Raw genomic sequence first — 72,089 nt, 5'->3', positions numbered from 1 at the left:
AACACTGAAACAATTATCGTACAGTTGATTATTGTGAATTACTAGAGAAAATATGTGAAAAATGCTCAATAGACTCTTCTCGCTCCCAGTTTCTTAATGGCTCATGGACGGCAATCATCAACAGAAATGTTTTTCATACCAACACGAGGAGTCAATTTCCTGTGTCACTTTCAATCGTATTGTCGCAGAAGCCAGACATCATTGAGCAGAGACCATTAAGTAAATCTGTTCTTCCTGCTTTACAATGAAGCTGACAAAACTCACCTAATCTCTGGTTTAAGCTCCTGAGCTTTGCAGGTGGTTACAAATTGATCCACCCATTCATTTTACTGCAATTGAATCTAAACATCCACTAGCTTGCTCATTGGTATGGAATGTATCAGGTGTTGGCCGACTGTCTACTTGCTGAAGACACAAGTTTACATTGAAGCTTCTGTGCAATCACTACATTAGCCTTGTGTATAGAGCTGCTTTTCCATTCGCATAGTGCTTTCCATAAATCTGTCTTCACACGTACCCAATGTGCTGTTCCTTCCTGATAATTGCCTGATGTTGAGTGGACGTGAGAGTGGCATTTACATGTAGCAGTCACCTCTGCTGCATAGGGATGAGCAAATGAGTGATGGCTAGGCTACATACAGATTCATTGTTTCTGGGCAATAGATCCCTGTTTACACAAGGCAGTCTTCCCCCAATGAATAAGCAAATATAACACCTTTACACAGGGCAATTATAGGGAACGACTGTTCCTACATGTTGTCAAAGGGGATTTCTGAGACTTAAATACTGATGACCTATCCAGCCATATTCTTTACCACTTTTGAATTGGCATCTTAACAAATCAGCAGAGCTTCCTGCAAGCCAATAAGATTGGATTACTGAGAGACACGCCTCCTCACTGTGAAGCCTAATGCACACATGCAGTGTAGAGGACTGCCCCTCCATCTTCTGTTTACACTAAAGGCAAGACAGAAAAGCCATAGCAACAGTCTTTTAAGAGACTAGTGGAACGGGACAAGGGATATTAATGAAAGCTGTTATTATAAGTTAATTACAGATCTTTTGGCAATCATTGACAGACTAACTCAGATATACATGCCTAGTCCTAATAAACTAGCAAATAAAAAAAAGTATTCCAGTTACACTTTAAGGCTGCTCTTCAAACACAGATTGTAAACATTATACAAGCCAAAAAGGGCATAGCACTTTTGACCATACTACTACCAGTAGGTATGGGCTGGGTAGCATACATTTACCTTTTATAAAACTTGTCTTTTTGGAAGTAGTGAGCATATGAAGTTCTATTCTGCCAGATTCTGCTCTTGCAAGTGCAATGGAGGTGGAGCTTCACGGTGATCTGGTCTCAGCATTGAGCTATTAGAAATCCCCTCGCCTCCGCTCTGAATGACAACTCTAGCATCCAACAAGGAGACCACTACAGCTGTCACTCAGAGCAGAGGGGAGAGACTGAAGCAAAAAGCAGGGAAATCTTTACAGTGACGCTCCAGGGCACTCGCAAGAGCTGAATCAAGGGAAATAAAGCTTGATATTTACACTACTCCTGATGAGAAAAGCTGCACAAATGGTATATTTGTACTGCTAAAGCCAGCCCATACCTAGTACAGTTTATCATGGTCAAAATACATTCAACTGTATCAATAGCTGTAGACTTGGTTGTGGACTACTAAACATGGCTTTAGGCATAGGGATAGTTCAGTTACTGTGAAAAGAAGTCAAGAACATAATCAGTGCATTAATGATTTGTGGGAATCTATTTCATAGATCAAAAACATTTTATGGGACATGGTGTTATGGTGTCATCTCACAGCTTGCCGTGTTTTAATTTTTCAGCTTTCTTTGTCCCTTGGAACTAATTATTTATAGGGGTTGTGCAGTCCTAAAATATTGATGGCCAATCCTCAGGATAGATCATTCATAGTAGATCGGCTGTTATCGGACACTCAGCAACCCGCCAATCAGCTGTTTGAAGAGTCAGCAACACTTGTGCAAGCACTTTGAAATTACCTGCAAACAAGAGGTCTTGAGGAAGCGTGTGACATGCAAAACGGCCGTCACCTGCTTCTTCACATTTGTCGTGCCTGTGCTGTATTTTATGAAATAATGAAATAAAAGACATTGGATTATATGGTGAGGGCCACACTTTCTTGCTTTATTTTCCATCAATAATTTAGCACTGCACAAACCTTTTAAAAGGGCAATAGTAGGTTTTCCAACCACTTACTCCATAAAGACATTGGTAGTAGGGAATGGGACAACTCAACTCAATTCATTAGTGTTGGCAAATGGAAGTTAATGAAGAGGACTTCAATCTGAATTTCAGATTCATCATGAAGCCGAATTTCCTTGCGTTTCGTGGTAACTAATCAACTTTTCCTGAAATGTCGGTTTAAAAAAAATCCATACCTCATCCATTTGATTGCGGAGAGGCTATCATGGCCATCTGGATTGAAAATAACATAATTTGCCAAATCTTGCGCACACAGACGTTTGCGAGATTTGGCACGTTTTCTTCAATCAAGATGGCCTCAACGGCCTCTCCGGAGAACAAATGGATGAGGTTATGTACTTTTTTATTACCCCTGATTAACCCCTGAAAGGCCTCAATGTGACTCTCAGATGCTGCGATCAATGTTGAATGCGGCTTCTGAGGGGTTCAATGATAAGGGGCGGCATGATCGCCGTTCACCGTCATTGCGACCGCTCCATACAATAGAATGTGATTTGTGATTAAGTACTTTGTACCTAATCAAATTTTTGAAAACTTCACTCATCACTATTCGTCATAATCAGGTACACTTAACCACTATGTTCTTTGGCATCACACAGTCGTCACTGTTCATCACTCACCCTACTTTTCACGGCTTTGTCATTAGTTGTTTGAGCTAAAAGCAAGTATGGATGATTTTTGAAGAAACAAAATGTTACCTAGAGAATAACTTCTTGTCAATTCGAGGAATCGGTTCATCATGAGCTTCTATAAGCCTGCAATAACATATATGTAAACGAGTAGGATGTACCAGTAGTACTGTTTCGAAGGTAATTTAAGGTCAAACGCAATGGTTAATCTTAATTAATGATTTATTAACAATAGATCAAAATATCTGGGATATCATTAAAATATTTTAAGGCAATATTCAGTTTCTTTCTATATAGTACAACTTATACATTAATAAATAACAGAAAAATAAATACATAATCCATCTCTTAAACCAATGGTAGCATAGCTGGAAGGATCTAGAATAGGACCTACTCTCAAATAGCCTTCAAATATGACCTTACAGTAGCAGAGTTCAGCTTGACCTCCATATTTTCTAATCATTAGGAATGGCTTTTGCTTCTATCATAATGACTGTATATAAAACGTTTCATGCATTGAAGCTGCACTTGCCTATTTTGGGCAAACAGATGTTCTTATTAACAGGAATAGTAATGTCTTTACCCATACCAAAAGGGAATCATCAACAGATTTTGGGAAAAATGTTGTAGACCGCTAGTTCCAACCTTTATTCATGAATGGCCTCCTTCCTTATCATGTGCAACTCATGGGTGGAGGGAAACATTTATGATCCCTTCAGCAACATTAAAATCAGCGAGCAGTCCACGTAAAGTGCAAATGAGATGGAAAAAACTCTAGAGGAAGCAATCTTTTTTGAGGTGGATCTCAACTCTGTCCAATAAAGCGGGGTCACAAATTGAGGACCCCTATGATTACATTCAAGTACCAAACTATGGCATATGCAAAAGGGTTTTCTGAAGCAAACCACTCTTTTAAAGGATAGCGCTACAGAAATACAATGAGCTATTTTACTAAATGATCATCATTATTGGAGTTTCCCTTTAGTTTCACATTCAAAGAGAATTCATATAAACTTATAGCTCAGGCGTGTTCTGTAAAATTATAAGGATTTTGTCTTAGCTATGGTATATGTAAAAATGTACTGGACAGCAACAAATAGATTTTAGGAGAAGCAAGCCCTCACCTCTTTTAGATTGCTGTTCTTGTATACGCACTGACTAGGTTGACGTTCTTTTACGTTAATAAAGTGTGTCTGAGGCCTCTTTCACACGGGTGTCGCGTGTGAGGGCCGGATAAGATGCGGGTGCATCACGGGAAAATGCACGATTTTTCAGCTCAAGTGCAAAGCGTTTTAATGCGTTTTGCACGCGCGTGAGAAAAATCGTCATGTTTGGTACCCAAACCCGAACCCGGACTTCTTCACAGAAGTTCGGGTTTGGGTTAGGTGTTGTGTAGATTTATTCATTTTCCCTTATAACATGGTTATAAGGGAAAATAATAGCATTCTTAATACAGAATGCTTAGTAAAATAGGGATGGAGGGGTTAAAAAAATAATAATAATTTAACTCACCTCATCCACTTGTTTGCGCAGCCCAGCTTCTCTTCTGTCTTCTTCTTTGATGTCTAGGAGGAAAAGGACCTGTGGTGATGTCACTGCGCTCATCACATGGTCTATCAACATGGTGATGGATCATGTGAGGGACCATGTGATGAGCGCAGTGACATCACCACAGGTCCTTTTCCTCCTAGGCATCAAAGAAGAAGACAGAAGAGAAGTCGGGCTGCGAGAACAAGTGGATGAGGTGAGTTAAATTATTATTATTATTTTTTTAACCCCTCCATCCCTATTTTACATGCTGCGATTTTCACACAACGCAAAAGTGATGCGTGAAAATCACTGCTCCTCTGCACAGCCCCATAGAAATGAATGGGTCCAGATTCAGTGCAGGTGCAATGCGTTAACCTCACGACTTGCACCCACGCGGAAATCTTGCCCATGTGAAAGAGGCCTAACTCAGGTGGACATACATACAGGGGCCCAGTATATAAGGGGCCACCTTGCAATAGGTTTCTACTGTATTAGATTCCATGAAAGCTTCTGACTCCATGAATTTTTTAGATAACAGCTATTAGAAAGATATAAGGGTTTGGCTACATGGTGATTTTGGTCGCCCGACAGCTGTTGTATCCCAAGGATCACAGTGCTAGCATAGAAATGAATAGAATTGCAGCACAACACATTTGCAGTCACTATAACCCTAGATTTTGCAAATCTGGGGTCAAAGTGACTGCAAATGTGTCTCGCTGCAATCCTAGTCATTGCTAGCACCACTACACTGCAATCCATGTAGCCGAACTCATGTAGGGAGAGTTCTACGATCTGCGGTTGGAGAGTAAAGGTCCTATATTCTACTCTCACAGGAGGCTTCCTTGTGGTAAGAATAGAGATAATTGAACAAGGAGCTTATGTTGGAATTGTAAATGAAGAATGAATTACATTTGTATACAGTATATTTATCATTTGTGGGAACACTTGCTCTTATATAGAATATGCACTATATACACGTTTATATATGACAAATTGGCTTTGGGCTATGGTACATAGCATATACAAGCTGTTAGTTTCAAAGTCCATTTCACTTCATGCAATCTCCAAATGTACATGATTTCATATTGTAAATTTTTGCAGTAGTCTCTCAACCTCTTTCCTTCTACTTCTGTGTGGGAGCCATCTGTATGAGCAGGCTGCCATTATGCACAAGAAGTGACTGAATGCTCTGGAATATAATATGCGTTATTACAAAATAATATACTGAGTATATTCTCTTCTCTACTCCAGTCGCTCTTTTTAAAGGATGCTAAGTGGCCTGTTCATCTTAATCTGTAGATAATACTGTACGTCAGCCTTAATCTTAAATTCCTTAAGCAACTCCTTAGACTTAATCTGCATGTGCTGAGCAAATCAACACAGTCACCTCATCCTTGCACAACATATAAATAGCCTCTGTCTTAGCATTGGGTGATTAATATGCATTTTCCAGTTCATGCTGGTTTGATTTGCCCCTCAGCCTCGCAAGCCGAGGTTTCTTGCTCTTTGCAGGCTTCACTATGTCCTTTCCAAAATCTTTTAGCTGTGATTGGTTATGGAAGCGGGTGTATCTTTTGCATCGGCATGAGGTCACCACTCGAATTTTGTATGTTCGCACTTCATTGTCGGGACACATGAGTTGAATGCGTTGGGTGTGACTGTGAGCTGGCACGCAACGGTAATCCATTGAGCTCTGGCGCCACCATTTTCCTCTGCCAATGGAATTTGGAAGGAGATGTGATGGCAAACATTGGCCTGAACAAACCAGCTCTTTCACAGGTTTGAGGCTGCGACACGGCCCATCTGTGATGTGCTGAGTAGAACGAAGCTCTCTGCAGCTAAATTCTGAGGGATCTGGAGAAGAAAATAAGAGAAAAAATACTTAGTATTGAAGGTTCAGTAATATTATTTATGTGAGGAATACAACTAATAGAGGCATTCTAGTGTAGCATAGTCTCAGGCAAAATATTCCTCCCAAATATCTAACTTTATTAACCCATTAACTAAATTCACAATTATACACAAGGGAGTATCATGAATCTTCTGGGCCATGATGCAAAATTTGTAACACTTGTTCCAACTTCCATAAACTCTAACAATAATGGTATCTTCTTATGTGGCAGAGGGGCTTTTGGAATTTCTCATACACCAGGGCCTGGTGCAACTGGTATTTCTGTACCCCTTATAGTTATAGCTTTGCTTGTACAAAATAGTGTCTTCACCGCTGAGGTAGCTTCTCAGGGTGATGCTCACTCCTTGTAAAGAGGTATCAGCTCCTTTTCACATGGTGAAGATATAGCTCTTGCCATACACCAGAAGATTAGCAAATTATGGAGTGAGAAAGGCCTAAGGGTCAAGCTATACTTCCCTAACTCAAAGTTGTCTACTTTAATGTTTGCTATGAAGCTTCCACTGCTTTATGTATGTTCATACTTAGAACTAGTTCATGTTCTTTTGAAGTACCTGGCTAATTAATAGCCTGAACATCTTCAAATGACATACATTCTGTGAGTTATTATTAAAGCAATAAAAAATCAGGTTCATATTAAGGTCTTGGGTAATTAGGCGCTTATACCAAAAGTATACAGCCTCATATCCCTTTCTTCCAAGAAGTACTGTATATCAAATGTGTAGTGGGCTCTAGTTCACTTTGGAAGCTCAGTTCTAGAGATAGGTGCGGGTCCCACGGGTGTGACTTGCACCTATCTGAGATTGGTGGCATATCGTAACAATATGCCATCAATGTCTGAAGTGAGAAAACTCATTTAAAATAACAAATGAAGTTATCCTCACTGCTTTCTCCAGCGCAGTTCTCTGCAATGCTGGTTCAGTCGTTCTACTGCTGCTTGGTTTCAAACTGCAAAGGTGATAGGATGGCATACAACATGTGGCTGCTGCAGCCAATCACCGCCCTCAGCAGTTTAGCCCCTTTAATTTATTATTTTACCTACTGATTGAACCGTAATTTATTATTTTACCAATGAAGTTGGCATATGATAGCAGCATCTACAGCTCCAGATCAAGTATACATGATCTGACAGCAAATGCAAAAGATACTTTTACAATTATTCAAGAATTTTGACACAATTTTTTTCCTTATTTCAAAGCGACTCAGTAGTCAGCTCTGCTGTTTGCAGAAATGATACCATTGATTGTAATAAAAGCAGATTCCAGGCCCCAGAAATTCTTCAATTTTTCATAATATTGGGGGTTAAGGGGAGGGGGATCTTGGCCAATTTTTGTACCCTTACTTGCTAATTATGTACAGCAGTTCCTCTACAGAGTGGAGTCTTTGTCATTTTTAATGTTAAAACCTGCTTTGGGCTGTTTGTATCTATTCAGATGCCCAAAATTTGGGGAACATCTATGAAAGATTATACGGGGATGCTACATCACCTTCATCTCAAGCCTATAGAATTATGGTGCGCGGTATCTTGGTGTCTAGTAGCATCCAAGAATAAACTCAGTATAACACAAGTATAAAATGTGCCAATGATGTCATCATCAAACAAAAAAAAAAGTCGAGCAGCTCCTCTTTCTGGTGGAGGATAACATCATTGGCACATGTGTACTAGTCATCTCCGCTGCTGGGGAAGCAGAGGCAGGTACACTTTGCAGGCCCTGATAGTGTAGACTATGACACAAGAGTTAGAATATTATCAATCATGGAGTCGGGGGAGGGAATCTAAGTGCAGAGTAGAAGAGCTCTTCTGCTCCAAAGGGCTCAGTCCTACACCTCGGTGCACCTAAGAACTAATTTGCATATTAATAAAAAGTCATTTTTCTCAATAATGGTGTGAAGAAGGAACATAAATGTTTAAGCACTGTTCTCCAGGGGCTGAGAGTGGTCTACATAAGCCTCTGTGGAAAGGAGTTTTTCTATTAGATTTTAGAATAATTTGCCTCAGATTACTCTAAACAATAATAGAGACGAAGATAGTTCACTTCTTACCCATTTATTTCCAATTCCGTTTTTTACCTAGTAAAATATATTCATTGTGATGTCATCTCTTATTTGGCCAGTGTCATAAGAATAAAACTTTAAATCTAATGTTGATACCATAATCTAGCTTTTCTATCTTTAAAACATTTTTAATAACACTAGTGAAAACAGTGTTTTATATCCACAACCTTGAGTTGGCATTTCTCTCATCAGCACTTATATGAATAGAAGGCAAATTTAATATAAAGTAAGCTAGAAAAATGTGTTTCATTTCTTAAAGTATATATTTTTTGCCCTACGGACATTACATCTAATTCAAATGCTTTATCAGATTAATGGGTTTGTAAATTCAACTTATCAAGCTTTCCAGAATTATGGAGCTGCATGGTCTAATGCTTCAAAGCACATTTTAAATGTGCCTTGTGGCCATTAGCACAGGCTTTACGTTATAAATAGTTTATTACACGTGCAGGAGTAAACACTACCAAATGCTCCATATAGATGTGGATTTCATGTTCTCAATATGGTAACCTCTATGAATTCTAGAATGGATTCCTACATTATGTTTAGGAATGCTTGGTTATTATAGCAAACTCGACCTATATGCATAGGTAGTGTAAAAAGGAAAAAATGCAATAGTATGTAAACCGGGGCAATTAAGCATTGCATCAGAGCATAGAGAACTAGAGGGGGCCACAACTGTCCATCTAGAAACCCCTAGAAATTCCCTACTTACCATTATAGAAGTAAGTGATAAAATTCTAACTTCTTAAACCACCACTAGAGGGTGCTCACTGCAGATATATTTATACATTGATTTAATGAGCATTGAGTTTATATAACTCAATGTACCCTTGAATATTCAAATTTTACTCCATAAAATTCCATTAACCTTCTTCACCTCATAATAGGGGGAGATAAGGATGGCATTACAAATTATTTTTTTCTTAAGGAGATAAGTCTGGCAACAACTTCCTCCCCTTTATCTGTTTAGAATATACAGGAGGACAGATGTATGGGGGCTTCTAAAGTTAGTTGTAAGTCGAACGAGCAATCGGCTGGCAGGAATCTCAACAGTATAGCCAGCTTTAAAATCAAATTATAATTATGTCCTGTAGGAAAAAACCCAATAATCAAAGATGCTAGCTGTCTCCTAGTTCTTTAATATACAGCTGATCTTTCCCTATTCTGATGCCAGCATGGTCAACGATTGGCATAGGTCTCAACACCCATCAGTGCCAGAGTGACACCTGTTTGTAACAGCTGTAGAAAACAGATGTTGGAAATCCAGTTTTTTTTCCTATATAGTTTATGTAGTGGTGCTGACAAAATTAGCTTTGTACGCTCAGAAGAGTAAGTCCCCAGCCTGGGACAGTTCATTAGAGTCCCATGCTTCCAATACCACCTCTGTGCTGATGGCACTGAAATCTTCCTCTCTGGCCAAGATGTCACTTCCCTGCTATCCAGAGTCCTAGTGTGTCTGTCAGCTAGAGTTTCGTTTTTCTCCTCCCACTTGATTAAACTTAGCATGGAAAAAACTGAAATCAACGTCTTTCCCTCATGTCACACAGCCCCCTACCTGACCTTTCCATTTTAGTTAATAGCATGACGCTTTATCCAGTCTCACAGGTCCACTGCCTGGGGATAACATTTTATTCTCCCTTGTCCTTTAAGCCACACATCCAAACCCTCACCTCAATCATCTCTCCTATTAGCTCCTTCCTCACCCCTGAGTCAACTAAAATGCTAGTGCATGCCGTCATCATCTCCCGCCTGGATTACTGCAACATTCTCCTCTTTGGCCTCCCATCTAGCACTCTCACTCCCCTCCAATTTATTCTCAACTCTGCTGTACAGTTATCCACCTCTCCCCTTGTTTTGTCTCTGCCATGATGCCATCCACGTGAGAATTCCTTCATTGGCTCTTCATCCACTGCAAGGTTTTTCACATGCCTCTCCTCTACTCTGGAACTCATTACCCTAGTAAATCAGACTCTCCCCCAACATCCAAACCTTCAAAAGTAACCTGAAAACCCACCTCTTCAGGAAAGCCTACCACCTACAATGAGCATGCTGCCACCCGCAGCCAGGCAAGCAGATTCCACCATAAATATGTACGCTTGGTTTAGCCAGCGGGAGATAGGCATTAACTTCAACATGACTAACTTTCTTTTCCTCAAAAAGAGCCAGCAAGGCAGAAGGACCTTTGGTGGGTACACGCACAAGACTGACAGGAGGGCGATGTGAAGAAATGTGATATTAGTTGACTTGTCCATCATTATGAAAAATTGAGGGACTTTTGAAAAAACAACGTTTGTGATGGTTGCAGATCTCCTCAGTTAAGATATGGCCGTTAAGGGATGTCCCTCAATTAAGTACACATAGCCTCAAATTGTCAAATTGTGACAGCTTTCTCTGGAAATGGCAAAATGACTCATATTCTTCAACTTTAAATCTGAAGCATTTTGCAGATGATTACGATACAAATCAATGATCTCAACCTTCTAGATTTGCTACAAAGCTATAAGATCTCCATTGCCTATTGCTTGTTCATAATGTAATATAATATGAGACTTGATACTGTCCCTTTAAGAAACAGTGAATAACACATGTATGTAGATTTACATGGCACTAAAATTGCTCAATTCAATCATCGCTTTATGCTAAATACATTTTCCCATGGTAGATCCACTTTCAACAAGAGAACACGTTAGTGCACTCTGGCTCCTGAGAAGCGACGTAGGCTGCAAAGCATGAACGCCAGTGTTGTACCCGCAACCCCTGCTGCTCTGTCACAATGTTTGCCCTCTTTGAGGTCACCAGTTATGATAACCCCTGGGTTCTTAATTCTCTTTGGTGGCAGTCAGTAGACTGTCAATGTAAATGCTTCACAGCATGGTCCCACACTCTCATTGTACTTTTACATACCACCAATGGACATGAAAGAGCCGGGCCATTTAATTGGCAGCATTTAAATGGATTGCCTTGGTTGAAATTAATTAAAAGCAGAATACAAACTGTACTGCAGTATGTGAAAAATCCATTCAATCATTTCCTGTGTGGGTGTTGAAGGCATTCTTATGCTGAGAATGATATCAGTGACTATGAAAGAACGTGTATTCTCCGCTGGAACACAGGAATCATTTATAACCAGAGTAAACTGTGGAAATTAGATTATGTGCATCCAGATTCTGTCTACAGACTTACAAGTCATAATACCACCATATCATTTTCCTGATGAAATGTGTAAACACCGGTTTTCCCGTGCGCAGGATGACGCTACGGCAGTATGTTCCTTTTCCACTGCAAATATTTAGACTTTAATTCCCTCAAAACACAGTAGTGATTGAGCCACCATTATTTAATGTGACCGGTAAAGGCTACCGGGGTTACAAAGCCATACTTGCATCATTCACAAAGACTATTCATATATGTAAAAGCCTATGAAACCTTTATAAACAGCTAATTATGATATTGCTGTACTTGGCTTTGGCAGGGGCTACAAGAGGTGGGGGTAAATTTATCAAAATGGGTCAGAGAAGCTCCAAGGTACCAAGGCAAAACATTTAAATGGCACCCATCAAGTTGAACTTGCAGTTCGATCTGTCAGCATCGTGTTATCATGCCATGATTAAGATTTTTCTGACCGAGATGCGTCGGCCTTAAATGTACACTGGATTTGTGGAGATGGATTTTTAATAATTTTCCAATAAAGCATCAAGATTTTATGTTCCTGTGCTGGACATTTACCTTTGTTTCTTGGAAAAGAGTACATAAGCCTACAAATCATAAGCAATGAAGTGCAGTATAGTTGCAAAATTGGGTATACAGGTGAAACTCGAAAAATTAGAACATTGTGCAAAAGTTCATTTATTTCAGTAATGCAACTTAAAATTAGAATATTTTGAAAAGGTTCAATATTCTAGGCTCAAAGTGTCACACTCTAGTCAGCTAATTATTCCATACCCCCTGAGCAAAGGGGACCCCTAAAATTGTGACCTTGAGGTTTCATAAGCTGTAAGCCATAATCATCCAAATTATAACAAATAAAGGCTTGAAATATCTCGCTTTGCATGTAATGAGTCTATCACATATATTAGTTTCACCTTTTAAGGTGCACCATATTAAATTTTTTCTGGTTTCATCTGTATATAAGGAGAGCTGCCCAATAGCTCCAGAGTAATGCAGATCACAATGTCTTTCTTGAGTAACTGCTTACAGTTTCAGTCATACTAACGTCTTCATCAGGTCAATGCAAAATAACATACAAGGTATTTCTAAAAATGGAAATTTTTCATTTGCACTGGACTTCAATGGGTTTCAGGACCATATGGTTTGAAGGTTAGCCATATTGAAGGACCAGCATACATATAGTATCATAACATGATTGCAATAAAGTTATGCCTATCCATAGCACCCCATGGTCCACACTGCCATAAAAAATATCATAATCCTAATATTTCTGAGAGCTGATACATAACAGGCAATCCCTTCTTTGATTATTTTGTAAATGACATGAAGACTTGTAAGAAGATAACATCAACGGAGGCCTATTATGTGGAACCATGGTTGAACTTAAGATATCATTTCTGAGAATAGGCAACTGTGGCATCACAGTCAAGCTGCATCAGAACATATCATGTATCGTTTCACCATGTCACATATAGACTATATTGGCCAACAGAAATGACTCTATAGGGGGCACTATAGGGGGTATTACTGGGACACAATGTGGGTATTACTATTGTGGCCACAGAAGGGAATTATTGCTGGAGGCCATCTTGAGGGCATTATTACTACTGGGAGCACCATTATTACTGGGTCCACTGTAGGGGGGGGGGACATTATTACATCTATTTTTTTTTCTGAAGTATAATATTTGGGGACACAGCTGGAACAGTACTGGGGGTGGCAACAGGATAACAATGTTGGGGCAGCTGGATGGGGAGTTTGTGTTGAGAAAGATAGATAAGTGAGGAACCTAAGACCTCTGTGTGGATGTTGGTTGAAAGTAGACCTATATGTTGTCTTCTATGCTATGTGTTTTCTTTGCTTGTCTTTGTACAATGTACTCTCTACACAATGTAACTTTCATGTGCCAATAAAGCCAGTCCACTGCTGCATCTTGTCAGGTCTGAAGGCTGGAGACTCTCAGAGATAAGTGTTATTGTTTACTACAATAGCCTGACAAATTGAAGTGATGAATGGACCTCCATTATCTGTATTATTACACAAGGCTCTCGCATCCTCAGAGATAGAGGCAATCCAAATATCCAGAAGTCATTAGACTTACCTTAGAATTTATGCCGCATTTAAAGAGGAATTAACCACTTTGCTGCTAGGAGTGACATACACTGGCTGTAATAACCTATGATCGCAGACAAACGGTGGCATTCAGGGGCATGGAAAACGTTTGCCTATTTAACATAGAGATAAGTGAAGGGATTAGGACGTTTACATTTGTCACCTGTGTGAATCACCTTTATTACCCGATAAAGAATTTGTCTTACTAGCCATTGTCTAAACTTCTTAAAAGAGCATTTATCAGTCACATCTAGGTCAGCAGATGCTCTATGATAATGATGCCTGGGTCTTAACCTCTCTGGGAATATAACCCAGAGGACACTGGTTACCATCCATCCTATTGGATACAGAGATAATATGTGAGATAATAAAGCCCACCAGTATGGTAAAGCCTGTAGTAGGTCGATTGAGCAGGTGATTGTCAGGAGGGAAGCGTTCCCTCTCGGCAATCGCCTGCTTACTAGTGGAGGACTGCAGCTATTACATGCAGTGATCTCCTCCTCAGCATCAGGAGGAAAGATCGTTATGCCATCGCTCATCCCTATGCTGTCTAGTGGTTCGCTGGCAGCAGATCCTAATTAGACAGCACAATCTGCCACCGGCAAACAATGATTTTTGAGCGTGCTTAAAAATCACAATTGCCAAATGACATGTTCAATTAAGGTTGTATTACACCAGCTGATTTTTTGGCACATGATTGCTAACGAGCGTTCGTATTAATGCTCGTTAACGATCATCTTGCTGTGTATTACTGCCGCCGATTGTCTGATGAACGAGCAAACGAGCATTCATGTGAACACTCGTTGGCAATCTGCCAAAAAATCTGCAGGTGTGATCCAACCTTAAGTATGAACATGTCTCAGTCTAGACATGAAGATGAGCTGTTGTCCTGAGAAATTAGGCTATGTCTGTGCTTCTTATAGAGTTGAATGGAGCAGCAGCACACAGCAAATTCTCCAGACACCTCCCCCATTACATTGGACATCAGTTTTGCCCAAAATGTTCTTCTATGTTACTACTGATTTTATCTACTACAACTCAGAAGCATGCCAATGACCAGGGCTTTCTTGTATGGTGAGAAGATATCCTGTCAGGTGTAGAAGGTCAACCCAATCATAGAAACAATTATGTGATCACCAAGGCATTAATTCACTACAAATATCCAGAATAATTGGGGGAGATTTATCAAACTGGTGTAAAGTAGAACTGGCTTAGTTGCCCATAGCAACCAATCAGATTACATCTCTCAGTTTTCTTAGCTATTTTGGAAAATGAAAGGTGGAATCTGATTGGTTGCTATGGGCAACTAATCCAGCTCTACTTCACACTAGTTTCATAAATCTCCCCCAATGAGTTTAGAAAAGGATATCCTTTTTTGATGGGAGTGTCCATTTAAAACAGGAAAAGAGCCGCAAATGTGGAGCTCTTCTTGTTTTATTAAGAAACAACGCGTTTCGGGGATCAGAGACTCCCCTTCATCAGGTTTCACAAACATATATGTTTGTGAAACCTGATAAAGGGAGTCTCTGATCCCCAAACGCCTTGTTTCTTATTAAAACAAGAAGAATCCATCCATTAAGACCGCTTCCACTAGTGATTTTGTGCCGATGCAGAACTTCTTTTTCCTTACTATGAATTTATTTTGGGGGACTGGACATCCCATTCAAGAGACTACAAAATCTGCGTCTGCAGTCCTGGTCTAAAGGTCTTATTTCCACTAAGTCTACAGTAGAGTTGTGCCTGCCGGAGCACAACCCTATAAGGTAAGTTTGGATATTTCTCACTCTGAAATTCTCATCCGGTTGAACATACTACCCTGTTGTGCGCTCTGTTTTTTCTCTATTCCCTGCTCTCGAGGGGAATTGAGATTTGTCCGTGGCTTAACAACCGTAGTCATTTCAATGGAGTTGTCAAGCAGCATGTATCTAGCAACCAGTCTTGCCACTAAAATGAGTGTCAAGGGATAGTTATGAGGGTGGGCAGCCATACGTTTCTCTACCTTCTACCTTCATATGTAAAGTGCGGTCTCATATTACACTTATGTGTCTTGTTGATATGGATGGAGGCTATTTAGTGTCAATCTACAAGATTCCTTATTGATTTCTATACTGAACTAATATTTTCTTATGTCCTATCAATGTTTAAGAGATCTCATACCAAAGGCTGGTCGTCACATAACCTGAAAATACATCTAGTTGGATGTGTCTCCTATCAAAATATATATCCATCCACCATGGCCATGGGGACCATAAAGACCCTTCTATATGAAAAAAGAGAGAGATAAGTAAGCACAACATCTTTGCTTATGTGGGAACGATGCAGAGAGGAAAGTGTCTGGTTTCATGATACATGATTATCCACATTACAGCATCAGTGATCTATGGTGATCTAAGTTTCATTTAGTAGACCTTCATGGAGGATACAGAAGTTATGACTATATTATGGTTTTATGACAAGGTGTCACTTTAAAAGTTCCCAACTTTGTTCATTTTTCCAGTGATTCTTGCTCTATCTAATCAACATGGAAGGTCATCTAAGCCGTGGGTCTTTAGTAATCTCCTCACCAGACATGGACTAATGCTTTCCATGTTTCATCCTCGATATTAGGTTAGGAATAGAGTTGAGCGAACACCTGGATGTTCGGGTTCGAGAAGTTCGGCCGAACATCCCGGAAATGTTCGGGTTCGGGATCCGAACCCGATCCGAACTTCGTCCCGAACCCGAACCCCATTGAAGTCAATGGGGACCCGAACTTTTCGGCACTAAAAAGGCTGTAAAACAGCCCAGGAAAGAGCTAGAGGGCTGCAAAAGGCAGCAACATGTAGGTAAATCCCCTGCAAACAAATGTGGATAGGGAAATGAATTAAAATAAAAATTAAATAAATAAAAATTAACCAAAATCAATTGGAGAGAGGTTCCATAGCAGAGAATCTGGCTTCCCGTCACCCACCACTGGAACAGTCCATTCTCAGATATTTAGGCCCCGGCACCCAGGCAGAGGAGAGAGGTCCCGTAACAGAGAATCTGTCTTCATGTCAGCAGAGAATTAGTCTGCATGTCATAGCAGAGAATGAGGCTTCACGTCAGCCACCACTGCAACAGTCCATTGGCATATATTTAGGCCCAGCACCCAGGCAGAGGAGGGAGGTCCCGTAACAGAGAATCTGTCTTCATGTCAGCAGAGAATTAGTCTGCATGTCATAGCAGAGAATGAGGCTTCACGTCAGCCACCACTGCAACAGTCCATTGGCATATATTTAGGCCCAGCACACACACAGGCAGAGGAGAGAGGTCCCGTAACAGAGAATCTGGCTTCATGTCAGCAGAGAATCAGTCTGCATGTCATAGCAGAGAATGAGGCTTCACGTCAGCCACCACTGCAACAGTCCATTGGCATATATTTAGGCCCAGCACACACACAGGCAGAGGAGAGAGGTCCCGTAACAGAGAATCTGGCTTCATGTCAGCAGAGAATCAGTCTGCATGTCATAGCAGAGAATGAGGCTTCACGTCAGCCACCACTGCAACAGTCCATTGGCATATATTTAGGCCCAGCACCCAGGCAGAGGAGGGAGGTCCCGTAACAGAGAATCTGTCTTCATGTCAGCAGAGAATTAGTCTGCATGTCATAGCAGAGAATGAGGCTTCACGTCAGCCACCACTGCAACAGTCCATTGGCATATATTTAGGCCCAGCACACACACAGGCAGAGGAGAGAGGTCCCGTAACAGAGAATCTGGCTTCATGTCAGCAGAGAATCAGTCTGCATGTCATAGCAGAGAATGAGGCTTCACGTCAGCCACCACTGCAACAGTCCATTGGCATATATTTAGGCCCAGCACACACACAGGCAGAGGAGAGAGGTCCCGTAACAGAGAATCTGGCTTCATGTCAGCAGAGAATCAGTCTGCATGTCATAGCAGAGAATGAGGCTTCACGTCAGCCACCACTGCAACAGTCCATTGGCATATATTTAGGCCCAGCACCCAGGCAGAGGAGGGAGGTCCCGTAACAGAGAATCTGTCTTCATGTCAGCAGAGAATTAGTCTGCATGTCATAGCAGAGAATGAGGCTTCACGTCAGCCACCACTGCAACAGTCCATTGGCATATATTTAGGCCCAGCACCCAGGCAGAGGAGGGAGGTCCCGTAACAGAGAATCTGTCTTCATGTCAGCAGAGAATTAGTCTGCATGTCATAGCAGAGAATGAGGCTTCACGTCAGCCACCACTGGAACAGTCCATTCTCAGATATTTAGGCCCCGGCACCCAGGCAGAGGAGAGAGGTCCCGTAACAGAGAATCTGTCTTCATGTCAGCAGAGAATTAGTCTGCATGTCATAGCAGAGAATGAGGCTTCACGTCAGCCACCACTGCAACAGTCCATTGGCATATATTTAGGCCCAGCACCCAGGCAGAGGAGAGAGGTCCCGTAACAGACAATCTGGCTTCATGTCAGCAGAGAATCAGTCTGCATGTCATAGCAGAGAATCAGGCTTCACGTCACCCACCACTGCAACAGTCCATTGTCATAAATTTAGGCCCAGCACTAGTGTTGAGCGGCATGTCCCATATTCGAATTCGCGAAATTTTGTGAATATTCGAAAGAATATTCGTAAAATATTCGCGATTATTCAAATTCGTTATTATTTCGCATATGCGATAATTCGAATTATCGCATAATACATATGCTATGCAAAATTCACATGTGCGCTAATGAAATCGCCTTACGAAGATTCGCAACTCAATTCAATCACTAATGTATGAATGCAATGCCCTTTGCCTCTGTTCTGGGACAAGTGTAGATATTCGCATGTGCGCTAATAAAATCGCCTTACGAAGATTCGCACCTCAATCACTTTCTAGGGAATGTGAGACTTTTGGGAATCAATCGAGATACAGTGGGGGGTGATGACAGTAGTTGACAGAGTACAGATCAATGTAATCTGTAAGGTGGAAAGTAAAATAAAAAATACGAATATTCGTAAATCGAATTTTACGAAGTTCTACGTATTCGCGAATATGGTGCTATACTATATGAATGCACAGGCCTTTGCCTCTCTGTTCTGGGGACAAGTGTAGATATTTGCATTTGCGTTAATAAAATCGCCTTACGAAGATTCGCAGCTCAATTCAATCACTAATGTATGAATGCAAAGCCCTTTGCCTCTGTTCTGGGACAAGTGTAGATATTCGCATGTGCGCTAATAAAATCGCCTTACGAAGATTCGCAACTCAATTCACTAATGTATGAATGCAAAGCCCTTTGCCTCTGTTCTGGGACGTGCCGATATTCGCATGTGCGCTAATAAAATCGCCTTACGAAGATTCGCAGCTCAATTCAATCACTAATGTATGAATGCAAAGCCCTTTGCCTCTGTTCTGGGACAAGTGTAGATATTCGCATGTGCGCTAATAAAATCGCCTTACGAAGATTCGCAACTCAATTCACTAATGTATGAATGCAAAGCCCTTTGCCTCTGTTCTGGGACGTGCCGATATTCGCATGTGCGCTAATAAAATCGCCTTACGAAGATTCGCGCCTCAATCACTTTCTAGGCAATGTGAGTAAGATCTGAGCTGTTGGACCTTTGGGAAACAATCAATTATATGTGTACTGTAATTTTGTGGGGGGGGGGGGGAAACAAAAAACGAATATTCGTTTTTACGAATATATAGCACTATATTCGAAATATTCGCGAAATCGCGAAGTTGCGATATTCGCGAAAAAAATTTGCTTTTCGAATATTCGCGCTCAACACTACCCAGCACCCAGGCAGAGGAGAGAGGTCCCGTAACAGAGAATCTGGCTTCATGTCAGCAGAGAATCAGTCTTCATATCATAGCAGAGAATCAGGCTTCACGTCACCCACCACTGTAAGAGTCAATTTTCATAAATTTAGGCCCAGAACCCAGGCAGAGGAGAAAGGTCCCGTAACAGACAATCTGGCTTCATGTCAGCACAGAATCAGTCTTCATATCATAGCAGAGAATCAGGCTTCACGTCACCCACCACTGCAACAGTCAATTGTCATAAATTTAGGCCCAGCACCCAGGCAGAGGAGAGAGCTCCCGTAACAGAGGATCTGGCTTCATGTCAGCAGAGAATCAGTCTGCATGTCATAGCAGAGAATGAGGCTTCACGTCACCCACCACTGCAACAGTCCATTGGCATATATTTAGGCCTAGCACACAGGCAGAGCAGAGAGGTCCCGTAACAGACAATCTGGCTTCATGTCAGCAGAGAATCAGTCTGCATGTCATAGCAGAGAATGAGGCTTCACGTCACCCACCACTGCAACAGTCCATTGGCATATATTTAGGCCTAGCACACAGGCAGAGCAGAGAGGTCCCGTAACAGACAATCTGGCTTCATGTCAGCAGAGAATCAGTCTGCATGTCATAGCAGAGAATGAGGCTTCACGTCACCCACCACTGCAACAGTCCATTGGCATATATTTAGGCCTAGCACACAGGCAGAGCAGAGAGGTCCCGTAACAGACAATCTGGCTTCATGACAGCAGAGAATTAGTCTGCATGTCATAGCAGAGAATGAGGCTTCACGTCAGCCACCACTGCAACAGTCCATTGGCATATATTTAGGCCCAGCACCCAGGCAGAGGAGAGAGGTCCCGTAACAGACAATCTGGCTTCATGTCAGCAGAGAATTAGTCTGCATGTCATAGCAGAGAATCAGGCTTCACGTCAGCCACCACTGCAACAGTCCATTGTCATAAATTTAGGCCCAGCACCCAGGCAGAGGAGAGAGGTCCCGTAACAGACAATCTGGCTTCATGTCAGCAGAGAATTAGTCTGCATGTCATAGCAGAGAATGAGGCTTCACGTCAGCCACCACTGCAACAGTCCATTGGCATATATTTAGGCCTAGCACACAGGCAGAGCAGAGAGGTCCCGTAACAGACAATCTGGCTTCATGACAGCAGAGAATCAGTCTGCATGTCATAGCAGAGAATCAGGCTTCACGTCAGCCACCACTGCAACAGTCCATTGTCATAAATTTAGGCCCAGAACCCAGGCAGAGGAGAAAGGTCCCGTAACAGACAATCTGGCTTCATGTCAGCAGAGAATCAGTCTTCATATCATAGCAGAGAATCAGGCTTCACGTCACCCACCACTGCAACAGTCAATTTTCATAAATTTAGGCCCAGAACCCAGGCAGAGGAGAAAGGTCCCGTAACAGACAATCTGGCTTCATGTCAGCAGAGAATCAGTCTTCATATCATAGCAGAGAATCAGGCTTCACGTCACCCACCACTGCAACAGTCAATTGTCATAAATTTAGGCCCAGCACCCAGGCAGAGGAGAGAGCTCCCGTAACAGAGGATCTGGCTTCATGTCAGCAGAGAATCAGTCTGCATGTCATAGCAGAGAATGAGGCTTCACGTCACCCACCACTGCAACAGTCCATTGGCATATATTTAGGCCTAGCACACAGGCAGAGGAGAGGTTCATTCAACTTTGGGTAGCCTCGCAATATAATGGTAAAATGAAAATAAAAATAGGATTGAATGAGGAAGTGCCCTGGAGTCCAATAATATATGGTTATGGGGAGGTAGTTAATGTCTAATCTGGACAAGGGACGGACAGGTCCTGTGGGATCCATGCCTGGTTCATTTTTATGAACGTCAGCTTGTCCACATTGGCTGTAGACAGGCGGCTGCGTTTGTCTGTAATGACGCCCCCTGCCGTGCTGAATACACGTTCAGACAAAACGCTGGCTGCCGGGCAGGCCAGCACCTCCAAGGCATAAAAGGCTAGCTCTGGCCACGTGGACAATTTAGAGACCCAGAAGTTGAATGGGGCCGAACCATCAGTCAGTACGTGGAGGGGTGTGCACACGTACTGTTCCACCATGTTAGTGAAATGTTGCCTCCTGCTAACACGTTGCGTATCAGGTGGTGGTGCAGTTAGCTGTGGCGTGTTGACAAAAGTTTTCCACATCTCTGCCATGCTAACCCTGCCCTCAGAGGAGCTGGCCGTGACACAGCTGCCTTGGCGACCTCTTGCTCCTCCTCTGCCTTGGCCTTGGGCTTCCACTTGTTCCCCTGTGACATTTGGGAATGCTCTCAGTAGCGTGTCTACCAACGTGCGCTTGTACTCGCGCATCTTCCTATCACGCTCCAGTGCAGGAAGTAAGGTGGGCACATTGTCTTTGTAGCGTGGATCCAGCAGGGTGGCAACCCAGTAGTCCGCACAGGTTAAAATGTGGGCAACTCTGCTGTCGTTGCGCAGGCACTGCAGCATGTAGTCGCTCATGTGTGCCAGGCTGCCCAGGGATAAGGACAAGCTGTCCTCTGTGGGAGGCGTATCGTCATCGTCCTGCCTTTCCCCCCAGCCACGCACCAGTGATGGACCCGAGCTGCGTTGGGTGCCACCCCGCTGTGACCATGCTTCATCCTCATCCTCCTCCACCTCCTCCTCATCCTCGTCCTCCTCGTCCTCCAGTAGTGGGCCCTGGCTGGCCACATTTGTACCTGGCCTCTGCTGTTGCCAAAAACCTCCCTCTGAGTCACTTCGAAGAGACTGGCCTGAAAGTGCTAAAAATGACCCCTCTTCCTCCTCCTCCTCCTCCTCCTCCTGGGCCACCTCCTCTTCCATCATCGCCCTAAGTGTTTTCTCAAGGAGACATAGAAGTGGTATTGTAACGCTGATAACGGTGTCATCGCCACTGGCCATGTTGGTGGAGTACTCGAAACAGCGCAACAGGGCACACAGGTCTCGCATGGAGGCCCAGTCATTGGTGGTGAAGTGGTGCTGTTCTGTAGTGCGACTGACCCGTGCGTGCTGCAGCTGAAACTCCACTATGGCCTGCTGCTGCTCGCACAGTCTGTCCAGCATGTGCAAGGTGGAGTTCCACCTGGTGGGCACGTCGCATATGAGGCGGTGAGCGGGAAGGCCGAAGTTACGCTGTAGCGCAGACAGGCGAGCAGCAGCAGGATGTGAACGCCGGAAGCGCGAACAGACGGCCCGCACTTTATGCAGCAGCTCTGACATGTCGGGGTAGTTGTGAATGAACTTCTGCACCACCAAATTCAGCACATGCGCCAAGCAAGGGATGTGCGTCAAATTGGCTAGTCCCAGAGCTGCAACGAGATTTCGCCCATTATCACACACCACCAGGCCGGGCTTGAGGCTCACCGGCAGCAACCACTCGTCGGTCTGTTGTTCTATACCCCGCCACAACTCCTGTGCGGTGTGGGGCCTGTCCCCCAAACATATGAGTTTCAGAATGGCCTGCTGACGTTTACCCCGGGCTGTGCTGAAGTTGGTGGTGAAGGTGTGTGGCTGACTGGATGAGCAGGTGGAAGAAGAGGAGGAGGAAGCCGAGAAGGAGGAGGTGGCAACAGGAGGCAAAGAATGTTGCCCTGCGATCCTTGGCGGCGGAAGGACGTGCGCCAAACAGCTCTCCGCCTGGGGCCCAGCTGCCACTACATTTACCCAGTGTGCAGTTAGGGAGATATAGCGTCCCTGGCCGTGCTTACTGGTCCACGTATCTGTGGTTAGGTGGACCTTGCTACAGATGGCGTTGCGCAGTGCACACTTGATTTTATGGGATACTTGGTTGTGCAGGGAAGGCACGGCTCTCTTGGAGAAGTAGTGCCGGCTGGGAACAACATACTGTGGGACAGCAAGCGACATGAGCTGTTTGAAGCTGTCTGTGTCCACCAGCCTAAATGACAGCATTTCATAGGCCAGTAGTTTAGAAATGCTGGCATTCAGGGCCAGGGATCGAGGGTGGCTAGGTGGGAATTTACGCTTTCTATCAAATGTTTGTGAGATGGAGAGCTGAACGCTGGCGTGTGACATGGTTGAGACGCTTGGTGACGGAGGTGGTGGTGGTGGTGGTGTTGGTGGTACATCCCCTGTTTGCTGGACGGCAGGTGCCAACGTTCCTCCAGAGGCGGAGGAAGAGGCCGAGGCGGCAGCAGCAGAATAGGCCGAGGCGGCAGCAGCAGAAGAGGTAGCAGGGGGAGCCTGAGTGACTTCCTTGGTTTTAAGGTGTTTACTCCACTGCAGTTCATGCTTTGCATGCAGGTGCCTGGTCATGCAGGTTGTGCTCAGGTTCAGAACGTTAATGCCTCGCTTCAGGCTCTGATGGCACAGCGTGCAAACCACTCGGGTCTTGTCGTCAGCACATTGTTTGAAGAAGTGCCATGCCAGGGAACTCCTTGAAGCTGCCTTTGGGGTGCTCGGTCCCAGATGGCGGCGGTCAGTAGCAGGCGGAGTCTCTTGGCGGCGGGTGTTCTGCTTTTGCCCACTGCTCCCTCTTTTGCTACGCTGTTGGCTCGGTCTCACCACTGCCTCTTCCTCCGAACTGTGAAAGTCAGTGGCACGACCTTCATTCCATGTGGGGTCTAGGACCTCATCGTCCCCTGCATCGTCTTCCACCCAGTCTTGATCCCTGACCTCCTGTTCAGTCTGCACACTGCAGAAAGACGCAGCAGTTGGCACCTGTGTTTCGTCATCATCAGAGACATGCTGAGGTGGTATTCCCATGTCCTCATCATCAGGAAACATAAGTGGTTGTGCGTCAGTGCATTCTATGTCTTTCACCGCTGGGGAAGGGCTAGGTGGATGCCCTTGGGAAACCCTGCCAGCGGAGTCTTCAAACAGCATAAGAGACTGCTGCATAACTTGAGGCTGAGACAGTTTCCCTGGTATGCATGGGGGTGATGTGACAGACTGATGGGGTTGGTTTTCAGGCGCCATCTGTGCGCTTTCTGCAGAAGACTGGGTGGGAGATAATGTGAACGTGCTGGATCCACTGTCGGCCACCCAATTGACTAATGCCTGTACCTGCTCAGGCCTTACCATCCTTAGAACGGCATTGGGCCCCACCATATATCGCTGTAAATTCTGGCGGCTACTGGGACCTGAGGTAGTTGGTACACTAGGACGTGTGGATGTGGCAGAACGGCCACGTCCTCTCCCAGCACCAGAGGGTCCACTAACACCACCACGACCATGTCCACGTCCGCGTCCCTTACTAGATGTTTTTCTCATTGTTATGGTTCACCACAACAACAAATATATTATTTGGCCCAATGTATTGTATTCAAATTCAGCGGGATATAAATTTGAGGCCTAGTATTTAGGCGCTGGGTGACCGGTATGGATTTAGTGACAGAATTAGACTTGGAAATGCACAGAAGCGTGTGTGTGTGAAGTTATTCTGAATGACCCAATGTGCACCTTGAATATTATATACCCTTTTAGGGATAGATTTCAAATAGCTCTGATATAGCAGAAACCACTAAATTATGAAATTGCTAAATTGGGAATTGTACTTCAACCCAGAACAAAAAATGTGCTTTGACGGACACTAAATATCTTGCCCAGCAACAACAGTACAGCGGTGGGTAACGAGAGATTTAGAGGGAATTAAATTTGAGGCCTAGTATTTAGGCGCTGGGTCACCGGTATGGATTTAGTGACAGAATTAGACTTGGAAATACACAGTAGCGGGTGTGTGTGAAGTTATTCTGAATGACCCTATGTGCACCTTCAATATTATATACCCTTTTAGGGATAGATTTCAAATAGCTCTGATATAGCAGAAACCACTAAATTATGAAATTGCTAAATTGGGAATTGTACTTCAACCCAGAACAAAAAATGTGCTTTGACGGACACTAAATATCTTGCCCAGCAACAACAGTACAGCGGTGGGTAACGAGAGATTTAGAGGGAATTAAATTTGAGGCCTAGTATTTAGGCGCTGGGTCACCGGTATGGATTTAGTGACAGAATTAGACTTGGAAATACACAGTAGCGGGTGTGTGTGAAGTTACTCTGAATGACCCTATGTGCACCTTCAATATTATATACCCTTTTTGGGATAGATTTCAAAGAGCTCTGATATAGCAGGAACCACTAAATTATGAAATTGCTAAATTGGGAATTGTATTTCAACCCAGAACAAGAAATGTGCTTGACGGACACTAAATAACTCGCCCAGCTACAGCACTAGGGACAGATTTAGCTGGATATAAATTTGAGGCCTAGTATTTAGGCGCTGGGTGACAGGTATGGGTTTAGTGACAGAATTAGACTTGGAAATACACAGTAGCGGGTGTGTGTGAAGTTATTCTGAATGACCCTATGTGCACCTTCAATATTATATACCCTTTTAGGGATAGATTTCAAATAGCTCTGATATAGCAGAAACCACTAAATTATGAAATTGCTAAATTGGGAATTGTACTTCAACCCAGAACAAAAAATGTGCTTTGACGGACACTAAATATCTTGCCCAGCAACAACAGTACAGCGGTGGGTAACGAGAGATTTAGAGGGAATTAAATTTGAGGCCTAGTATTTAGGCGCTGGGTCACCGGTATGGATTTAGTGACAGAATTAGACTTGGAAATACACAGTAGCGGGTGTGTGTGAAGTTATTCTGAATGACCCTATGTGCACCTTCAATATTATATACCCTTTTTGGGATAGATTTCAAATAGCTCTGATATAGCAGGAACCACTAAATTATGAAATTGCTAAATTGGGAATTGTACTTCAACCCAGAACAAAAAATGTGCTTTGACGGGCACTAAATAACTTTCCCAGCTACAACAGGACAACGGTAACGAGAGATTTAGAGGGATTTAAATTTGAGGCCTAGTATTTAGGCGCTGGGTGACAGGTATGGGTTTAGTGACAGAATTAGACTTGGAAATACACAGTAGCGGGTGTGTGTGAAGTTATTCTGAATGACCCTATGTGCACCTTCAATATTATATACCCTTTTTGGGATAGATTTCAAATAGCTCTGATATAGCAGAAACCACTAAATTATGAAATTGCTAAATTGGGAATTGTACTTCAACCCAGAACAAAAATGTGCTTTGACGGACACTAAATATCTTGCCCAGCAACAACAGTACAGCGGTGGGTAACGAGAGATTTAGAGGGAATTAAATTTGAGGCCTAGTATTTAGGCGCTGGGTCACCGGTATGGATTTAGTGACAGAATTAGACTTGGAAATACACAGTAGCGGGTGTGTGTGAAGTTACTCTGAATGACCCTATGTGCACCTTCAATATTATATACCCTTTTTGGGATAGATTTCAAAGAGCTCTGATATAGCAGGAACCACTAAATTATGAAATTGCTAAATTGGGAATTGTATTTCAACCCAGAACAAGAAATGTGCTTGAACGGACACTAAATAACTCGCCCAGCTACAGCACTAGGGACAGATTTAGCTGGATATAAATTTGAGGCCTAGTATTTAGGCGCTGGGTGACAGGTATGGGTTTAGTGACAGAATTAGACTTGGAAATACACAGTAGCGGGTGTGTGTGAAGTTATTCTGAATGACCCTATGTGCACCTTCAATATTATATACCCTTTTAGGGATAGATTTCAAATAGCTCTGATATAGCAGAAACCACTAAATTATGAAATTGCTAAATTGGGAATTGTACTTCAACCCAGAACAAAAAATGTGCTTTGACGGACACTAAATATCTTGCCCAGCAACAACAGTACAGCGGTGGGTAACGAGAGATTTAGAGGGAATTAAATTTGAGGCCTAGTATTTAGGCGCTGGGTCACCGGTATGGATTTAGTGACAGAATTAGACTTGGAAATACACAGTAGCGGGTGTGTGTGAAGTTATTCTGAATGACCCTATGTGCACCTTCAATATTATATACCCTTTTTGGGATAGATTTCAAATAGCTCTGATATAGCAGGAACCACTAAATTATGAAATTGCTAAATTGGGAATTGTACTTCAACCCAGAACAAAAAATGTGCTTTGACGGGCACTAAATAACTTTCCCAGCTACAACAGGACAACGGTAACGAGAGATTTAGAGGGATTTAAATTTGAGGCCTAGTATTTAGGCGCTGGGTGACAGGTATGGGTTTAGTGACAGAATTAGACTTGGAAATACACAGTAGCGGGTGTGTGTGAAGTTATTCTGAATGACCCTATGTGCACCTTCAATATTATATACCCTTTTTGGGATAGATTTCAAATAGCTCTGATATAGCAGAAACCACTAAATTATGAAATTGCTAAATTGGGAATTGTACTTCAACCCAGAACAAAAAATGTGCTTTGACGGACACTAAATATCTTGCCCAGCAACAACAGTACAGCGGTGGGTAACGAGAGATTTAGAGGGAATTAAATTTGAGGCCTAGTATTTAGGCGCTGGGTCACCGGTATGGATTTAGTGACAGAATTAGACTTGGAAATACACAGTAGCGGGTGTGTGTGAAGTTACTCTGAATGACCCTATGTGCACCTTCAATATTATATACCCTTTTTGGGATAGATTTCAAAGAGCTCTGATATAGCAGGAACCACTAAATTATGAAATTGCTAAATTGGGAATTGTATTTCAACCCAGAACAAGAAATGTGCTTGAACGGACACTAAATAACTCGCCCAGCTACAGCACTAGGGACAGATTTAGCTGGATATAAATTTGAGGCCTAGTATTTAGGCGCTGGGTGACCGGTATGGATTTAGTGACAGAATTAGACTGGGATATGGCCAAAAAATGAACAGACTATTGCTGGTTAAATGCACTTGGTGTGACAGCTTCACCCTGATGTAGGCTTTAGCCAAAAAACAACCACACCATTGAGGGTTAATGCACTTGGTGACAGGCGCAGCTTGCCCCTGATTTTGTATATGGCCAAAAAATGAACAGACTATTGCTGGTTAAATGCACTTGGTGTGACAGCTTCACCCTGATGTAGGCTTTAGCCAAAAAACAACCACACCATTGAGGGTTAAATGCACTTGGTGACAGGCGCAGCTTGCCCCTGATTTTGTATATGGCCAAAAATGAACAGACTATTGCTGGTTAAATGCACTTGGTGTGACAGCTTCACCCTGATGTAGGCTTTAGCCAAAAAACAACCACACCATTGAGGGTTAAATGCACTTGGTGACAGGCGCAGCTTGCCCCTGATTTTGTATATGGCCAAAAAATGAACAGACTATTGCTGGTTAAATGCACTTGGTGTGACAGCTTCACCCTGATGTAGGCTTTAGCCAAAAAACAACCACACCATTGAGGGTTAAATGCACTTGGTCGCAGCTTGTGCTGGCGCACCACAAGACACAAAATGGCCGCCGATCACCCCAGAAAAATGAGACTGACAAACGGTCTGTGCAGCCTAAAAACAGTGAGCAATTGAGGATCAGCAGCTCAATGATCCACAGCTGCAGATCGATCAGTTAATCAAGTCCTTTGGAGGAGTTAATCTGCCTAATCTCGCCCTACTGTCGCAGCCGCAACCTCTCCCTACGCTAATCAGAGCAGAGTGACGGGCGGCGCTATGTGACTCCAGCTTAAATAGAGGCTGGGTCACATGGTGCTCTGGCCAATCACAGCCATGCCAATAGTAGGCATGGCTGTGACGGCCTCTTGGGGCAAGTAGTATGACGCTTGTTGATTGGCTGCTTTGCAGCCTTTCAAAAAGCGCCAAGAAAGCGTCACAAAAGCGCGAAGAAAGCGACGAACACCGAACCCGAACCCGGACTTTTACGAAAATGTCCGGGTTCGGGTCCGTGTCACGGACACCCCAAAATTCGGTACGAACCCGAACTATACAGTTCGAGTTCGCTCATCCCTAGTTAGGAATTACATTACCCATGGGATCCACTGAAAAAATGATTGAAATGTTTCTGTGCATTTGATGGTTGAGTGCACTCTTTGGTCAACCTCCAGCAGAGGACTAAACACATGTACTACCAGTGCTCTCCACCTTTTACCCATACACAATCAAGGTACTGATATCATACTGGACCAATAATGTGTTGTTCCGCCCAAAAGACCAGAACAGGGACAAATATATGATAACTGATGAGATCTTTTACAGAGAAGAAGCATATCATGGCATCATCTCTCATTGATGTACATATTTGATGCATATGTCCTCTCATGTAGCAGAGCTGAGTCTGTAGATAAAGCAGAGCTAAGCTTATTTCTCTCAATGTTCTATAAAATCACAGTGCTTGTTCTTGGGTGTCTTAAAGGACAGTCTGCTACCCCATTACAAAGTGATATAACAGTGCAATGCCAAATTCAGTTCTGCTACATCTGCATATATCATGTAAATAAATATTCCCCATTCCCATGTAATATTCATTTTACATATCAGGCAAATATATTATCAAGAGACATATATGTCATCTTATTGCACCACCTGGTCTTAATTATAGAATGGAAATTAGAACTGTACTGTGTATATAATGACCCTGATGAATGTAGGTTAAAGAGGAATTCTACATCAGCCTATCTTCTGATTTATCGTAGTTTGAAATTCCCACCACTCAAATGATTACATTACTGCACCCTGTGATGGTAAACTGCTCTGCATACTGGAAGCATAGTATGACCTCTGTGGGTGTGCACCCTAGAGACACGCTGTGCCCCCCCTGGGGTACATGTACCAAAGGTTGAGAACCTATGTCATAAAGAGCAGTCCACTGACAGTATTGTCAATATTCCATACATACTTCCTCAGATCAGCGGCCTCTTGTAACTTTGTAATCATTTACTACACTATTATAAATTAACCAACTTTCATCTTTTAGGGTACGGCTACTTGGCGACGTGTCGCACGGCAATAAAGTCACGTGACATTTCATGCAATGCATTTTAATGGCGTGACAACTGGATGTGCGACATGCTGAAACTGCAACAAGACAATCACGAAAAATCCATCCAAGTCAGATTTTTTGTGTGACTTTTGCGTTGCAGTCGCAGCATGTCACATAAAATACGTTATATGAAATGTCGCCATGTAGCCATTCCCTTTAGTGTCACGTGACATACACATGTCGCCGTGTAGCCGTACCCTAAAACCCTTCACCTTTTAAATAAATATACGTACGCATCTGCACAAAAATATTACGGATTTAGCAGAGCTGAATTTGTCATATCTCATTTGTAACCAAAAAGTTATAGTTTTCCTTGCAGTTCTATGTAAAAACTACAGGTTTTCATCTCGCAATGAGGTGTGGTAAGTGACATCTTCTTCTTAAACTCTAAATTTTAATTTTGCCAGATATAACCAAGTCAGCTCTGCTACATGTATAAGGAAACAACAATGTTGAAGTTTGAAACTTTCTGTGTGTAGTTACCTGTTGGGTCTGTGGATTGGTGCAGGTACCTGCCCCCATGTTTAGCCTGGTTCAGCGTGTAGTTGTCGCTGGTGATGGTCGCTTCTACGACAACCTCTGCATTTTCGATGTTTCCTGGAATGATCTCTGTGGCATCGTTTTTAAGAGATGGCCATCCCAGCACAGGATGGAGGACAGTGTGGATCAGCAGAAAGGCACAGGGTACAGCCAAAGCAAAGTACATGATGCTGCTTCTCTGATGCTTCCAGCTCAGTCAAGGATGTTCCTCAGACACAAATTATTCTCCTTTTTTAAATCTTTTTCTTCAGCCGGGCCAGCCAATGACATGAGGGATAGGAAGGACTTAATCTCAGCTTCATTCATGCTCCAGAGGTGTTTTACAAGAGGGGGTGTGCCCTGGTTATCCGGCCTCGCTCACTACTTCATCCCTTCTTGTCCCCCCTCCCATCTCACAGTTTAGGTAGTCAAAGGATCTGCTTTCATAGCAGCCTAGAACATTGTCGCAACTGCCAAGGTGTCTCGTGTGTGTGATCCTTTCATGATCAGAAGAGGAGACATATTATAAATCTGTTCCAGATTATTCATCAGTCACTGAAGTCAATCTAAATGACTGGACTGTGGCATCAGCAAACCCTCCAGCATTTGGGCAGTGGGCACTACAATATATGTGTTTTCTGTATGAGAATATTATGGCATCACTATATGGCAGTATTATTGCCCTGTATTAGGCAAAATGACCGCAAAATTATTCAGTGTCTCCCTCCTCACAAAACAAAAATGGAAGTGGTGCCCTAAACATGTTTTCTTTTAGAGTTCCCAAATCTGGGAAAGTTGTTCCAAAAAAACTATGTGATTCCTCACATTAGACAAAAATGTACAGTAATTACATATGTGACTGTATAGCAAAGATATAGACCGAAAGAGAAAGAAAGGAAAGAAAGATGAGAGATATGTAATAGAAAGATATAGATAGATAGATAGATAGATAGATAGATAGATAGATAGATACGGGATAAATAATAGATAGATAGATAATAGGGTGGTAAATAAATACGGTAGATTAGATAGATAGATAGATAGATAGATAGATAGATAGATAGATGGATAGATAATAGGTTGGTAAATAAAAACGGTAGATTAGATAGATAGATAGATAGATAGATAGATAGACAGATAGATAGATAATAGAGAGATAATAGATAGATAGATAGATAGATAGATAGATAGATAATAGGTTGATAAATAAATATGGTAGATAGATAGATAGATAGATAGATAGATAGATAGATAGATACGGGATAAATAATAGATAGATAGATAGATACGGGATAAATAATAGATAGATAGATAGATAGATAGATAGATAGATAGATAGATAGATAGATAATAGGTTGGTAAATAAATGCGGTAGATTAGATAGATAGATAGATAGATAGATAGATAGATAGATAATTAGATGATAGATAATAGGTTGGTAAATAAATACGGTAGATTAGATAGATAGATAGATAATAGAGAGATAATAGATAGATAGATAGATAGATAGATAATAGGTTGATAAATAAATATGGTAGATAGATAGATAGATAGATAGATAGATAGATAGATACGGGATAAATAATAGATAGATAGATAGATACGGGATAAATAATAGATAGATAGATAGATAGATAGATAATAGGTTGGTAAATAAATACGGTAGATTAGATAGATAGATAGATAGATAGATAGATAATTAGATGATAGATAATAGGTTGGTAAATAAATACGGTAGATTAGATAGATAGATAGATAGATGGATGGATAGATAGATTACCTGCAGCCCTATGTAAAACATAGGTGCCCTATCATAATTCATCACGTGAGCTAATTGGTGAATTATAGACTCCTACATCTGGTAAACGTGTATCTGCTGCTCCAGTGCATAGAAGTTGAAAAATGATCACTTCTGTTTACATGGAAAGTATGAAGATGAAGATGGATTGCCCCTTTAAGCGCAGGATATAAACGTGTGTGCAGTCACATCACAGCCTAGCAGGGTAATAACTTTACTTTACTTAGGAGGTTGTTTAGCATCTAAGAATGTTCATGGAAAAGTGATGAAAAACATACATTTCCAAAATTTCGTACTCGTATTTAGTGAAATGGAGGCAAACGTCTTTTTGATAAAAAATAAATAAATAACTTCCTTTAATGTTAGCATTTCATCCAGCGTGCCACCTAAGTGCAAGCTCTGCAGAATGAAAGGTTGTCAAAGGTAAACCGCTGAACATTCAGCTCAAAATATCTCACATCCCTGGTGCAAAAATAAACTTGTGTTGTGTCTATGTCTATAACGTGTACGCAGTCACGCTCGGAGAATGACAGTCTATACCGGAGATAAATGCACTTCCTCTATAGAGGGGGAATACTAGGTATAGGCATGCAGCACAGAGTATCATACTATATACCTGCTATACCTACGTTAGGGCATGGAGCACTGTATATGCAGTGACCCAGTGGTTCACTACAAGGGTTAATTTATTGTTCCCACAATTGTATGTATTTCGTGGTCCGCAAACTGCAAAATACAGATTCCGACTGTGTGCGTCCCACACTCTGCTCGGTCCCTATAATAGAAATGCCAAGGCTAACTAATTGTTGGCCATACATAACGATTTGGGATGTACATAGTTCATAAGGAAGTAAGGGGGTCATTTATTATCCAGAAATACGCATTGCGGTGCAACAGTTAGTTACTCCGTAATCTATGACTTTTCCCCGCTAAAACCAGGGAGGGGAAGGGGCCAGCAGGCCAGTCTCATTCATCATTTTCTACACCTGTTTTAGGCGTAGAAAATTGTCTAAGTTTAAGATAGCTCGGAATCTGGCTTACATTAAGAACTGGCGCTGGATGAGCCGAAGTTATGGAGAGGCCAGTGCTACCAATCCACCGCCAGATATAGGGTTATTAAGACTGGCATCTAAAACTAGTAAAAAGTACTTTTACAAGAGATCATAAGATTTAAGGCTACTTTCACACTAGCGTTTTACGGATCCGTTATAGCAGGTGAGCTGAAACCATTTAAACGGATCCGTTCGAACTGATCCGTCTGTAAAGCAGATCCGTTAGTCATGTTTGTTTCTGTTCTGGCTTGCGTTTATAGTGTATTTAAGCAGGGAAACCTCCATTTAGGCTCTTTGTGTTTTGGGACCATGTTGCCTGGACACTTACATCTGCGATTAAGGTTACTAATCCTGAAAGCGAGATGGAGAAGACGTGCCCAGGAAAGAAAAACAGACCAGTATTGGGTCCACCTGATAACTTCCAAACGGATGACCAGAGGCGTTTTTTCCTTCCTGTATTTGGAGCTTCGTGCACATCCAGAATTTTTTTTCAACTACAGGGAGTGCAGAATTATTAGGCAAATGAGTATTTTGACCACATCATCCTCTTTATGCATGTTGTCTCACTCCAAGCTGTATAGGCTCGAAAGCCTACTACCAATTAAGCATATTAGGTGATGTGCATCTCTGTAATAAGAAGGGGTGTGGTCTAATGACATCAACACCCTATATCCGGTGTGCATAATTATTAGGCAACTTCCTTTCCTTTGGCAAAATGGGTCAAAAGAAGGACTTGACAGGCTCAGAAAAGTCAAAAATAGTGAGATATCTTGCAGAGGGATGCAGCTCTTGCAGAGGGATGCTCTTAAAATTGTAAAGCTTCTGAAGTGTGATCATCGAACAATCAAGCGTTTCATTCAAAATAGTCAACAGGGTCGCAAGAAGCGTGTGGAAAAACCAAGGCGCAAAATAACTGCCCATGAACTGAGAAAAGTCAAGCGTGCAGCTGCCAAGATGCCACTTGCCACCAGTTTGGCCATATTTCAGAGCTGCAACATCACTGGAGTGCCCAAAAGCACAAGGTGTGCAATACTCAGAGACATGGCCAAGGTAAGAAAGGCTGAAAGACTACCACCACTGAACAAGACACACAAGCTGAAACATCAAGACTGGGCCAAGAAATATCTCAAGACTGATTTTTCTAAGGTTTTATGGACTGATGAAATGAGAGTGAGTCTTGATGGGCCAGATGGATGGGCCCGTGGCTGGATTGGTAAAGGGCAGAGAGCTCCAGTCCGACTCAGACGTCAGCAAGGTGGAGGTGGAGTACTGGTTTGGGCTGGTATCATCAAAGATGAGCTTGTGGGGCCTTTTCGGGTTGAGGATGGAGTCAAGCTCAATTCCCAGTCCTACTGCCAGTTTCTGGAAGACACCTTCTTCAAGCAGTGGTACAGGAAGAAGTCTGCATCCTTCAAGAAAAACATGATTTTCATGCAGGACAATGCTCCATCACACGCGTCCAAGTACTCCACAGCGTGGCTGGCAAGAAAGGGTATAAAAGAAGAAAATCTAATGACATGGCCTCCTTGTTCACCTGATCTGAACCCCATTGAGAACCTGTGGTCCATCATCAAATGTGAGATTTACAAGGAGGGAAAACAGTACACCTCTCTGAACAGTGTCTGGGAGGCTGTGGTTGCTGCTGCACACAATGTTGATGGTGAACAGATCAAAACACTGACAGAATCCATGGATGGCAGGCTTTTGAGTGTCCTTGCAAAGAAAGGTGGCTATATTGGTCACTGATTTGTTTTTGTTTTGTTTTTGAATGTCAGAAATGTATATTTGTGAATGTTGAGATGTTATATTGGTTTCACTGCTAAAAATAAATAATTGAAATGGGTATATATTCGTTTTTTGTTAAGTTGCCTAATAATTATGCACAGTAATAGTCACCTGCACACACAGATATCCCCCTAAAATAGCTAAAACTAAAAACAAACTAAAAACTACTTCCAAAAATATTCAGCTTTGATATTAATGTGTTTTTTGGGTTCATTGAGAACATGGTTGTTGTTCAATAATAAAATTAATCCTCAAAAATACAACTTACCTAATAATTCTGCACTCCCTGTATATGCGCATGACTGTTGAGAGTTATGACCAGCTACTGCAGCGCAGTGAAATGACAGGATACCCACTTCAGAAGGAGAATTTCTACTGCAGAGCGGCTAATGGTGACAATAAGGTAAGGATTGTCCTAATGTATTTTTGGTACAGCTGTATATATGATTTTTTAAAATATTTATTTATATTTTTTCACAGGTTTCTTGCTACGGGAGAAATTCTGTCATCGCTGCATTACCAGTATCGGATGGGAAATTTGACGATTTCCAGTATGGTCTGCGATACTTGCCTTGTGGGAGGTATTGCGCGAGTATTACATCCCACATCCAACTACAGAACAGTGGCTTCAGATTGCAGACAAGTTCCTGGAAGTCTGCCAATTCCCTAATTGTGTCGGAGCTGTGGATGGGAAACACATAAGGATTGTAAAACCTTCCGGAAGCTGCTCTGAATTCTATAACTACAAGAAATACTTTTCAATTATCTTGATGGCCATTGCAGATGCCAATTATCGGTTTATCACTGTTGACATTGGAGCTTATGGGCGGACAAATAACTCGATAGCTTTCAAAAACTCAGCAATGGAACGCCTCCTGTATTCAAAGGACTTTAGATTGCCACCACCGAGACCTTTGCCAGGTACTGATGGACCTCCAATGCCATTTGTGGTAGTAGGGGACAAGTCGTTCCAAATGTGGAGAACCTTATCAAGCCGTACTCTTGCCATGACTTGCACTGCTGTAGCAAGGAACAAGGGGTCGTCATTGATGGGCGGTAAGTGTCACTGAGGTTCCTGGCCTCGGTGAGGTAAGAGATTTTTTTTCCCTGAAATGTCATTATTGCAGTCTGACACTTCAACTGGTTAGTATGGCTGTAAAGCTGATCCAGGGTGGCGGTCGGTTCCGGGTCCATCTCAAGAGGTGGGTCAAGTGCTCAAGTGCTGCTGGCAGTTCTGTAGGGGGAAAAAAGTTAATAATTGGCCTTAAAATACATACTGCATCCAGGTACTATGCTATGGCTACCTCCGACCGTAGGGGGCTGCCTGAAACAGAGGGGCCACATGCTCCTCTGTCTCAGACAGCCCCTTGCACTAAGAGGGAGAGAACAGTTGTCCCTCCGACCATAGGGGGCTACCCAAAACAAAGAGGCCAAACGCTCCTCTGTTTCAGACAGCCCCTTGCACTCAGAGGGAGAGGGGAGCAAACGCTTTTTCCAGTCCCCCCAAAAACATAAAAAATTACATTCTTAGTGCCAGCGTCCATCTTAGGAACCCCAAGCGATGCTCCTCCTCCGCAAATAATGAAGAAGACTACAATAAATTACATATCGATTAATGCAAAGAATACAACTGTATTTCAAACTCCGAGCATTGCTTGTAACTTGCTGCGCAATTCGCCTTCTCCTTCTGGGTGTGCTTAGATCCTCGGAACCAGATAGTGAAGACATCTGTACGAGACATAATATAAGACCAAAGGGAGATTAAAAATTGTATATGAACATGAAGATATCACATTTATAAAATATTTATTTCAAGAACTTATAGTACTTTGGAGTAGAGAAGCTCGTTGCAAGGGGGCCCACTGAGAATTATCGCCCAAGGGCCCACATGAACCTGGAGCCGTCCCTGGGCATGATGGCAGATGTGAGGCACGGCGGCTGAGGAGAGGCATATGGCAGCTGATGAGAAGCATGGGGTATGACGAGAAAAACGGTGGCAAATATGAGGCATGGGGCTCTAAAATAAGGTCAGAATGGGGGTCATTCACATTAGGGTCTGAGCAAAGGTCTGATTGTGGGTCTGATCTGAGGTCTTGTTGGGGTCTAGCAGAGGTGTGATTCTGGGGCAGGGCTTCTTGGAAAAAAAATAGGTTGTATAGCTATCTATATTTGTATATATATTAGGGCTGCAGCTATCGATTATTTTAGTAATTAAGTAATCTATTGATTAATCCAACAATTAATCGAGTACTCTAATAAGAAAAAAACTAATAAAAAATAACATTTTCCTTTATAAAATGTCATCAGACCCCCGTGCCATCAGTCCTCTGTGCCATCACCCTCCAATGCCATTAGTCCTCTGTGCCATCAGCTCCCCCATGCCATCAGTCCCCCCTCAGTGCCATCATCTCCCCCCAGTGCCATCAGCCCCCCTAAGTGCCATCAGCTCCCCCAGTGCCATTAGCTCCCCCCAGTGCCATAAGCGCCCCCATGCTATCAGCTCCACCATGCCATCAGCCCCCCCAGTGCCTTCAGCTCCCCTATGCCATCAGCCACCCTCAGTGCCATCAGCTACCCCCATGCCATCAGCCCCCTCAGTGCCATCAGCTCCCCATGCCATCAGCCCCCCTCAGTGCCATAAGCTCCCACATGCTATCAGCTCTCCCATGCCAATAGCCCCCCCGTGCTTTCAGCTCCCCCCAGTCCCATCAGCTCCCCCATGCCATCAGCCCCCCTCAGTGCCATCAGCTCCCCCATACCATCATCCCCCTCAGTGCCATCAGCTCCCCCCAGTGCCATCAGCTCCCCCTCTCAGTGCCATCAGCTCCCCCCAGTGATAGATAGATAGATAGATAGATAGATAGATAGATAGAGAGAAAGAGAGAAAGAAAGAGATAGATAGATAGACTTTAAAACTTTCGATAATTACCATTTTGTTTGTCTTCCAAGATGGACGATCAGAATGGCAGCTGGGGGAGGGGACAATTCTTGAGCCATTTGGATTCGCTTCGTCAGGCAGACAGCAAAATGCTGCAAAATGCTGCAGAGCGGAATGGAGACTGAACAGAGGCAAACTGAGGCATTCTGAGCAGATCATTTTCCATTCAGAATGCATTAGGGCAAAACTAATTTGTTTTGGCCGCTTTTGAGAGCCCATGACTGATCTCAGAAACGGAAAGCTAAAACGTTAGTGTGAAAGTACCCTAACTCTGTAGCATGCCTCATTAAAAGGGTTTCCGAGACTTAAATACTGATCATCTATCCTCTGAACAGGTCTACAGTATCTGATTGGTGGGGGTCTGACACCCGGTACCCCCCCCCCCCTTCCCCCAATTAGCTGTTTGAGAAGGCACCGGTGCTCCTGAGAGAGCCGCGGCCTGCTCACCAAGCACAGCGCTGTACATTGCATTGCGCCGGTGTTTGGTATAGCAGCTCAGCCCTATTCACTAGTCCATGCTACTGCAAGCACCACTGCCTGAGGCATGCTACAGAGTTAAATGTTATGATTTCTTGTTAAAGCACTTAGGGGGTCATTTATTAAGACCAGCGTTTTAGATCTCCAATCTGAGATCTTCACCCCGCAGCCCGGAAACCGCTGAAAAAAATAATGAGAACGAAATTGCACTTCTGTGGTTATTTGGGAAGATTGCAAAATGAGCTTAGAGTAAAACTCACAGAGAATCACTCCCATCATTGTTGCTGCTCATGCACTGCCACTGAGAAAAAATTACACTGTGATATACTTTGAAACTGTACATATTGCTGCTATTTTTACTACTACTCCCAATGTCAATTCACCAAAGAGAATTCATTATTTATTGTAGCCAACGAGACTGCTCATTGACTGCATCATCCTCCCACTGACCCTTGCTTCTGCCCTACTGTTTTGCACCCATTGGTCTGACATCAAGGGCACCCCAATCACCATCAGGAAGGAACCTCCAGAAAGTCAAGAGTGTTCCCCGAGAGAAGAAAGGATGCACCCTTCACCCACTGGACAGCCTCAGGGTGCGTTGGAGTCAGGACAGCCACTGTGAATTACCTCTACAGGATACATGATTGCTAGGATCCACATAGATCATGAGAATGATGCTCCTAAGTTCCCTGAATGAATGGAGCAGCAGTCCCATTCATTCTCTATGAGTCAAGTACAGCACTCCGCTGGCAGTCCCATAGAGGATGAATAGAGTGTCAGTGGGCATGCTTAACCACCACTCCATTTATTCAGGGAATTCAGGACCTCCATTCTTTTGATCAGTGAAGATCCCCCAGATACTTAACAAAATATCCACTGGATAAGGATGTTTATATCTTGATCCATCCCCTTTAAGGCTGGGTTTCCTCATGGTGGTAGTGTGCCATGATGCCAATTCCCCTGTAGAGAACATGCTTTTACCATGAATTTTACAATGTAGTTATTGACCGCACATTTTTTTTTACAGCTATGAATGATCATTTACAATCATTGCCCAGAGAAGTGTCGGACTGGGATCCTTGGGTCCACCAGAGAATATTATTCTCAGGACCAAATCCTTATACCATCTATAAAGTATAATAAATGTTAAATCAAAGAAGTAGACACTAGAGGTAAGGGATTTGCTTCAAAGTCAGCTTCCAACGTTTTTCCATCTCCTGGACCTTTGGGGCCCACTATGGTGTTAGAGCCTAAGCCCACCACAGGATCTTCTGGTACTCTGGTGGGCCAGAGTAAACATGAACAGCAATCAACATGGAATCATGCACTTGTTTGTCATTCATCACATCTTGTCTACTGGCCTAAAAATCATTGTTGTTGGTCAGACACATCAACACATGTAAGCAAACATCTGTCTGTAGCTTGCAATAGAAACATCTGAAAAGGGGGAAAACGAGCGATCATATTTACAAAGAAAAAACACCCGAGTATTGTTACATATAAATGCACGTAAAGGAGCACTAATCAATGTGTTATGTAATTGATCGACACTCCATATAGGCACTTTATCTACCTACAGTATGTATATGGACCCATACTTAGAAAAGAGATGGTACCGGGATAAACCTTGGGAAAAAGCAGGTGGGTGCAGTATGATGCTTTTGGGCAATGTTCTGCAGGAAACCTTGGGTCCTCACATTCATGTTGGATATTACACTGACATGTACCAACAAAAAAATATTTGTGTAGACCAGGTACGCCTTATGGCACCAGTATTCCCTGGGTGCTTATGCACCCAGCTGACAGCTGCAGGTTCCCTCCAGAATCCAACTACATTGCCGTCCTTTGTTGAATTTTGCCGAGGGGCATGGAAGCCAGTGGGTCCTTGCCCTACTGCTCACCCTTATAGATTACAAGCCACTATATGAGGCAGTGTAAACACAGTGCAGGGACAAAAGCATCTCAGGTCACAGGCTGGAATAGGCGCGTGGCCTGCACCGTAGATGTCGGCATGAAACATGACTGAAATATTTTAGTTAGTTATTTTAGCCACTAGGGGAGCATACTACAAAAGCTACTGTGGGGGTCCACTGGGTCCACTGTAGCAGGGCATTATTACTACTGGGAGCACTATTTTGTCTGCAGTATGGTATTTGGGGCACAACCAGCACAGTATTGGGGCTGGCAACAGGATAACAATGTTGGGGCACCAGGATGGGGAATTTGTGTTGAGAAGTGGGGAGGATGATGGAAAAGTGAAGGAACCTAAGATGTCTGTGTGAAAAAACTCTGCAGAGACAAAATGTGGCTGAAAGAAGTTGTCCTGGCAGACTGGGCCAAATGGAGAAGATGAGGAAAAGGAAATGTCACTGGTTATGCAATAGATATGTAGTGCTGTATTATCCTGGATGTTTGGTAGCCCTGAAAGACGAGGCAGCATGCTGATGGTAGGACTAACTCTGTGCTATGGCCTGCATCTCATCTCTTTAGCCTCTTTCTTCTTATCTTAATTAGAGACAACTAGAGGATGAAGAGGACAGAACATTGCAGCTTATGCTATGATGCTGGGGCAGTATTTCACGCTGTACTCTGGTATTTGGTTCTGCTGAGGCCGAATTTTGTGCTGCAATGTGGTATTTGGTTCCTGCTTTGGCGGAACTTTGGTACTGCTGAGTCCGCCTACTGGTGTTGTCCCCTCCTACTTGTGTTGCTCTGACTTCTGGATCTGCCTACAACATGGAGGCCACTTCTAGGTTTGTTCCAGAACCACTTTATGTTCTAAGTCGCCCCCTGTTAGTAACTTAGGACCCCGGGGGTTGTCGGCTCTAAGGCAACCCCTTTAATAGCCCATTAGCCCACCTTAAAGGCACTGCTTCAGAGTCTAGCAGAGTGTGACTCATTTATGAAAACAGGATCAGGTCAGACCTGGCATTATGTTTATTGTTTAGAGTTAAGAGCAGATCTACTAATTCATTGCCCATTGATAAATCTTTCACATACTTCACTGCATTAATGCTGACCCTTCTTAGCCAATCAATAGAGACAAGAGCGATCACATGATACGGACCCGCTTATACCAGTTTCCATCCTACATTTTAATATGGCTCTCCTATCTGTTCTTTGAGGGCCGTTTTACTTCATGCAATTGTATCAGATACAGATATTCTTAGTAGGCCTGTTCAAAGGTTGGTTCTAAAATTATGAGACGTATCTACAGCATGAATATACTAGACGCACCCATTGCATGCCCACAATTTCTGGTACTACCAGTTTTGCACAAGAAACGTACCATCAGGACAAGCCCTCCTAAACTGGTGCCTCTGTAGTGCTGAAGTTGCTGACGCTTACTGGCCCACCAATGTGTCAGTCAGGGGTCAATTGAGGGGTTAATAAACTTATGTTATACACCATGGGTAGAAAATCCCAGGAGCCGGGTACCCAGTGTGCCCAGAATAATTACGCTATGTGCAATGCACTATAAAGTAAACCCTTTGTAATTAAATCCGCGTCAATAGACTCTGCATAGAACCATATAGAGTCTCCCATCTATCAGAAATGCACTGTATAGCTCATACCAGGATTCATTACTATGTAACTACGTTGTCTGATCGGATTTATGGAAATAGGAAATGGGTTCTTTCATTGACATCCTGCTCACCCGTCTTTCCTTGAAGGACCAGACGGCAGTTTACAGAGAAGCTTAAGTATTGAGGTCGTCTGTCTAATCACAGGAGGGCAGAGGATGGCTGGAGGTGAGAGATAAGCAGCAGTGACCTGAGTGATAGTACCCAGGTGACAAGGATTCTAACTACATGAGTACCAGTAAGTACTGCAGAGATTGTCACCCTACCTGAGGTGGCCTTAATTTCCTTGAAGTCAAATAAGAGGAACGTAATACTAGTGCTATAAATGGTAGGCATTAATAATGCTACTTTCACACTTGCGGCAGGACGGATCCGACAGGCTGTTCACCATGTCGGATCCGTCCCGCGGCTATTTCGCCGTGCCGCAGGACCGCCGCTCCGTCCCCATTGACTATAATGGGGACGGGGGCGGAGCTCCTGCGCAGCACGGCGGTGCACGGTGAAAGCCGCCGGACTAAGAAAGCCTGACATGCAGTAATTTTAGTCCGGCGGCCTTTCGCCGTGCTGCGCCGGAGCTCCGCCCCGTCCCCATTATAGTCAATGGGGACAGAGCGGCGGTCCGGCGGCACGGCGAAATAGCCGCAGGACGGATCCGACATGGTGAACAGACGGAAATGGCTAAAAGAGATGCCAAATGTGCGTTACTGTTGCACAGAATCCATTTTTTTTTTACAGGATCCCATATTTCAGGGATGCCCAACCTGCAGCCCTCCAAAACTACAATTCCCAGCATGCCTGGACAGCCTACAGCTTTTATGGCATGCTGGGAGTTGTAGTTTTGCAACAGCTGGAGGGCCGCAGGTTGAGCATGCCTGCTATATTAGTTTTTTTCTGTTCTGACAGATTAGAAAAACGGAATATGGCCTCATGCACACGACCGTGCCGTTTTTTGCGGTCCACAAACCGCGGATCCTCAAAAAAACAGAAGCCGCCCGTGTGCTTTCCGCAATTTGCGGAACGGAACGGGCGGCCCATTGTAGACATGCCTATTCTTGTCCGCAAAAACGGACAAGAATAGGACATGCTATATTTTTTTTTGCGGGTCCTCGGAATGGAGCAACGGATGCGGACAGCACACGGAATGCTGTCCGCATCTGTTGCGGCTCCATTGAAGTGAATGGGTCCGCACCCGAGCCGCAAAAACTGCAGCTCGGATGCAGACCCGAAAAACTGTCGTGTGCATGAGGCCTTAAACAGTGATGTGAACTCTCCCTAAGGGCTCATGCACACTGACGTATTTTTTCTGTAATGGGGCCGCAAAAAATGGATATGACTCAGTGTGCGTTCCGTGTCCGTATGTCCAAGTGTCTGTTCCGCAAAAAATTATGACATGTCCTATTATTGTCTGCATTACCGACAAGAATAAGACTGTTTATTAAAGAAGGGGCGTTCTGTTCCGTAAAATGCGGAGCACATGTGGCCGGTATACGTGTTTTGCAGATCCACAATTTGCAGACCGCAAAACAACAACGGTCGTGTGCATGAGCCCTTAGACAGTCTTTCATTAAAAAAAGGACCACTAGAGGGCACAGTGGCACACATGCACCTTGCTGTGTAACATTGCCCCTGAAGTGAGTGACTAGAATGGAAGAAGTGACATGCGCAGTTATGAATGGAAGATGTCGGTAATCTCCTTCCTGTGTCTCTATGGGGGAGTATCCTGGAATTTTTGACAGGTAACTACCCAGTTATTGGGAAAAGGGCAGAAGGAAGAGGTGGGAAATAGTATATTTAGCCAGGTCTGGTGGGGGAAATTCCTGCCCAGACCACTGTACGTATATCAAGTGCCTGTATCTATAATGTGACCTCTATTGGGATGGGGTACCCCAACATCAGGATGCTCTATATTATGGGCTATTGAGCTAATCTTAATAGTTCCCTGAAGATTCTGATATTATCAGAAAGGGAAAACGTGTTGGGACTTTTTATTTATGTCTCTAGGGTCATCCAGTGACTTTACAGGTGACAGTCTCCATAGAGTGGGGGCACCCTTATCAGGGCGGTTACTCCGAAGATAGGGAGAGAATAGGGACAGCACAGTCCATCATGCTACTCTACCCTTCAACCCACAGCAACTGCGGCAAAAAATATGACTAAATGAAATATAAACTGAAACCTGGAAGAAGACCCACTGCCATTGGAGATGAACACCATGGTAGGGCCTACAGGTTATACAAGGTTGGGACACAGTGGCGCCTGGATTCCATGGTATAGAAACCTGAACTTCCAGCTGTGTGCAAGTGACCACTAACTCACTAGTCACTTTTAGCTATTTTGGATGTTCCCCTGTATTTAAAAATCTGCATTTAGAGGTTGGGGTTTTTATCCTATTTTATGTTTATTAAAGGTTATCTTTTAAATAGGTCATTCTTGTAGCGATAGTGGTGGAATAGATTTGGCAACGGAAAAAATATATATGGTAAGATATGTCTGAGCATCCTTTCTGAGAAAGACAGATACGTTTTGCCTATTTTAGTGTCACTGCTGTCTACAGTAAACCTCTACTGATATCTCACTTTTTGCATTAATTGTGTTACTATGTGCATTATTTCTGTACTATGACATTATTATGTGCATAATACCTGTGCTGTAATATAATATTTTTTTTTTCTGTGCTTGGTGACATTTTTGTTTGCCATATTCCTATGCTAGGATATCCTTGTATGTATTGTGCCTGTGCTGTGACATTCCTGTGCAAAGTATACTTGTGCTGTGATTCCACTGTGTGCGTTATTATTGTGCCGTGGCATTTCTGTGTTTATTGCTAGTGACTAGTTTAAACTGTATAATTCCTGCATCATAACTTTACTAAGCAGACTGTCCTTGTGGTATGACATTACAGTGTAAACTATCTCACGCATGTGACATCACTATGTGCATTATTTCTGTACTGTGGCATAACTGTGCGCATTGCCCCACTATTGTGACATAAATGTGTGTAGGTTTCTGGTGCTGTAAGTAACAAGTAAGTTCATTAAGTTAATCTATTACATTGCTATTACTATGTATATTGTCTTTGTGCCTGTGCTATGACTATGGTGTAGCTGGCATTGTGACATCACTGTGTGCATTATTCATGTGCATTAGTGAAAATACTGAAAAAACACATATCTTATAGTAGAGATCTTAATGATCTAAACTTTTGCTGTCTTTGGTCGGGGAGTGTAATCATGGTGAAATAGGGCTGATGTAAAGACTTATGGTTCCATGTCTCACCATTAAAGGAACCTGTTGACCTCCCCTCTCATCACCATACTAGCCATTTCTTATTATGATTATTATTTATGGTCAAGTAGTAGTAGTAATAACCACACTTCTGTTAGCTCACATAACCACAGCAATAGTGCAGCTTCAGAAAAAGCCCTCTTCTCAAGAAACCAAGAAATTGATTTTCTGTGTATATTATGCAAAGCTAAAGAAGGTGTTCGACCCCCACCACAATTATAGATAGGGCTAGGAATCTGCCCTGCCCAAAGAAATAAACCCACTTATCTAGTCATCAGAACTCCATTCCACAGCTGAGGATCCTGTCCCCGCTGTTTCTGGTCCCTGTGGACCAGAAATGTGTGACATCTTGTCTGTCATCACAAGGCCTGCTACCGTTATTCACTGCCCTCAGCAGTGGCATGTGACAGCTGAGGTCAGTAAATTGCTGCAGCAGTCCACAGGATAACAGATAGGACATCACTAGGGTTGAGCGAACACCTGGCAGTTCGGGTTCACCGGGTTCGGCCGAACTTCGCCGCAAAGTTCGGGTTCAGACCTGAACTTGACCCGAACTTGATCCCGAATCCCATTAAAGTCAATGGGGACCCGAACTTTGGGGCACTAAAATGGCTCTAAAAAGTCATAGAAATGGCTAGAGAGCTGCAAAAGGAAGCAAAATAGGGACAATTGCCCTGCAAACAAATGTGGATAGGTAAATGAATTAAAATAACCTAGAATTAAAAAAAAGAACTAGTAGGCGGAGGTCCAAGTGGAGTAGGAGGTTAAGGAGGCGGTGGACATGGCGGTGTAGGTGAAAGCGGTGGTGGAGGAGGAGGTAGCCAACACTATTTTTGTAGTTATTTCATTTTTTATTATTTTTTTATAAATTTGGGAAGACCCCAAAACATTGGGAAATGTAAAAAAGAAAACAAAGAGAAAGTGCGCTGGAGTATAAAAATGGCTGGGTGCGGGCGGTATACTTGTCTATTCTGCACATCGCATTGACAATTCCTGTGGAATCCATGCCTGGTTCATTTTAATGAACAGGAGCTTGTCTACATTGGCTGTGGACAGGCGGCTGCACTTGTCTGTGATCATCCCCCTGCCGTGCTAAACACACGTTCGGACAATACACTGGCTGCAGGGCAGGCCAGCACCTCCAAGGCGTAAAGGGCAAGGTCAGGCCATGTGCCCAATTTGGAGACCCAGAAGTTGAATGGGGCAGACCCATCAGTCAGTACGTGTAGGCCTGTCACCTATGCAGAGCAGGTGTACTTCACGCAATGAATGGGTATATCACATGCACCTAACTAACAGACAGATTAACTATATTAAGTTCCCTGTCACGTATGCAGTGCAGGTGTACTGGTTATGATTGAGAACTTCCAAGTTTGAAACATGTTAACCTGTGGTGGAGGGTGGTGAAGATTGAAGCTTGTACTGTTATGCCGATCTACAATAAAGACGACCAATACTGACGGATGCTGGAGAATTTTCAGTGCAAAGATGGTGTATTGCACCCACAAAAAAATCGCACTAACACTGTCCCTCACTTCAGCTGCCTGCTTTCTGTCCCTTCACTACTGAGAGATGATAGGGCGGTGCTATACGTGATCTAGTTTATATAGAGGCTGGGTCACATGTTGCACCGGCCAATCACAGCTATGCCATTAGTAGGCATGGCTGTGATGGCTTCTAAGGGCACAATGCTTAAAAGCTTGTTGATTGGCTGCCCTGCAGCCTTTCAACAAGCTTTATTAAATGCCCAAACACCGAATTCAAACTTTTCCGGCAAAGTTCGGGTTTGGGTCCGGGTACCAAAAATCGTAAAGTTCGGTACATCCCAAACTTTACAGTTAAGGTTCCCTCAACACTAGACATCACACTTCCGGTCTACAGGGGATGCTATAAGGAAAGGCGGTACTAGGAAAGTGGCTTTATTTCTTCAGGCAGAACAGATTACAGGCCATATCTACAATTGCTATTGGGCTCAGTCAACCACTTTAACATTTTTTTAAAGAAAAGTCAAACAACAAAGGAAAGTCCTGCTGCATTAATGTGTTCTTGTTTTATGCAAAGAGTTAATATATTCTTCAGAATAAACTTCAGATAAGAAAATTACTGTAAAACCTGTAGGTGGAGAAATTGCCTTTTGGTCATAGGTAGGTTGCCTGCTCACCTTAGGTTATATGGTGAAACCTAAATAGTCAATGAATAAAAGCCTTAGCTCTTCTGATCAGGTGCATCCATGGAAGGACTATTATAAAATACAAGAACAAGAGAACATTACCCTGTGGACAGATGTATTAAAAAGTAGTGGAGGCAATCTCATTATGCAGGTCTTACCTAATCCGCATACTCCAATAAGTAAGTGGTGAGCAAACAAAAGAAGAACGTTCCTCATCTAGTTCAAATACAGGAAATACAAGGCTTTTCAAGGTCTTGCTGAGAAGTTAGGGTAGGAGTAGCGTGAAATTCTGTAAAAAATATCACAGCGATAGGGATTTGTATATCTCAATATGTAAAATAATGGTCATTCTTATGGGATAGAGCAGCTAATTGGGTTGTGAACTCTGGTTTAATAGATGGGGCTTCCTGATTAGCCAGAGCATTGAGCAGCTGCAAATATTATCTCACTCTCTCTGGAGGACCCAGCATGTCCATGCTTTACATGGATAATCCCTAGACTTCAATGAACATTGTGTAATTCTTTATTTCTTGTAAGGGAATGAAAGACTCGCTATGTAATTTTCCCGTGAAGGACACCATGTGATCATTTTATCTTAAAGGCCCCCTTGTAACAAAAATGGCAAAAACACAAAATAAAAAAGTGGAATTGGGGGTGGCAAATAATAAAAGTGGACTTTAGTTTAAAAAATATATGCAAAAAATAAGCAGGGTATCGCATTTCAAGGGGGGGGGGGGGTCTCCCTTCTTCATCAGACACATTTGCATTTGTAACAAAAAGGCATTGCTCAAAGCAGACAACCATTTTAACTATACACTAAGCATTCGTTATAAAGAGAGATATTGTAGAGGTGCCAAAACTCAACATCCAGTTATGACAGCATTGAAGGATTAGTCTACCTTTTTCACCCACAACATCTAAACTAGAGCTAGCCATACACCATCAATGTATGTGGTCAAACCCCGCAATTTTGATAGATTGCCTGACCTTCTGATTTGTATGAGGACCTTATGATTCTCCTCAAGCCAGATGTTGGGGAAAAGAAGGGTCAGGCTGCTCATACATGCTGGATATCAACATGACGATCTTTTAGTTATAGGGGAGGTAAGTTGCCCACCAGAGCTGTCTGACAGCAGCTTTCTCCCCTCTCTCATTCACAATGCTAAGGGTATGTGGGGTATCGGGAGATACCGAAATGAGAAATGAGCATTTGGAAGACAGTTATATTATGTGTGACTGGCTTAAGCTATCAAGTGGGCATGTCATATTCAGGCATATGCTTATCTCTAAAAGACACAAAAGCACCATAGATCACATACAGATGTGTCCTAGGTCAACCGAAGAGCTCACCTGTAGGTGAAGAATACCCTTTATCTAAAACATACAAAGAAGAGAGAAAGGCTGTTTCACTGCAAACAGATGACAGATGTTCCTCAATGATTGCCCATGATGAATGTAGTCTCTCACAGGAGTTTTCAGTGAAACAGGACATACAGTAGCCAAGGGCAAACAAATGGCTCTCGTGTCTATTCAGGGAGTGTACCCACATAGCTTTGACAGAAACTTGTAAAAAGTTAAAACAAGTATATACAATAACAACTAGCAGAAAAAAAAAGAAATAAATATATATATATACACTTTTGATTATCCATCAAACAGTGCTATGAAGAAGGTGCTCATCATAAGGTGATCATCTATCATTTGTGCTGTGCAGATGGCAATAAAAAGAGATCCCCCATAACAGCCAACACTTCCCTGGCAATGACCCAAAACTCCGGAATTCGTGATTGAGATAACCGGTAGTTTATTCTCAGAACACATACGTGTAGCACCTATATGCTGCTTTATATAGGTTTTGCTGTAATCTAATGAAGATCCCAAGTTATGCTTGTTGGATAAAAATCAAAGTGCTTATTTCAGTCAGTGAACATTCCTAATTGTCTGGCTGTTTAGGGTAGGTTCACATCTACACTAAAAGTAATCCATTGTTCTGGCAGAGAAACAGAGCAGATATGAACATAGCCTCACAAAGCTTGAATTCGTTGTCTGTTAAAGCTGGCCTTGCACATTAGATGAAATTCGGCTCAACCTTTCAGCTCAACCCTGGCTTGCCATCAAATGTGTACGGTGGCATTGTAATTTGCCCCAGATGTCAGAGGAAAGAAGGGTCAGACACAGAGGCGTAACTACCATAGTGGTAGACCATACTGTGGGGCCTAGGGCAAGAGGGGGCCCAGTAGGGATCATCCCCTCTTCTACTGGTAGTAAAAACTTGGTCAGGACTCTACCCTCTAAAGGAACAACTTTTAGCAAATGAGCCAGTGGAAAAAATGGTCCAAGGGTCATTGAAAGGGCTTTAGGTGGAAACCTTTCTGCCCTGTGTGGGGGTCCTGGTTTGATCCTTGTTATGGGGCCCTTACTTCTCTATGTAGCCACTGGTCAGACATGTCAAATAATCCAACACCAGAGGTGTCTGACAGTGACTTTCTACTCTCTGCCTATTGACAATACATACACATTCGGCCAAGCTTAGCAATACTAGTCAGGCAAATGAACTTTAGGCTGACATCTTAGGCCTCTTTCACACTTGCGTTGTCCGGATCCGGCGTGTACTCCACTTACCGGAATTACACGTCGGATCCGGAAAAACGCAAGTGTACTGAAAGCACAAATGCTTTCAGTGTTACTATGGCACCCAGGACTATTAAAGTCCTGGTTGCCATAGTAGGAGCGGGGAGCGGGGGAGCGGTATACTTACCATCCGTGCGGCTCCCGGGGCCCTCCAGAATGACGTCAGAGCGCCCCATGCGCATGGATGACGTGCCATGCGATCACGTGATCCATGCGCTTGGGGCGCCCTGACGTCACTCTGGAGCGCCCCGGGAGCCGCACGGACGGTAAGTATACTGCTCCCCCGCTCCCCGCTACACTTTACCATGGCTGCCAGGACTTTAGCGTCCCGGCAGCCATGGTAACCATTGAGAAAAAGCTAAACGTCGGATCCGGCAATGCGCCGAAACGACGTTTAGCTTAAGGCCGTATCCGGATCAATGCCTTTCAATGGGCATTCATTCCGGATCCGGCCTTGCGGCAAGTCTTCAGTTTTTTTGGCCGGAGCAAAAAGCGCAGCATGCTGCAGTATTTTCTCCGGCCAAAAAACGTTCCGTTCCGGAACTGAAGACATCCTGATGCATCCTGAATGGATTTCTCTCCATTCAGAATGCATTAGGATAATCCTGATCAGGATTCTTCCGGCATAGAGCCCCGACGACGGAACTCTATGCCGGAAGACAATAACGCAGGTGTGAAAGAGCCCTAAAGTGTATGGCATGTTTAAAATCAGCTGTAGATAAATCTTTCAGGAGGTTGTTAACAGGAAACTGCTAAAACATGTTCTTAAGAGGTCCTTAAAGGGAACCTGTCATCAACTTTATGCTACCCATACTAACGGCAGAATAAGATAGAGACAGGTGAGTTGATTTCAGCGGTCTGTCATTTAAAAGTTAAAAGTAAGTGGTTGCCGAGAACCAACATCAAAATCATTGCAGGCCGGGCCTGGAAAAGTCACAGCCGCCTGAGAAGAGTCATGGTTAGTCATAAATTCCTGCCCACCTGCTGATGATTGTCAGTCTTCTACCTAGTTTTCTCCCTTTCTCTCTAGGAGAGAACTGCCAATCATCAGCAGTTGGACGAGGAGAGCAGGAGATTAGGAATAACCAGGACTCTTCTCAGGGAGATTTGACTCTTTTCCAGGCCTGGGCTGCAATGATTATGATGCTGGTTCTCAGCAACCACTTACTTTTAACTCATGAGTGACACACCGCTGAAATCAGCATTTCTGTCACCATTTTATGCTGTCCTCAGTGAGATTAGCATAAAGTTAAAGACAGGTTCCCTTTAAGGCAGAACCATGTGCACAGAGTCTGTCTGGAGGCACACTGGTTGGGAAACACTGCCTTAACCAATCATTTCCAGGTATTGACATGGTGCAGCACAATGGTGCCATATTATAGAGGAATTCTTTTCTAAAAAGCAATATTTCTACATAAATATACCTTGACATGTTCACACAATGGTTGTAATAAAGCAATAGGTACAAACACATCTTAAAAAAAGATAAAATAACGGAACAAGCTCTTAACATACTGAAAAGAACGACAGAGTTGCACATTTCTCAAATAAATAATTGCAACAATTGTTCAAATTAAAAATAATACATTTTTTACACAAAATTAAAACAACATAAATATATTTGTGATATCAACAGCAAAACAAACAAAGCACACGAGTCAGTATACGGAGCCTAGGTGTCTGTCTACAATGCTGGCACTGGACCACTATACTGAAAAGCACTAAAACAAGGAAAACAATTATAATGCCAGGATAATAAACAGAGGCACCCCGCAGACTGTAGAGTGGCATGTGCAGCAAAACACTATTAATAACAATAACTCAGCGGCCTGTAAGCAGCAGACATTGTGAAACACCCTACAACTTTATTTTAGAATCCAATCATGGAGTTCTGGTTTGGCTGGAAGCCTGGGTGGATTTTTCCTAAAAAAAGACATATTTTCTACATCCTCTTTATATGATTTCTGTAGGCAAAAAGAGAATTAAACTGTAACTGTTTATATTCCTTTAAAGGGAATAACCACAATGGGTTGGATACTGAATATACAAGGTGAGTAGTCCTGAACATTTTCATAATATGCATTAATTATTATTATTATTTCTTCTTAATATTGAAATTAGGAAGGCTATATGAAGGGCCAATAAAATTACATGAAAATTTGAATGATTTGTAAACCCGAAATTATAATGAAGAAAAAATTCCAAAGCCACAGGAAAGACAAATGAACACTTCAAGCCTACCGGTGAAGTCATTACGGTAATTGGCAAATGGCAACCAGACAACAAATCCTTATGACGATTATATCTAAAAGAAATCAAACCAGCTTTCAAGGTATCCACAAGTGTTATGAGTTATGGATTTTGAGGACATTTTTCCTGGAACAGTTGAGAGCTTATTAGACACAGGATGTTGTACACTGGGGGCAATTAAAGTTTCTGGCAGACGAAAGACCAACTGTACTGCTTGTCAGTTATCACAGAGGTGCTAATGGAATATTAAAAAAGGGCCAAACTGGACTGCTTTCCCAGGTAATGAAGAGATGCTAACAGAATGAATGCATGCCACAGCGGGTATTCTCCAGGCCACAAAATGTTGTTGTATATATCAATAGACCAGAATATATACTTCAAAACAGCATTGTCATAGCTCATGTTTTGTAATAAATGACTTTAGTTCTTATTATTAGGGAACTTGGGTGCTTCTTTGGTGTCTTTCGCCATAATTTTCGGCCTTAGGAAACCTACCAAATTACATATTAGTTGAAAAAATATTATTAATAATAATAAATACTATTTCATATTTCTATTTGGCATGTCTGTGTCAGTAAATATATCCTGTAAAACTTGCCAGTCACATAAAAGGGAACCTGTCATTACCTTTATGCTGACCTCACTGAGGCACCATAAATTAGTGACAGAAATGCTGATGTCAGCGGTGTGTCACTCATGAGCTAAAAGTCAGTGGTTGCCGAGAACCAGCGTCATAATCATTGCAGCCCAGGCCTTGAAAAGAGTCAAATCTACCTGAGAAGAGTCCTGGTTATCCATAATCTCCTGCTCTCTCACCCATCTGCTGATGATTGTTAGTTTTTTTGGAGTCCTAGGGAGAAAGGGAGACAACTAGGTAGAAGCCTGTCAGTCACCAGCAGGTGGGCAGGAAGAACAAGAATTCATGAATAACCAGGACTCTTCTCAGGTGGCCGGGACTCTTTTCCAGGCCCAGTCTTCAATGATTGTGATGTTGGTTCTCGGCAACCACTTAACTTCTAAATGACAGACCTCTGAAATCAACTCACTTGTCTCTACTTTATTCTGCCGTTAGTGTGGGTAGCATAAAGTTGATGACAGGTTCCCTTTAACTTTCCCAGATATGCCTACAAGTTTTTGACTCACATTAGAGTTATGCCATAAAACCTTCCACTTTTTGCATGTAATTAGCCAGCCTCCAGTCACATGACTAAGAAGAAGGTGAAGGGGGGCTGGCTAAGACCCGTAAAAAAATTGCACACTGTAAACCACAAAAGGTGCAGATCTCCGGAGATGCACCAAAATTTTAGATCTGGCCAACTTTCCACTGTTCTCCCAGCTGTTCTCTCCCCACCAATCTAATTGCTATATGAATTATTATTTTATCCCTTTTATTTCTGTATTGTTTGGTTGTCTGTATGTCCTTTTATATCATCTTTTTGTAACCTGTTAGCACTTTACCTTTTTGAATATTGAATGTTAAATTTATTCATTTGTTCCTTGCTGCTGTAAAGGTACCCACACCCTCTAAGTACCGCTTTGCTGTGTTACTATTGAAGGTCAGGTTTGCCTGTCGTAGTATGCTAGAACACAGTGTGTCCTTGAGAGTTCTGTGTGTCTGTAACCAGGGAGTTCCATCTTCTGTACTGACGGATGGTGGCAGCACTGTGTGTAGATGTATGAACATATTTGGAGGTTGCTTCAGGCCTAAGTAGCTTAATGCATTAGGCAAGTGTAAAAAGCGAGGATGGAAGCAGAGTTCCCCCTTACAGTCACATACAAGGTCATATGGGCCCCCATTGTGCACAATCCTGACAAATAGCTTATGGAAAATACACTACATGACATTAACCCTTCAAAATTTTTGAAAAGAAACTCCATAAATGTACATACAGCTTGTGCTTATGCTAGTGACCTGGGGCTAAAAAGTGAGAGATTCATATTCCTTACTAGAGCTGGATACATTTTAAGGGCTGTGAAATATTTTGTGGACCCATTTTCTTTTTTATTGATAACAACAGAGAGAAGCAGCTCTTGAATCACTTGGATCACATCAATCCTCTCTATTGTACAGAAGAGTTCCTACTCTACACTAGTTAGTAAAGAAGAGAGCTCGCCTACGATGAACTGTCAGGCTGAGCAACCTGACAGGAGCGCTAAGTGCTGTAAGATGAAGGTAAGAGTAGGAGCATAGTCTATAGGGAGGCCCCACCGCCTCCTCTTACCAATCCTCGGCAGCTCTGCAGTGAGATGCTACCTGTCCGATTAATATTCTAGGAGAGTTTACAGGCAGCAATTTTCAATCATTCCTGAAGAAACCTTTTAATTTGGCCATATAATATCAGTAGAATGTGTATTGTGCGAATGCTTGGAATCAGCAGATTCGGTAAATTAAGAATATACTCTGGCTTGTTAGTTGTATTTATAAGAAAGCAAGGAGAACACTGCTGACAATGAAGTATCCGGACATCTACGTCTTTTTTTTGGGGGGGGGGGGTTCATATTATTAAAGGGATTTTCCAAAATTGACATATTGATGACCTATCCTTAGTATAGGTCATCAATGTGAGATCAGCAGGGGTCTGACTCCTGTGACCCTGCCGATCAGCTGTACGAAGAGGCTGTAGTTCTCTATGGGTGCTTAGGCCTCTTTCTAGACCATGTGAGATTACATTCATCAATCACATGGCCTAAGCGCAGCTCAGCACCATTTAACTGAATCGGCAGAGCTGCAATACCAAGCACAGCCACTATCCAATGTGCTCCACTGTCCTTGCTGAGCTATGAGGAGGCAGCAGCAATCACTGGAGGGGTCAGTGTTAAGGGGTGGGGTGCCGTGGAGGTCACTATTAAGGGGGCGGATGCTGTAGAGGTCACGTTATGGGGGGGGGGGATACTGTCGATATCTTTTAACAACACACACAAACATCAAATTAAATAGGTGAAATATATTGTCCTTTTCTTGATCAGTGGTGGTCTTCTCAAACAGATGGCCTTATTTCATCAATATAGTGGTGATAGAGAAAATGTGCATAGCTGTCATTCCATGGGCATTGAATTTTTTTGTATTTTACCTAGAAAACCCAATTGACATGATTATTTACCACTAAACTAGGCATCTCATGGCTTTAGGCAACATCCTACATCGTCTGCCATATACTGTATATTTTAAGTATGTCCCAATGTTTGTAATATTAATGACAAAGATGACCAAAAATCTTTATGATTGTCTGGACTTCCACATCACTGAGAGGATGTTGAAATCTGGATTAGCATTGTTGAAGTCATTATACAGACATCAGAAAAGACCTGGTACTAACAGTAAATCTCTTCTACCTGCTAAATATAGTATGCAGGCAAATGGGTTATGGGAAATGCCATTGAAAGGATATAGATATATATATATATATATATATATATATATATAATTCATAAATAGCAATCCTATTTTTAGGTGGACAAAAAATAACCTGCCTCACTATAATAAGCCACAAGTTCAGCCATGTGAACGCTTTTGACGCTATGCAACCATGTTGTAGGTTGTAAAAATATTACAAAAGTATCCAGGGGTACCTTCACGCCAAACAAAAATACATTCTAATTATATTTCTATCCAAATTGCTGGCATTTTTTTCCAATTACTGGATAACTGGTTCATTTATGAATTTTTTTATGGTAGATCGAAGATGGCTCCGTAAAGCCATCCAACCTGTTAGGCGAGTATGTCTCAAAGTTATACTCCTTTATGAAACATAAACTTTGGTTTATGTCTTACAGTAAAGCATGACCGTAACGTGACGTTGGCTGCTCTCGCCCCCAAACTTAGCAGTAGAATTACAGAGAATAGTCACCCCCACAGACTCCAGTCTGTACGGATGGGGATATTGGGTTAAAAATAACCCAGTGCTAAACATAGAACATAACATATTTCAGCCAGTCTGGTCCATTGATATTCCTTTTAGCATTACACATTATGTAGAATATTCATTAAAGGGAATGTACGTGGGCTATTGTGGCTGAGAATGAATCCCATTCAAATTAATAGATTTCAGCTGTAATACCAGACACCAGCCATGGGCACGAGTGGCACTGTTTCCGGTCTCTCAGATCTCATTTATCCCATGGAATAGCCTTCAGTGTGTCAATTAACATATATAAATCTATAAGGAGGTAAAGTCGGTTCCCATGGAAGTCTATGGGTGCACTATTTTAGCTCCACATATTGCTGTCATGCTAGGCCTGCATCCTGTATGTAAGCTCTGATCCTGGAACTTGCACCCTTAATACCCTTTGGGATTGCTTTTGCAGGGAAGGGTCCCTTGAGGTATAAACCTATGATCTTGTGCCTGCATCTGCAACGTGCTTCCCTCCAGGCAGGGCCGGTGCAAGGATTTTTGCCGTCCTAGGCAAAGATCCATTTTGCCGCCCCCTCATGTCACTCACTGCGCAAACGCTGGGAGCGTCACCAGCGGTTATGGTAGGAAAAAAGCACTGGCCCGTACGTAATTTTTCCCTACCCTAACGGCCGGCGAGGCTCCCAGCGCATGCTGTTAAATTTCCCTAACCCGTCGTTGTGCGCCTGCGCGGGGCTGCACACCTCCTCACGTCATGTCCGGCGCGACCGGAAGTGACGAGGGCAGGGAAAGCTCACGAAGTAGGGAAGTATAACGTTACACCTGGACCGGAATGACATCATATTCCGGCATCACAGAGGGCGCACGAGGGAGGAGTGGGGAGCTGCTAGAACAGCCTCCCTTGCTGCCCGCCTCCTTTCCTCCGGTAATTTACTTGCAGAGCAGGCACCTGCCATCAGGGTAAGCAGATGCCTGCTCTGCCATATTTAAGAAGGACCTCCACCTCCTGGCCCCCCTGTAACGGTGCTGGGGGCGGCTCAAGAGCCGCTCGCCCAGGTCTGCAGCCCTAGTCAGGGGGAGTCCACCAGGGCTCCCCCAGCAGGCCGGCGCTCGCTTATATGGTTGCACCAGCCCTGCCTCCAGGGCCAATCGTGTCCCAGATTAATCGGAATACAGAGTGGTGTGGTGGGGCCTCAATAATTTTCTGTGTGTCATGTTGCTCCTATCTGTAAACCATCACTACCCAGAGTTAGGCACTGAAGCAATAAAAGGGATGAGTAAAGGGGGAGGTCGAGAATAAGTCTAGTCTAGACTCTTATAAAGTTCAACAGCTTTACTTGAGTATACTTGCATCCAAACAATATTTAGGCTTTCTCTTGGTTCCATCAGGTTTTGGCGTAAACTGTCAGGCAAACTTGAAATGAATACTCTGCTGTGGTAAACACGGCTCTATTCTGGCAGCTGGACTTTCAGTCTATTCTCTATCTGTGGAGTGGGGTGCTTTTGGCTGCTGACACTCTGTCTGTAGATCTGTAAGGAGTCTCTGGTGCTCTATGAGCGGCTTCCCTCTGGAGAGACTCCTGCTGCAGGACATCTTAGCACATCTTTTCAGCTCCACTGTCTAGTTCAGACTGGAAAAAACTAGAGCAGCAACCTCTCACTTAGGTAGGAAATAGGACTGGCCCAGTTCTGCCAAAAAGGGGTAGAATGGAATGGTAAGTTCCATTCTATCTAAGGGCTCTTTCACACCTGCGTTCTTTTCTTCCGGCATAGAGTTCCGTCGTCGGGGCTCTATGCCGGAAGAATCCTGATCAGTTTTATCCTAATGCATTCTGAATGGAGTGAAATCCGTTCAGGATGCATCAGGATGTCTTCAGTTCCGGAACGGAACGTTTTTTGGCCGGAGAAAATACCGCAGCATGCATTGCCGGATCCGACGTTTTGCTTTTTATGAATGGTTACCATGGCTGCCGGGACGCTAAAGTCCTGGCAGCCATGGTAAAGTGTAGTGGGGAGCAGTATACTTACCGTCCGTGCGGCTCCCGGGGCGCTCCAGAGTGACGTCAGGGCGCCCCAAGCGCATGGATCACGTGATCGCATGGCACGTCATCCATGCGCATGGGGCGCTCTGACGTCACTCTGGAGCGCCCCGGGAGCCGCGCGGACTGTAAGTATACTGCTCCCCCGCTCCCCGCTCCTACTATGGCAACCAGGACTTTAATAGCGTCCTGGCTGCCATAGTAACACTGAAAGCATTTTAAAGACGGATCCGTCTTCAAATGCTTTTAGTACACTTGCGTTTTTCCGGATCCGGCGTGTAATTCCGGCAAGTGGAGTACACGCCGGATCCGGACAACGCAAGTGTGAAAGAGGCCTAAGGATCTCTATGCGTCTACGCTGCCCTCTGCTGGCAAACCAGGCACATTACATGAACATAACAGTTACATAGTAATATTATAAATGCACGTTGACAAAGGAATAAGTACACAGATGACATTATGGTTAATCCATTAGAGACAGTAGCAGGGTGTTTTGGGGTATTACACATCCTGTACCCTGACTCTATACTGTATCCTGTACCTCATTTCGAAGGACATGCCCTATTTCCATGGGTTAAACATGTGTTTATTGGTGAGATTGGAATCTCACCTCATTCTGCAGCAATGCAAGGGTTCATCTCTACTCCTGGTGTGATTCAGTAGTTCCTAGTGTGTTACTCAGCTTCTGTTATATATTCCTTGCTGTTTGGCTCACTGGGTGGTGTAGTGTCAATGTGTCCTTGTGCTGGTCTGCCGGCCTGTGCAGGTCCTGATGCTAGTCTATCTGCATTGTGGGTTCCTATTCAGTCCTGAAGTCAGTCTGCCTGCCACGTAGGTTCCTGTCTGGTCCTGATGGCAGTCTGTCCGGTTTACCACTATTGCAGTATGTTCACAGCTCTGCATTGTATTGCTCCAAGTCTCAGTTCAAGTACTCTATTTCTGCTTCATGGCTGTTAAAAAATGTTGGTCGTCCATGATTTTGGAATAAAGTTTCCATAAAAAAGAAAAATTCTAGTTGGCAACTATGGTGAAAACACGAATAACTTCTGTATCGATAAACCTACTTGAATAACCAAACTGAAAAGATAAAGAGTTGAACAGCAGAGAAGACCAATCAGATCATGTGGATGTATTGGTGTGTTCAGCTGGCCAATGAGGTCCTGCAACAATTGCATATTTAGACCTGTCTAACAATGATCCAGCATCCATCTCACTGTGTCACCCAGGTTAATTAAGATGAAATGTGAATTTTGAATTAAGACACAACTCATTGTAGTTAAAAGGAGCTAGATACACCTGAAAGAAAACTGCATGGTGAGGCCAATTTCAGACAAGCGTGTTACATGCTCCGCGTGGGAGGGTAAATTACCATAGCAAACTCTGCTCCTTTGACTGGACCGCACAACATCATAATGATTTATAATGCTGTGTGTCTCTGCCAGACCTCAAGTGTAATGACGCCATTATGTCAAGACTCTAAGAGCGCATTCTTCACACTGATACAATAATAAGTTGCCATAAAATGCCATTGCTTTATATTGCAGTTTTTTATACTTTGCTGTGAAAAATATAGCTCTGATAAATGAAGAGTAATATGGATCAAAATTATATATCACTGTAACTCTAGAATAAGCCTGTCTAACTGGTAGCCAGCATTGCCCCTGATATATGGATGAAATTCTTGCTAACCATGGTGTCCCCACAGCATAGAACAGAACTGCAGACTTTAGCCTACATTAATTCATACATTTATGCCAGTTTTGAGCGTAGACAGTGTTTGAAAAGTTGGAAATCCTGACATATGCAAAATTTACACAAAATTAAAATTTTCTGACTTTAGGCAAGCATGCCACAATAATAAAATACATTTGACACTAAACACTCATGCTTTCTTTTATTTTTAATAAAATAATCCTATCTTTTATTTTTAGACTGTTGTCAAAAATGCCCAAATGTGAAGTCACAAGAAAGTAGCAATCTCACTTAAGCCGCTCCAGAAATGGTCCAATAATATCGGACCCTCCCAGGTTCTGTCTATTAACTCTTGCAGCGGGCGTCATAGCCGGCAGGTTTCTGCTGTTTCTAACAGCAGAGACCTGCGGCTAAATACCGTGATCGGCAATAATACCGATCACAGTAATTAAAGCCTTTAGATGCCGTGATCAAGTGAGATCACGACATCTAAATGGCAAAAACCCAGAAGATCGTGCTTCCGGGGTTGTTACCGGCATCCTCTGTGGCCAGTGAAGATGACAGTAATTGATTTAAATGCGCTCGGCCTTGCAGAAGAGGCTGAAGGCATTCATGCTCCAATTCCTATTTTGGCCACCAGGTGTCAGGCAAACATAAGATTTGAGCAATAGTCAATAATAAATGCATTTTAAAAATCCATGATTGTCCAAAATAAAAAAATAAAAAAATTGATTTTTATACATTCAAATACAATCGTCAAAATGACTACAAAAAAGTAAAAAAAAAATATAAAAATGTAAAAAAATATAAAAGTTTAAATCACCCTTATTCCGTATAATAAAAAAAAAAACTAAATAGCAAAAAGTATAAACATCATCGGTATCACCGCAACGCAAAAATATTTTTCCAATATGGTGAATGGCGTAACAGAAAAAAGGGTCAAAATGGCCAATTTGCCATGTTTTCATTGCTTCTCTTACCCCAAAAAAGTGATAAAATGTGATCAAAAAGTCACACACACTCCAAAATGGTATCAATAAAAGGACAGATTGTCCCGCAAAAAATGAGCCCCACACAGCTCAGTAGATATAACTATAAAAAAATTCTGAGGATCAGAATATGGTGATGTAAATGTTTTATTTCAAAGTTTTAATTTATTTTTACACTATTTAGACATAAAAAAAAACTATACATATAAGGTATCGTTGTAATTGTACTGACCCAGAGAATTAAGGGCATGGGTCAGTTTTGCTGCAAACGGAATGCCGCGGGAACAAAACCCGTAAAACGGTGGAGGAATTGTGTTTTTTCCAATTCCACCACATTTGGAGTTTTTTTCTCGCTTCCCACTACATATTAAATGGTGGCATTATAAAGTACAACTTGTCCCGCAAAAAATAAGCCCTCATACAGCTGTGTGAATGGATATATAACAATTATGGCTCAATGTAGATAGGGAAGAAAAATGAAAACGAAAAAACCTCCAGTATCCTAAGGGTTAGATGTCTGTTTGCACACGGTACGTTTATTCCATGGTGATGGGCGACATACGTTCGTCTGAAACACGTAGCATGTGAATTTACACTTTATGGATCTTTTTATGCAGTGACCAATATAGAATTGTTTTATCCAGACGCAGTGCTGGATTTCTTTTTATCAGGAGTAGGAAAACTGCAGCAGCTTTTCTAGACAAAAGTGTAATGTGGCATAAAGTACACCAAAACAGATTCAAGCAAAACTGAGTTCAAATATTCCCCTCATGGTAAATTCCCATCATGGCCTAACTTGCTTGTTAGTGAAACAGATAAAAAGCCAGCTAGGGGTGCACCTAGACTTTCTGCAGCCTAAGTTGCCCCTCCCTCCCCAATGCCAATTTCATAACCTAAGCCCTTCCCTTCAGCTCATGGCCCTTCGGCTGCCCCTCTCGTGCCCCTACCTGGTGCTGCTTGAGGTGATCGCCTAACCTGGCCTCATTGGTGGTGCACCTGTAAGCCGTGTACCGGGGTGGGCTCCCCAGAATACAGCAAAGTCACGAACGAATGAAAGCGACACTGACACCAGCTTTTGTAAAACAGGCTCTTTACTATAACGGGATATCAAGCACACTCCCAAATGCAGAGAACATAAAATCAGATTACATACACTCAGCACGAAAGCTGAGACCTCTGTGTCGCACAGCATGGCGCCCTCTGATGGTAGCCAGAAAACACTTGGCAATTTACCTACTGCAAGCAGAGCTAACTCTGCCTCGCCAAACCTGTTATTACCCTGAAGAACAGGAACAAACGTGTGTGTGTGTGTGAGATACAGGCAAGCCCGCGGTGCGACACAGCATTTTACAATCTTACCAGACTATACAGTGATTTCCCCCTCCCTTTCCCCAAACTGAAATGTGACACGTGCCTAATATATATATCACTTTCGATAAACACGCTGGGGTAACTGTAGATTATGGTGAAATCCTTATGATAAACAAGCAGCAATTCTTGGTAGCCTGCCACTCAGCAACACTAACTACCGGCAGGTTTGATCTCAGTCTCTAGTGTTTAGGCACCAATCCTATATTGAGGTGCGAGCACGAGCTGTCTTACCGACCCTTTTTTTTTTTCATCAGATGATGTTGTTAACATGGAAAGCAGCAAGGTACTTCAGCACACATCCGGCCTTCTAGAGAAGATAGCGTTTTGTTCCACAGCTTCTAACAGCTTTCCTGGAAACAATCCTCTTCCTATGGACAGACCCTGGGACTTGGACTGGAATCAGCCTCCTTCAGCTGCAACGCCGATCACTCCAGGACTCCCTGACGCCTGGATGCGACCAGGTTCTGTACCACACAGTCCTTCTCTGTTCCTCTCAAGATGGAGGCAGAGGCAGCTTCCTGGTTCTTCTCCAACCCCACCTCCTATGAATATTCAAACACTTGTACATGTTAGCTGTGTTAAGAAACAGTGACATCTAGTGGTTAAAGAACAGAATGACAATGCTAATGAATCAATATTCATATACACAGTATTCAGACAATGGTGACTGTTTCTCCATCTCACGCACGCCTGAAGCCGGCTTATCCATGTTCTACTGTGTGATCCATTTGGAGTCGTTGTTAGGTCACCATCTCAGTATATAATAAAAAGAAAGTCCTTTAAAAGGGCTGATTTAAGGAGGGGGGGGGGGGGCAAAGCCAGCTGAATGATATATTACAGGCCAAAAACAATTGCAAAGTTATAACGTCCTGTAAATGGGCCATTAAGAATGTGTAGTAAAGCATGAGGGCCAGCCTAAGCAATAATCTTCCTCCAGCAATTAGCTATGTCTAAAAGTAAAACTGTCCTTATTGAGATAACAAACAATCAGTACAGCTTCTGAATTATCAGAGCATGTTAAAAAAAATGAAAGCTGAGCTCTGATTGGTTGATATGGGCATCAAATGCATTTTTCTTTTATAAATCTGTCCCATATGTCCATACTTACCAACATTTGAGTTGGTAAAATTGGGGCATATAAACCCCACTCGGGAATGCCCTAGACCCACCCATAAACTCCTATGGGTGGGGTTTGTTAGCCCCACCCACTTTCAGCTCGAGACAGCACAAATTTGCCGTATATGTCTCTGATAATCAGGGATAGTTCCGGAAAATTTGGAACAGTTGGCAACTATGTATGTGTGCAAATTTTATTTCCAGGCTGCAGTAAGAAGGGATATAGGGGGAGATTTATCAAAACTGGTGTAGAGGGAAATTGTCTTAGTTGCCCATAGCAACCAATCAGATTCCACCTTTAATTTTCCCAAAGAGCTCTGAAAATTAAAAAATATTAATATTTATATGTGAGTGACCAAGATTTAACCTTGGTTTCTTTCATATCATGGTATAAAGTCCATTTGTATCTCATTTCAGATTCTAATTATTAGTCTGACTGCAATTAATAAAGGCCCCTAAGAAATGAAGATTTCTTCTGTTCCTTAGTGTTCTTGGCAGCCAAAGAAATTACACTTTGCAGTAAAGCAGTTTTCAATTAAAAACAGACCCATGTTCCCCTAGATAACAGTCCCTGGCTCACCGTTATACACACTATTAATTATACGGACGTGTGAATGGACCCTAAGGCTACAGGCATACAAAGTACTCCTGGGAGATTTACCAAGACCAGCATGTACTGAATTTATGACGAGCGCATCCGCCGGAAGTCTGTGTGCCTGACTGAAATGTACATCAGCCTGGACGTAGATTTCAGTCATCATTTACACCAAAAATCTGGCCTGCCTTCATCACTCAGAAAGTGGTAAGAGCAGCATAAATACTGGGGATTGGCTCCCTTTTTCATGACAGTAAACTGTCGTATGAGGTACATAAATCTCCTTGTTTTTTTTTGTGCAGCTTTACCAATGGAAAATCCACAGAGTAAGGGCTTCGTTCACACGAACGTGTGCTGCCAGTTGCCATACTGCAGACCGCGTGCATTCTTCATCATGGATGCACAATTTGTGTTTCACAGCACGGGCACAGGCTTCACACGGTCATGTGAACGAGCCCTAAAGCTTGTACCAGCAAACCTGGTGAGATTTTAATAAATCTGCACACAAATGGGGCAATTTATCAAACTAGTGTAAAGTAGAACTGGCTTAGTTGCCCATAGCAACCAATCAGATTCCACCTTTCATTTTCCAAAGGGGCTGTCAAAAATGAAAGGTGGAATCTGATTGGTTGCTATGGGCAACTCAGCCACTTCTACTTTACACCAGTTTGATAAATGACAACAAAAGTGTATGTAAATTGACCTACAGATTTTAAAATTCGTACCATATCAGTTTAATTTGCAGATTTTAAGTAAAGGGTGAAATCCACATGTAAGACAGGCTTTTTCTGCAGAAACTGTACAAATATCCACCCCTAGACAGGTACCTTTAAGTATGCATAAAAATTGGAATGTGGTTTACAATATTCTCCTAGGCTGCCCAGCATTAGGCCACATGCACATGACCATATTTTCCATCTGTGTGCTAGTCGTATGTTTGTAGATAGCACACAGACCCATTCATTTCTATGAGTTATGTATGTCTCTTGTGCTATGCCATTTTGTCCAGCAGGGGAAGTATTGGTTGTCAGTGGCTGGCTGTAAGATGGCTTAATCACCCTGTTCCATCCCTCATGGTAGAGTAGGCTCTTCTGACTTTCTGCTAGAGTAGTTCAGGACTCCAGAGTCAGAGTTAGGCCGAGAGGGTACATAAGCGGGCCTGTCCTGATAGTGGAGGGGATTAGGGAAGCAGCTCATAAAGCACCAACCCCCCAGTAGGTAAACAGCTCATAGAGCACCAACTCTGAGGGACCACTTCTGAGAGTCAGGATCCAGATACCCTCTCCTGTCAGAGAATGAGGAAGCAGCTCCTAGAGCACCAACTCTCCACAACTGAAGTAAGGACTCAAGTAAAGGTGACATCTCTTCTACAGACACTGCTGTGAGGTGAGGGAAAACAGGCTTATGACACCCTCATCACCAAATGACCACTAGGCCAGCAACATCTAAGTGCAGAACTCCAGCCATCCAATCTGCCATCATACCTCCTCAGCTGGTGCCAGAGAAGAATTGCACTAAAGCCTGCTGCTACTGTATGTATTTTCAAGTTCAGCGTTGCACTTAGTAAAAAGGACTTTGTTACGTTCACCTCTGGTCTCATTCTTCAGTGCTACAACTTTCACTGCAACAGACCCCAGGTAAGACACCATGACACAACCACACTAATTTAGGGCCACTAACACTCCAATCCTCTACATCAGCTCCCACAGAGTCTCGCTGCAGATGGAGAAGTCACACACTGGTTTAGAGGCAATGAAGAGCAGGATTTGGACACTTGTTCAGTCACCTGTATAAGAGTATACTCAATCGCTTCTCTGCTCTTTCCTTCTCTCCATGACTGCTGTGTCATGTTGGGGGTGGAGGGATTAAAGTTAACTGCAGTCATACCTGAATTTTGGGATTTTGAGAGGGTTTTGTGACATGGTTTGATGTGAGTGCAGCCTCTATACAACACAATGAATGATGTGAGGGCCATAAAAATAACAGTTAATATCTTAACAAAAATATACATAATAGTGAATTTCTCAATTATGCTAATTAGATTAAACTGTCTACATTTCCCATACTTACAATAATATGAATCCATTTAATAGTATACTGCTAAACTATGTTGCATACAATGTGTACCTTTTAAGAAAAACCCTTAGCAAATATCACCTAAATTACCAATTTCCAGTGGTGGTTACTTGGGTTGCGAGCGCTATGAAAATTCCCATGATTAATAAAGGATACTTACACCTATGAAATACTGCCATCTAGTGTTAAGTACATGAATGTCATCTCTATAGAAAACGACATTACACCATTGAATAAATTAGGGTCAATGGGGAAAATGTATTATAAAAAAGTCACAATACACAACTGGCATTGTATATTACGGGGTTTACGTATACAACAAAAAAATATCAATTACTAATAGGACCATGAGACCACTGCATGTAGAGTCTTCAGGAGGATAAATGCAGGAGACTCCTTAAACTGATATCACAGACAAGCTACAATGCCAACAACAGAAAAATTCCTCTACAGCAAGTGTGGATCCCAAGCTTATCTAGTAGCTACCAGCACCAAATGAGACCAAATTTGCATGGATGGCCAGAGCGACCTGCATGACCAGCATTCCTTCACTTGATGACCCGGAAAGCCTAGATGTGTTGATAAGTAATCTGGAAATAAAAATTTGTGGATCACCTCTGCATTGATGGATATGCATGGACCAAAGCAATAAAGTTAAACCCTGTATTGGTTACTACAATTTGTGGCCTTTTAGTGTTGATCGAGAACCAAAGTGCTCGGGTGCTCGAGTAGAACACTTTCAGATGCTCGGGTGCTTTACAGAGCACCAGAGCACATTGAAAGTCAATGGGAGAACCAGAGTATTAAACCAGGCACCCCCTGCTCTGAAGAGGGGAGGGTGTCTGGTTCACAGGAAAAGTTCAGAAATTGATGGAAACACCACTGAAATAGTTAGGGAACAGCATGGGGAGGATGTCTGGATGCATCTTGGACTCCCAGGTCGCTGCTGGGAACGATGTTGTCCGAGTAGTACGCCACTTTTACAGACTGACAATAATACGCAATAATTGTTAGGAAACATTCTTTCCTATATATTTACTTGTATATAAAGTGGGGTGAGGGTCTGCTGCTGAGCTGACCCTCTAAAACATTAGGGGCGAGGGCCTGCTGCTGATCTGACCATCTAAAACATTAGGGGTGAGATTCTGCTGCTGAGCTGACCCTCTAAAACATTAAGAACAAGGGCCTGCTGCTGATCTGACCATCTAAAACAGGAGCGAGTGCAGCCTAATAAGCATGTTGATATGATGGAGGAGGAGGATGACGAGAAAAGGAAGATTGAACCATATACCCTTTTTTGTGGTGGAAGGGATGCATGGGAATACAGTGTATTCAATACACCATAAAAGACACATTTAAAGTGCCTTTATGTTCAGCAGCTTTCCTCTGTTGGAGTAGAGAAGTCAGGGGCAATCCACGCCTTGTTCATTTTGATAAGCGTCTATCAGCATTTTTAGTTGACAGGCAGCACTAAATACCCGCTCTGACAAAACGCTGGTGGCAGGGCAGGCCAGCACCTCCAAGGCGTAGAGCGCCAGTTCGTGCCACATGTCCAGCTTGGACACCCAATAGTTGTAAGCCACAGAGGGATCATTCAGGATGCTGACACGGTCTGCTATGTACTCCTTCACCATCTTCCAAAACTTTTCCCTCCTTGTGACACTAGGCTGCACATCAGGGTGAGGGTGCTGGCGGGGTGTCATGAAACTCTCCCAGGCCTTGGAGAGTGTTGCCCTGCCTATTTTGGAACTGCTGAGTGTTCCCCTTGTTTCCCCTTCTCGGTTGCCCAAGGAACTATGTACTCTGCCACCAGCGTTGTCAACTGGAAATTTTTGGAGCAATTTTTCATAAAGTCAGCCATGTGTGCCAACAGAAGTCCCAACAGACAAGACTTCGCTGTCCTCATCAGGAGGATGACTCTCAATCTCCTCATCCTCTTCCTCCTCTTCGGCCCATCCACACTGAACAGATGGAATAAACCTGGTATGGGTACCACCCTCTGTAGTGGAGGCAACCGTCTCCTGCTCCTCCTCCTCATCATCATCCAATTTGCGCTGAGAAGACAAACTGAGGGTGGTCTGTCTATAATCCTGTGTACTGTCTTCCCCCATTTCCACCTCTTCCACATGCAAAGCATCTGCCTTCATTATGAGCAGCGAGCGTTTCAGTAGACACAGATGTGGGATGGTTACGCTGATAATAGCGGCATCACCGCTCACCATCTGTGTTAATTCCTCAAATTTGCGTAAAAACCTCACAGAGGTCAGACATCCATGCCCACTCGTCGCTTGTGAAGAGCGTAAGGTGACTGGAAAGGTGACGACCATGTTGCAGCTGGTATTCCACTACTGCTCACAAAGCTCATGCGTGCTCATGTTACACAACGGTCGGTGAGCTGGCAATTGCAAGACCAGACCGGCGGCAGCTGTAGATGACTATCAGAAATGGGCACACACGTGGCACACCTTCATAAGTAGCTCAGGCAAGTTGAACACATGGACTAGGCATGGTATGTGTGTGAGCTTGCCGAGCTCCAAAGCCGCCACCAAGTTACAGCCATTATCAGACACAACCATGCCTGAGTGGCGAGAGCCACAGCTCAGTCTGGTCAGTTATACCCTGCCACAGCTCTGAGGCGGTGTGCTGTTTGTCACCTAATTAGTTTCAACACGGCCTGTTGCCGCTTCCCCACTGCAGTGCTACACGGCTTCCAGCTACTGACTGATGTCTGACTGGTGCTGCAGGATGATAATTCAGAGGTGGAAGTGGAGGAGGAGAAGAGGGGGTTTCAGCCACTAACATAGGTGGTGGCGGAAACCCTGATGAAAGTAGGGCCCGCAATCCTTGGCGTCGGTAGCACCTGTGACATCCCAGGGTACGACTTGCTCCTGGCCTCCACAACGTTCACCCATTGTGCTGTCAGGGAACTGTAGCATCCCTGGCCAAAAGCACTTGTCCATGTGTCAGTCATTAAGTGGACCTTCCCAATAGCTACGTTGGTCAGGGCACGGGTGATGTTACGGGACACATGCTGGTGTAAGGCAGGGACGGCACACCGTGAAAAATAGTGGTGGCTGGGGACTGAGTAACGAGGGACGGCCGCCGCCATCAGGCTGCGGAAAGCCTCAGTGTCCACAAGCCTAAATGGCAACATTTCCAGGGCCAGCTATTTGGATAGGTGTGCATTCAGTGCTATGGCCTGTGGGAGGGTTGCTGTTTTTGCACTTTCGTTCAAAGTCCTGAGGTATGGACATCTGTATGCTGCGCTGGAACACAGAAGTGGATGTGCTAGCTAATGGTGCTTGCGAAGGTCCAGGTGCAGGGCGGGAGGCATACGGACCTGCGTCTTGGACAGGGGATTGGCCAGCACGTAACAAAGGGGAAGAGGAGGCCATGGTGTGACCCGCAGACACTGATTGTGGACCCAGGCGTTCGGCCCACCTATTAGGGTGCGTTGATGCCATGTGGCGGATCATGCTGGTGGTGGTGAGGTGTACATAGTAACATAGTATATAAGGCTGAAAAAAGACATTTGTCCATCCAGTTCAGCCTGTTATCCTGCAAGTTAATCCAGAGAAAGGCAAAAAAACTGTGAGGTACAAGCCAATTTTCCCCACTTAAGGGGGGGGAAATTCCTTCCCGACTCCAATGAGGCAATCAGAATAACTCCCTGGATCAACAAACCCTCTCTAGTAGCTATAGCCTGTAATATTATTACACTCCAGAAATACATCCAGGCCCCTCTCTAGTAGCTATAGCCTGTAATATTATTACACTCCAGAAATACATCCAGGCCCCTCTTGAATTCTTTTATTGTACTCACCATCACCACCTCCTCAGGCAGAGAGTTCCATAGTCTCACTGCTCTTACCGTAATGAATCCTCTTCTATGTTTGTGTACAAACCTTCTTTCCGCCAGACGCAGAGGATGTCCCCTCGTCATAGTCACAGTCCTGGGGATAAATAGATGATGGGAGAGATCTCTGTACTGCCCCCTGATATATTTATACATAGTTATTAGATCTCCCCTCAGTCATCTTTTTTCTAAAGTGAATGACCCTAATGTTGATAATCTTTCAGGGTACTGTAGTTGCCCCATTCCAGTTATTACTTTAGATGCCCTTCTCTGAACCCTCTCCAGCTCTGCTATGTCTGCCTTGTTCACAGGAGCCCAGAACTGCACACAGTAATCCATGTGTGGTCTGACTAGTGATTTGTAAAGTAGTATGTTCTCATCACGGGCATCTCTGCCCCTTTTCATGCAACCCATTATCTTATTGGCCTTGGCAGCAGCTGCCTGACACTGGTTTTTTCTGCTTAGTTTGCTGTTTATTAAAATTCCTAGGTCCTTTTCCATGTCAGTGTTACCTGTACGGGTGACTTGCATTATTCCTTCCCATGTGCATAACTTTACATTTGTCAGTGTTAAACCTCATCTGCCACTTAGCTGCCCAAGCCTCCAATCTATCAAGATCCATCTGTAGCTGTATATTGTCTTCTTCAGTGTTAATTACTTTACACAGTTTAGTGTCATCTGCAAAAATTGGTATTTTACTCTGCAAGCCTTCTACAAGATCATTAATAAATGTATTGAAGAGAATAGGGCCCAATACTGACCCCTGAGGTACCCCACTAGTGACAGTGACCCAATCTGAGTGTGTGCCGTTAATAACCACCCTCTGTTTTCTATCATTGAGCCAGTTACTTACCCACTTACAGACGTTTTCTCCCAGTCCGAGCATTCTCATTTTATATACTAACCTTTTATGTGGTACAGTGTCAAATGCTTTGGAGAAGTCCAGATACACGACATCCATTGATTCGCCGCTGTCAAGTCTAGAACTTACCTCCTCATAGAAACTGATTAAATTAGTTTGACATGACCTATCCCTCATGAAGCCATGCTCATATGATGTTATTTGCTTGTTTTCATTAAGATCCTCCAAGATAGCATCTCTTAGAAAACCTTCAAACAGTTTACACACAACAGATGTTAAACTTACCGGCCTATAGTTTTCGGGGTCTGTTTTTGCCACCTTTTTGATCATTTGCACCACATTAGCTATGCGCCACTCCCTATCAGTATAGAGTATGTAAATATCAGAAATAAGGGTCTGGCTATGACATTACTTAATTCTCTTAGGATATGGGGGTGTATGCGATCTGGCCCTGCTGATTTTTCTATTTTAATTTGTTTAAGTCGCTGTTGTGCTTCTTCCTGGGTCAGACAGGGCACTTTTAATGGGGAATTTACTTTTACATTCTGCATTTCATCTGACAGTTTATTTTCCTCAGTGAATACAGTGGAGAGAAAAATATTTAATAGCTTTGCTTTCTCCTCGTCACTCTCTGCAACTCCCCCCTCATTGCTCTGTAGAGGGCCGACACTTTCAGATTTATACTTTTTACCATTTATATAATTGAAGAACATTTTAGGGTTAGTTTTGCTCTCTTTGGCAATTAATCTCTCGGTCTCTAGTTTGGCGGCTTTTATTTGTTTTTTACATATTCAATTTTTTTCCTTATAGTTTTTCAGTGCTTCCGTGCTACCCTCCTGTTTTAGTGATT

At 43.1% G+C, this 72,089-nt stretch overlaps 2 protein-coding genes across 2 annotated transcripts; one reads left to right on the top strand and one right to left on the bottom strand.

Moving 5' to 3' along the window:
* Window positions 1-4,712: 4,712 nt before the first annotated feature.
* On the bottom strand, window positions 4,713-31,107 carry SOST (sclerostin). The gene is made up of 2 exons (XM_044298716.1): window positions 30,787-31,107; window positions 4,713-6,261 (listed from the first exon to the last, which is right to left on the bottom strand). The coding sequence occupies exons 1-2, from the start codon at window positions 31,007-31,009 to the stop codon at window positions 5,843-5,845; spliced, it is 642 nt and encodes a 213-aa protein (XP_044154651.1). The 5' UTR covers window positions 31,010-31,107; the 3' UTR covers window positions 4,713-5,842.
* A 5,120-nt stretch (window positions 31,108-36,227) lies between these two features.
* On the top strand, window positions 36,228-63,326 carry LOC122941999. Its single transcript, XM_044299493.1, has 2 exons — window positions 36,228-36,513; window positions 62,989-63,326. Exons 1-2 carry the CDS (start codon window positions 36,228-36,230, stop codon window positions 63,324-63,326), a joined length of 624 nt encoding a protein of 207 aa, XP_044155428.1.
* The last annotated feature ends 8,763 nt before the right edge of the window (window positions 63,327-72,089 follow it).

Source organism: Bufo gargarizans, chromosome 6, assembly GCF_014858855.1.
Source record: "Bufo gargarizans isolate SCDJY-AF-19 chromosome 6, ASM1485885v1, whole genome shotgun sequence".
Classification (NCBI taxonomy): domain Eukaryota; kingdom Metazoa; phylum Chordata; class Amphibia; order Anura; family Bufonidae; genus Bufo; species Bufo gargarizans.
The sequence above is the reverse complement of the archived record's forward strand: the minus strand, read 5'-3'. Positions and strand labels throughout refer to the sequence as shown.

Coding starts and splice junctions, on each gene's coding strand:
- SOST (XM_044298716.1), bottom strand. CDS start 31,009: ATGTACTTTGCTTTGGCTGTACCCTGTGCCTTTCTGCTGATCCACACT. Junction 6,262..30,786: donor CCAATCCACAGACCCAACAG/GTAACTACACAC, acceptor TTTCTTCTCCAG/ATCCCTCAGAATTTAGCTGC.
- LOC122941999 (XM_044299493.1), top strand. CDS start 36,228: ATGGCCATTGCAGATGCCAATTATCGGTTTATCACTGTTGACATTGGA. Junction 36,514..62,988: donor GGGGTCGTCATTGATGGGCG/GTAAGTGTCACT, acceptor TTTTTTCATCAG/ATGATGTTGTTAACATGGAA.